This window comes from Leiobunum rupestre, chromosome 7 (assembly GCF_980474605.1).
Source record: "Leiobunum rupestre chromosome 7, qqLeiRupe1.1.hap1, whole genome shotgun sequence".
In the NCBI taxonomy this organism is placed as follows: domain Eukaryota; kingdom Metazoa; phylum Arthropoda; class Arachnida; order Opiliones; family Sclerosomatidae; genus Leiobunum; species Leiobunum rupestre.
In genome coordinates, this window is record NC_143390.1 from 43,719,014 (window position 1) to 43,784,341 (window position 65,328).

General features: G+C 36.0%; 3 protein-coding genes across 9 annotated transcripts; 2 read left to right on the plus strand and 1 right to left on the minus strand.

Annotated features, from left to right (window-relative positions):
• The first annotated feature begins 13,804 nt into the window (after positions 1-13,804).
• Positions 13,805-33,932, plus strand: LOC149936395 (chorion-specific transcription factor GCMa-like). The gene is made up of 5 exons (XM_090153677.1): positions 13,805-13,840; positions 16,892-17,141; positions 19,472-19,758; positions 33,107-33,206; positions 33,274-33,932. The coding sequence occupies exons 1-5, from the start codon at positions 13,805-13,807 to the stop codon at positions 33,930-33,932; spliced, it is 1,332 nt and encodes a 443-aa protein (XP_090009803.1).
• A 1,405-nt stretch (positions 33,933-35,337) lies between these two features.
• LOC149936396 (uncharacterized) lies at positions 35,338-39,425 on the plus strand. Its single transcript, XM_090181533.1, has 10 exons — positions 35,338-35,595; positions 35,678-35,837; positions 35,912-36,127; positions 36,189-36,395; positions 36,463-36,735; positions 36,805-36,969; positions 37,034-37,135; positions 37,194-37,401; positions 38,306-38,607; positions 39,198-39,425. The coding sequence occupies exons 1-10, from the start codon at positions 35,450-35,452 to the stop codon at positions 39,381-39,383; spliced, it is 1,965 nt and encodes a 654-aa protein (XP_090037659.1). The 5' UTR covers positions 35,338-35,449; the 3' UTR covers positions 39,384-39,425.
• Positions 39,426-41,004: 1,579 nt separating this feature from the next.
• Positions 41,005-60,143, minus strand: Atg17 (autophagy-related 17). 7 transcript variants are annotated; one of them, XM_090180953.1, is made up of 28 exons: positions 60,021-60,143; positions 59,306-59,517; positions 59,146-59,218; positions 58,867-59,078; positions 58,713-58,798; positions 58,539-58,654; positions 58,387-58,473; positions 58,204-58,330; positions 58,082-58,138; positions 57,846-58,016; positions 57,086-57,270; positions 56,840-57,026; positions 56,622-56,762; positions 56,332-56,560; positions 56,122-56,265; positions 55,734-56,041; positions 55,325-55,669; positions 55,124-55,263; positions 54,678-55,062; positions 54,332-54,616; positions 54,162-54,264; positions 54,004-54,100; positions 53,896-53,926; positions 53,731-53,822; positions 53,582-53,662; positions 53,389-53,516; positions 43,205-43,275; positions 41,005-41,729 (listed from the first exon to the last, which is right to left on the minus strand). In XM_090180953.1, the coding sequence occupies exons 3-28, from the start codon at positions 59,211-59,213 to the stop codon at positions 41,625-41,627; spliced, it is 3,981 nt and encodes a 1,326-aa protein (XP_090037079.1). In that variant the 5' UTR covers positions 59,214-59,218; positions 59,306-59,517; positions 60,021-60,143; the 3' UTR covers positions 41,005-41,624. The 7 variants fall into 7 exon arrangements, with proteins under 7 accessions (XP_090037079.1, XP_090037076.1, XP_090037077.1 ...); XM_090180950.1 differs by having other exon boundaries at positions 56,329-56,560; XM_090180951.1 differs by having other exon boundaries at positions 55,734-55,915; positions 55,979-56,041; positions 56,122-56,560.
• Between the last annotated feature and the right edge of the window lie 5,185 nt (positions 60,144-65,328).

The window sequence follows — 65,328 nt, forward strand, 5'->3', positions numbered from 1 at the left end:
GTCAGATAAATGGCCTTTTCCCATAATCGGAGCTAACGAACCGTTTAATAATTAATAAATTTCATTAACGTTTATGCGTTTAACGAATTTTTTCAAATCTTACATGACTGATCACTTCCAACTTCGTCTAATTTAAAAATCATCTTTTACGTATAGATAAGTTGCTCGTGACGTCATTGCCTCAGTAGTGTGAACGTAAATCACCTTCGAGCAATGGTCGTCATCTTCATCCCTACTAATAACATATGCAAGACTGCGAAACTGTAATAATCGAGAGACTCTTCCGTAATTTTCGAAATGACATCAGTGGTGTTTCTAACGCAATAGCTCCCGTTGCGTAAAGCTTCGTTCACACTGGCAGTATTTTCCGTTTTCCGCAATAGCGATGGCTGCTATGCAAAAGACAGCTAGCGGAATATGAGAAAACCCGAAACAAGTAGTTTAACTGACTACCCGTGCGAATCGGGCTTATAAGCATCCCTCCTGTTACATTTTTTCCATCATCTTCTCTCTGACCAAAAGTAAAAGAAAGATTTAAGAGAGTTAATTGAGGGTTAAGTAATCAGCGCTCTCGTCTTTTGAGGCGGCGACGATGGGAACCAAGGGAGTGACACGATGGGAGAGAGAATGAGACAGGTTCAACCTGTTGCATTCAAACGCTCCTTTTCAACTCACACACTCACCATCCCCTAATTGCTCTCTCTCTCTCTCTCTCTCTCTCTCTCGTCTCTAAGAACTTCAATTTATCTGAGGGGGACTAAGGTGGACGGGGGGGCTAGCCATATAATTCAGCGGAGATTTTAACGACGACACAAGCGTAGCCCATGTCTCGAAACGCCTCGATTTAATACGGTGAAATTAAACTGGGATCAAAAAGGGGAAATATTTAACGAGGTTGCCCTACATCGACACGAGATCCGCTTGTAATTAAGAAATGCACTTTTAAATTCGTTTAAATAAAACCACTATTTCGTATTTTTCACTTTGCTATTTTGTCAACTTGTAGTTTGAGTGCATTTATTTCAGGATGCAGTGTTCCGAGGCGGAAAAAGCCAGTGGCCAATAGTGGTGGTAAATAACGGTTTTTTGGTGGCCAATAGTGGCTAATTTTTATCATTGCATAAATGTAAAATAGCCAAATTGGGCCAGAATTTGGGCTACTTTGGCGATAAAATTATCGCGAAGGACAGTGATTTAGAATAAACGTAACAAAAAGTTAAATACGCAGTCTCCACCAGACCAACTTTTTTGGTAAATTTGAAAATATTTTTTTAAGTGTTTGTAAAATTTTTACCACATATATAACCAATAAACATTTAAGTAATACTATCAAACTAGTCTTTTTTAACATTTTAAATGCAATATCTCCCCTCTAGCCATTATTGGCCATTATTAACCGCTGGCTAGAAGTTTTCTTTAGAAAGGTGGCTTTTTTGGAACACTGTCAGGATGTATATACCGTGTACACACTGGTAAGATAACTAAAATTCAACTGTTGGTGAAACATGTATATTACTTAAAATTTATAATCGTTTAAATACCAAATTATTATCAAAATTAAGTAGCACCAAAAGTATATAACATACATCTTAGAGATAAGTATTCTTCTTTCTGTGATGCTAAGATGTTATTCGTTTGAAACCATCACCTTCGCAGATTCCCGTTGATTTTTTCAAAGCGCGTTTTTAATTGTGAATATAAAGCAATAAAATTAATAATCATAAGTTTACCAGCGAGGTTTTTATTTAACTCAAAACGCCAGATTTTCGCATTTATACCAAAAAGATATCAAATTCGGTAACTATATGTATGAAATGTTCCGTAAAATTTAAGCTTATTACAAAGTATTTCATGGAAATAGACCCTTCACTAAAATCCTAACAAAGTTCAAATATATTGTTTGTGCTACAACGACTGGATATACAACTAATTGTCAAATGATTATCTTTATACAGTCAAAACTGGCCTTATTTCCAATTAATTAATTAATTGATTAACACAAGTCACCAAAGGCGTATTCATATTACAATCTGAAAATATTCTACTGTCGAAACCAATATTCATACTGAATTTAAATCTATTTTGGTAAAAATTAATAGGCCTTTATATAAAATAAGCTACGCTTGCTGCATGAACTTGTTTTGTGTAGCTCATTCGTCACGAAATACGTAGACGTTCAGTTCCGTTTATTCTTAAAAACAGGGTACCTCGTCGAATTCACTCTTATGTCCAGGGCTTTTCGTAGTAATTAAGAAATGCACTTTTAAATTCGTATAAATAAAACCACTATTACGTGTAACTGTTTACGTATTTTTCACTTTGTTATTTTATCAACTTGTAGTTTGAACAGCAACATCAAAAAAATAAGGTCAATGTTACTTAATAGAAAGGCCTATTAACCAATAATATTTATAACTTGACCAGAACCTCTATAATATCATATGCTTGTCTTGCTAATGTTATTTGCTTAAATTTTAATCGGGAAAAAAGGTTTATCAATAGGTAAATTTCCCTAAACTATGATGGAAACTATAAATTTTTGGTGTTACTTAAACAGGGTTGCCACGCGTCAGGGAAAACAGGGAAATCAGGGAAAAGTCGGGGAATTTTTGAATGGACCTAAAAGGGCAGGGAATTTTTAGAATTTGTAAAAAGTCAGGGAAAAATCAGAGAATTAAATTTGATCTTGGCATTTTTTTAAGGTTATTTCTTAGACCAGATCTATGACAAATTCTATGATTATCATTTATTTCCTTGAAATTTGGCTAATTTTTTCCACATTGCAATAACATTTTTACTTAAATATAAGTCCATTTAAATTTATTAACTTCTGATAAAATTCAAATATAAAATAAAAATTTGACCTTTAAAAGTCAAGGAAAATCTGTTAAAATGGTCAGGGAAAACAGGGAATAGTCAGGGAATTTGAATCTAAAAATATTGTGGCAACCCTGTTAAAAGTCCCTCGAGAAGCTCACAAACAGGGGTATTTTTTAAACTTTAAAAACACGCTTAAATAAAAAAGAGAAGTAAAAAATTATTTCTTAAAATAAGCCTTGTATGACATGCCATCAATTCTTCACTTTTCAAAAAAAAATACTCGACAGAAAATGAAGGTCCGTTGCAGAAAGGAATCCTTCAAATGGTCCGTCCACTCGCCGATAGTTCCGCCAGCACGGAAGATTTAATGGAAAAGGTGGAACCCTCCGAGCGGCGTATACAGATTTGTGGAAGCGATGACATTTAGCCAATTAGCCCGGGTTCTGATCCAATCAATAAGATTTCAACGAGACGTCAAAAAACGGAGTCAAATTCGGAAGCCTCGTCAATCAAGCGGCGCTCCGAAAACGAGTTGCCGTTCGGATTAAGCCGAGGGCCTTGATTGAACCCTTCACGACGCGTTCCCACTAAACCGTTCGCGTTAATCAGGCGCGTACAACGGGCTGAGACCCTTAAATATTAATTACGCCCGCGGCGCTAACAATATGGGTCACGTTCTACCGAATTATCTCAATTAAAGGATTGGAATTCCGATAACAATATTCTTCGGCAGTTAAAGGTTGGGACTCGCTCGACCCCGCGCCGCGACAAATTTATGCGCATTCGTATCGACGAAACCCAGTTTTTGCCTCCGAAGGCAATTAATTAGAAATGGATATACGTATGACTTTAATTGGGAAGGCCTATAGACAAAGGTCAAACCGCTCGCCGAAGGAATCCGTCTGTTAACAAGCTATCTGAAGGCGTGTATTTGAATTCGTCGTGGGCGAGAGGCGGAAAGCCTGTTTGCGTGCTTCAAAGTACTGTTTACAATTATTTACGTCTTTAAGAAGAACATACTATTTCTTAATAATATTATCAAATTAGTATTTCGATATAAGAGTTTCATTATACCAAGAACTTACATTGTTATAATTTATTACATTAGAAGTAAAAAATTTAAAAAACCTTTAAAAAATATTTGTGGTTTGTTCGATCAAATGCGTAACAAGGAAAATTGTTCATTTTCTCATAAATTTCACTAGGTTAATTTGTAAAATTTCTTGGATAAACACCATTTATGTATTTTTAATAAATTGTTAATTTTTCTCCAAATTGGAATTTTAAAGTTAAATTCCGAATACGTTTTACAATTTATGGTTTTTGATAAAACAAATGCCAGAAAATTGAGATAAAGTAACTGTATACATCACTATTCATTTTACAGGTTTACCTATGTTTTGCAAGAATAAAATTGGATAAGACCAAGAAATAGTTTTTTTTAAAGAATTCCACAATATTGCAAGGTTTTTACTGCAAGAACAAAATTGGATTAGACCAAGAAATAGTTTTTTTAAAGAATTCTCTATTAATACTAAGATTTTTACTGTACGAATAAAATTTGATTAGACCAATAAATAGTATTATTGTACAATTAGTTTTTTTAAATAATTTTACACTAATGATAAGGTTTTTATTGCAAGAATAAAATAGGATTAGGTCAAGTAATAGTTTTCTAAAAAAAAATTACACTAATGCTAAGGTTTTTATTGCAAGAATAAAATTGAATAAGACCAAGAAATAGTTTTTTTTCAAGAATGCCACCATATTGCAAGGTTTTTACTGGAAGAACAAAATTGGATTAGACCAAGAAATAGTATTATTGTAGAATTATTTAAAAGAACTAAAATTTTTATTGCAAAAACCAAATTCGATTAGACTAAATATTAGACTAAAAAATAGTTGGGAGAAGCTCGCAGTTCTATTATCAACGTTCGTATCCAGTAGTGCTCGGAATTGTTTATTCATTATCCACAAATTTTCAGATTTATTTAAAAAACGTTGGTAAAAAGAATATAATTTTAACTTATTTAATTATGTTTTTTACGCAACCAAGCCTTTATTTGAATAAAAGTGGTAATTATTTAAATAATTGTTTGTTTTATTTAAATAATAGGCTTATTCACTTTCGATTATTTAAACATTTTACAATTTTTATTCAACTATTGGTTATTTAAATAAATATTATTTAAATATCGCCGAGCTTATTTAATTCATGGATAAAAATTAATCGAATGCCGAGCACTAGTATCCAGGCAAGAATAAAGACTATTTGTTTTGAAATTAATTTCAAAATAGCTCTTTATATAAAATACGAGAGGTCACGTGGTTACGATAGATTCATCGTGCAGTTAAACCTAGAGAGCGCGCGCATATTTTTGTTTTTGTTGAGCTCGCGCGAAAACGCACGAGACCCTCTACACGGAAATATTAGGAAGCGCGCGCTCCAAAAAATAACACCTTTTAAACATGTATGCGTATTATTTTATAGAAAGAGCTATTATGGCTTAGAGTGAATAGCGAACGCAAACAAGCTATTTGAAATTGTCTGACATAAACACATTCATCATCGGAATTGCCCTTCAAAAATCAACAATGTTTGCTTTACAATAAAGCGAAAATGATATCCCGGTAATACAATTTCGCCAGTACGAGTTCATCGTTTCAAGGGTTACGATTATATAATCAAACGTCTTTTGCTTACACGTAATCGGCGAGGAGTTGGCCGATTAAGAAGCAATCATTCTTCGGCCTTATCGGAGACGCTCATCTCGGATTTCATTCCGTCTTCGGCTCCGTACACCCTATTTCGAGTCAGCACCCGCGCCACGGGAAACCCTGGAAACCTTCGCGCACCAGCAACCCGCACCTTACCACCCCGCTTTGACCCCGCTACCAGGTAGTTTCTTTTTAATTTTCGGGGGGCAGCGCGTTTAAAAGAAATGAAGAACTACGAAATGCTAGAAACGCGATGAAAAAAAATCTCGGAGATGGACTGCGCAGATTAAAATTATTCTTTCTTTTATTTAAGTTGAAAAATAAAAATGTTGTCACGGAAACGAGTGAAACAAATCGTTTTAACGAACGAACAACCATTTAGAGTGGTACCGTGCCCGTTTTGCCGGGGAATTGAGATTACTTTGAGAAGAAAAACCCGGCGAAGTATTGACTGACGGCATGAAGACTAGAATTTGGTTTGGAACATCTTTCTCCCGTTCTCGGGATGTACGTGCCGACGAATCAATTTCATTACATCTAACTTAGATTTGGAGAAATTAACAATGATGATCTCATTGTATAATGTCCCGATGTTCTATAATATGGAATGCGTGCTTGAGCGCGGGGGGAGATAGAAACAGGTTAATTGAAGACTTCGCAAAACCCGTATAGGCTCCAGTACAAAACTCAGTATCAAATAATTTTCATCCGAAATTTTATAACGCTGTTAATTTACAAAAAAAAATAAAAAAACATGTAAAAACAAATCCTAAAAAAATCCACAGAATTTGTATAAATCCGCGAAAATTTCCTAAATGACGGAGGAACAGATCATGGCTATTGAAAAAATCAGATTTATCCTAACTGACGTAAGCTGCAAAACTTCGTGTTCTTCATAAGTAACCTCTTTATTGAGAGCTATTCGCAACACAGACTCTATAGAAGGCTTCGTTGGCCGTCCACTTGCTTTCACGTCTCACAGTCAGAGGCGTAGCCCGGGGGCACAGATGGCGCTTGCCCTACGAAACGTATGGGTTTATGTAAAAATTTTTGGTATTTATCTTTATTTTCAATTGTGCCCCCCCCCCCCCCCTCCGCCGAACCAAAAAATCGTGGCTACGCTACTGATTCCTGTGATGACGTTACTCTGAGAGTAGTTGTCACTAAAATATTCCCCAAAGAGACATACCTATGGAGAATATTATGGACTTAAGATTTCAAGTCATTATTCTAATGCAATCAACTCAATTATATTGATCGAACTAGAAAACACCTTGTACTCAACGGTAAAACTGAAATTTCAAACCATGGTTTTGATATATTAAACCCATATGGTATCAAATTGAACACGATTTTTGCTAAAACAATGAGATTAGTTTATGATGTAAATATCGCAAGGTGTTTGCACTTGAGTTTTGCATGTGAGCGGTCAGTGTAGGGAGCTGTTGGCTGGCGTGGCATGAAGGGCTTGCCACCACCCTCCTACGCATTGTAACCCGGCCACCTGTTTAAAGGTATTAAAAATCGCTGGATAACCTGGGCCTAAGGTGGTGCCTTGGGTATTAGCCTAGCTCATAATTATTAGTATTATTATTATTATTATTATTATTATTAAAACCTTCTTAATTTGTCTTTTACCAAGTATTCTACTCCGAAGCGGAAATTAATTAATATAATTAATTATTATTAGTATTATTAATAACTGGCAATATCAGTTAATAGCACTTATTGAAAACGTCCATTTCCAAATCAGAGGATCACCCACCACACCCGAAAAAAGAGCTGGAAAATCCGAAATAGCAATAAGGATGTGTATTCCGTTTCTACGATCTTCATGATCCACGCGAATTTCACAGAGAAGATAGGGAACAACCTACTTCGTTCACGTACAGGCCATTAAAGCTAATTAACTGTATTAACTATCCTCGGACCCCCTTCGGAGATCGAGGTGGGCCCATCTATCCTCCGAATGACCCTCTCCAGCCACGGAGACTGCGCCAGCCGAAATCCGAGCATCGCGATTTACAGTCGTGACCGAAAACCACGTCATTGACGGACACGAGAGCGAGTGAGAGAGAATTGCAACGATTACCCGAGTCGCCTGAGCTATCGCTATCACCGCATTGCTACATTATAGATAGACTCGCCGATTCGTGACCCGTTCACATCTGAATCACCCACCAAACAAAAGATATTAATTCTTTCGAAAGATTTTATTTTTACCCTGACTTTCTCAAAATTGACAGCAAATTAGTCAATGGAAACTAAGAAAACTAACGGCATATGTGTAACTATACATAGATAAACTCTTTTTGGCACAAATGGAATATGCGTAACTATACAAAGATAAACTCTCTTTTGGCACAAATGGCATAAGCGTAACTATACATGGATAAACTCTTTTTTTGGCACAAATGGCATATGCGTAACTATACATAGATAAACTCTCTTTTGGCACAAATGGCATATGCGTAACTATACAGAGATAAACTCTCTTTTGGCACAAATGGCATATGCGTGACTATACATAGATAAACTCTCTTTTGGCACAAATGGCATATGCGTAACTATACATAGATAAACTCTTTTTTGGCACAAATGGCATATGCGTAACTATACATAGATAAACTCTTTTTTGGCACAAATGGCATATGCGTAACTATACAGAGATAAACTCTCTTTTGGCACAAATGGCATATGCGTAACTATAAATAGATAAATCTCTTTTGGCACAAATGGCATATGCGTAACTATACAGAGATAAACTCTCTTTTGGCACAAATGGCATATGCGTAACTATACATAGATAAACTCTTTTTTGGCACAAATGGCATATGCGTATTTATACATAGATAAACTCTCTTTTGGCACAAATGGCATATGCGTAACTATACATAGATAAACTCTCTTTTGGCACAAATGGCATATGCGTAACTATACATAGATAAACTCTCTTTTGGCACAAATGGCATATGCGTTACTATACAGAGATAAACTCTATTTTGGCACAAATGGCATATGCGTGACTATACATAGATAAACTCTCTTTTGGCACAAATGGCATATGCGTAACTATACATAGATAAACTCTTTTTTGGCACAAATGGCATATGCGTATTTATACATAGATAAACTCTTTTTTGGTGCATATGGCATATGCAGAACTATACACAGATAAACTCTTTTTTGGCACAAATTCCATATGAGTACATAACCTCCATCTAATCTCCGTATTTTGCGTCATCTTACTTTGCGTATTCTAAGCGAACTCTAGACGTACCACGCGTAATCTCCGTAATTGGCGTAAGCTTGCTTACTTCGCGTACTTTAAGCGTAGTCTCAACGTACTCCGCGTAAGCTTACTTCGCATGATCTAAGCGTAACCTCCGTATTTTGGGTAAGCTTGCTTACTTCGCGTAATCTCCGTATTTTGGGTAAGCTTGCTTACTTCGCGTAATCTCCGTATTTTGGGTAAGCTTGCTTACTTCGCGTAATCTCCGTATTTTGGGTAAGCTTGCTTACTTCGCGTAATCTCCGTATTTTGGGTAAGCTTGCTTACTTCGCGTAATCTCCGTATTTTGGGTAAGCTTGCTTACTTCGCGTAATCTCCGTATTTTGGCTAAGCTTGCTTACTTCGCGTAATCTCCGTATTTTGGGTAAGCTTGCTTACTTCGCGTAATCTCCGTATTTTGGGTAAGCTTGCTTACTTCGCGTAATCTCCGTATTTTGGGTAAGCTTGCTTACTTCGCGTAATCTCCGTATTTTGGGTAAGCTTGTTTACTTCGCGTAATCTCCGTATTTTGGGTAAGCTTGCTTACTTCGCGTAATCTCCGTATTTTGGGTAAGCTTGCTTACTTCGCGTAATCTCCGTATTTTGCGTAAGCTTGCTTACTTCGCGTAATCTCCGTATTTTGGGTAAGCTTGCTTACTTCGCGTAATCTCCGTATTTTGGGTAAGCTTGCTTATTTCGCGTAATCTCCGTATTTTGGGTAAGCTTGCTTACTTCGCGTAATCTCCGTATTTTGGGTAAGCTTGCTTACTTCGCGTAATCTCCGTATTTTGGGTAAGCTTGCTTACTTCGCGTAATCTCCGTATTTTGGGTAAGCTTGCTTACTTCGCGTAATCTCCGAATTTTGGGTAAGCTTGCTTACTTCGCGTAATCTCCTTATTTTGGGTAAGCTTGCTTACTTCGCGTACTCTAAAGGCCCATTTTCATGCTCGCTGGTTGCGGATAAAAATCGTCAAAATTCGCATCCGCCACTCGCAAGTGTGAAAATTAATCTAAAATATCTGTTTGAAACAGATCGACGCGGAAAGTGAAAAAGTGTGTAGTGGAAGCGGATTTTGTCGATTTTTACCCGCTACCAGCGAGCATGAAAATGGGGCTTAAGCGTAATCTCAAAGTACTCTGCGTATAAGTTTACTTCGCTTACTCCGAGTAATCGGTGTACAAGCAAGCTCCTAAGTGATCCGCCCCTCGTGTATATGCGATATTTACACGAAATTTGTCCAAAATGCCGCTGATATTTCGTACGTAGAGAGTGAACAAGTCGGCTGTCCCATGGCAAAACCTTTTAACTAACACGATCGTAAATTTGAGATATTTGACTTTTTCGAAACCTAAGTTATAAGATTTTAACGTGGTTTTTAATGCGAAAATTATAAAATCCAAAACCATTTTTTAAGCCATAAATAGTTAAATATTTATGACTTTTACCTGAAACTTTTACAGTACTTTTGTACATGCCTTAGTAATGCTGATGCGTAAAAATCTAATTTTTCACAAATTTGTTGGTTATAAGGTTTTGCCATGGGGCAGCCGAAGTGTACTCTGCAATTGATAGATTCGAACAAGACCCTACAACGTTTGTAGATCGGGAGAAGGTACGTTTCATGATCTATACAAGCGTATTAAGGAAAGATAATATAAAATAAATGTAGGCAGATTGCGCGCCAAGACGTTAAAAGGCTTAACGTAATAGCGTGGAGAGCCGCACTCTGAATATAAATCCGACATTCTTTTTGGAATCGGCGAAACAGTCTTGGCGCTCAATCTCGGAAGGATTCCTCGCAATATATTTCATTTTCGGGGGTCGAAACGCAATCACGTTCCTGCCCCGGACTAAACACACACACACACATGGCCAAATAAAAGAAATAACGAAAAAAATCCCGAAAAACTCATGTTCACGAAATGCGATATTATTTCTTACCCCAAAGCTTAATTTCGCCAAATAAAGCCTTTCTTAACTTAACTAGTCGTGAGTTCCGAATAGAATTAAGTATAAATACGACCAAACAACGTCGATTTAAGGTAACAGCGTGCGGATGTTTCGTACACTACGTTCGTTCGGGGAAAAATTAAAGAATTTCACGGAATTGTTTCTCGAATTCGAGCGGCGAGCGATTCGTATCTTTTGAAATTACGCTCAGACGAACAAACGTTCAGATCCCCGAAAGATCGCCGCGTCGACTGATATCACTCCGTAGTAGATCCAGAGGCGAGCGGCCTGGTAAAATCTGCTTCTATTTCGAACCGACGAAACCGGTCAAGTAACCGGTACGAACCGAGAAAGACATATTTTGGGCCAAATGATAAAAAGGGGGATTTTTTCCGAGTTCCTCGCAGCCCTCGGGGGTTTAATTAGGAGGGTGGTGTTTGCCCCCCCCCCCCATCTCCCCTCGGCTCTGTCTTTCCGGAGATGGCCGAATTAAGTTACCAAAGCACGAGGCGAAACGAAGCCAGTACTAGATTTCCTTATCAATTGTCCGAACATTTTCCGAGCGCTAATATCAGAAAAGTGGAGGTCCAATTATCATACTGAGAGAGAGAGAGAGAGAGATATTCTGTTTCGTTTTTAAACGTCCCAGTGGCGGGGGGTGGGCTAGGTGCCGAAGATGAAGAAATGACGAAACTTTTGGCGTCTCAAGCTCCTAATGAATGGAGCTGAATGCTAAGTACGTAGGCGTTTAATCACGATGGATTCTCGAAACGGCGCTGCTCATCTGCCCGAGAAAAAAACTAGTTTTCGAGTCAAATGTTGGACAAAAAAGAAGAATACATGTTTCTGGTTTTCTTAATTTATTTGTTTTTGAAAGTTCGTATGGGAAGATGGAGAAAAACAATTAATTCTACTTAAATATTCAAGGAATTCAGTGTTTTTTCTCTCGTGGGTTGATCCTTAAATTAAAATGTAATGGGTGACTGGGGTTGGTGCTTTTATGATTCCGAATTTTAAAACGTCAAATTAAAACATTTTTCAAAAATTATAGTGTAGTAATAGCAGAAGTAAATGAACCGCAGTTATTGAAATAGCGCTCAGAATCCTTATGAAAATGATGAGAAAATCGAGTCAAATAAAGCTAATTTTCATCCCCGTCTTTTGACGTGATAAATTGCACTTGGGAATTGTTGCTTTAGCTATTTATATGTATAAAAATGGTTTCATAAAAACAAAAACGTTTTTTTTTCGGCCTAGGAAGGCTCAAAATTTCAAATTCGAGGTAAAAATTTAACTTCATAAGGAAAACGCCTCCGGCATGGGGAGTATAGCAGTCTGATAACTTCGGTTCATTTACTTCTGGTAATAGTTACATAAATGTCTCTATATTGTATGTTGTTTTTAAACCACAAAATATGTTTTTTTTTTCGGAAACAAATGGAAAAGTTCAGTGGCGTAGACAAAGGGGGGGGGGGGGGGTTCCGTGTCAAACCCGTCCCTTAGGCGTACTCAATTTTTACCACTCTTAACTTTTACTTAGTCTGACACCTCCCTGGACCAGTTTCTCGCTAAGCCACTGGAAAGGTTACAGTATTAGGTCTAATAATTCCAACACTCAGTGTTTTATGTTTGATACTGTGAAAATACAAAATATGCTTATTCATAATCTTAATATTTATTTCACAAAAACTTTGCAAACTGCGACTGAGGTATAGCATGATGGGTACCAGGACCGTACAAAAAAAATATGAAATGAATTGAATATGTAAAATTAAATTTTAAAATAAATTTTAACAATAAAATTACGCTAAGAATTAAGAAACAAACCTAACGTTTACAGTACCTTATAAATTGAACAATTGGCGTTTTATGTTGACTGAGTTGAAAGTCTCCAATTCAACTAAAATCATAAATATTGATTTTGAAAAAGATAAAAATAATTTAAATATTTAATAGTTTAAAATTACGAAGTTGAATTTCGAGCGATACGAGCGATGAAATAAAATTTGTAATTGGGAGAAAAACAAGGTAGAACTGAAATTCTATGGGCGTACCAACGAAATAATTCCACGACAAATACGAATTCGAGTTTCAAATTCAAACAATGAACAAAAATACTTAATAAAATTCAAATCTAGTTCAAAGCAAATTTTAATTTCTCTCTTCGCTTATCAATCTAATCTTGGGCCGAAAATCATTAGCCCACTTCGTTAACAAAACCAAATCAGACGAACGAAAGAGCCTTGTCAATCCAAAAAGTTAAATTATCGGATAACATGTTTCTCCAATATCTCGAGCTGCATAATGGACGGACAATTTAGATAACACCCACCCAGAAGGTACAATCTCCGCTCCGATATCGTCGAATAAATCCCAGCTAACAACGGGGAACGGTCTCAAGATCGCTGGCTTCTGTTCCGTGACGATTACAACGCATTCATACATGATCCCGATCCAGCATCCCACCCTCCGGTTTAAGTCACCCCCCTCCGCGCGCGCAAAATCTCGGTTTCGCCCGGCCCCCCCAGCCCAGGTACAAAAAGAATGACACACACGCCTACCGCCCTCCGCCCCCCCGGGTTACATTTGCCCTTTCTCCGGGGGGTGGAACGGGGCTCTTTGGCACCCCCCGTTTTAAGAGTTACCCCGGGCTTAGCTTCGAGTCTCTCCCCTCCGGTTAATACTAGCGGGAAAAAATAAGGTAGGATATCGTTCTGTTTGTCGAAGCTTACCCCTGGTTGGTTCTGGCATAGGGGCTACCCTCTCTTCGCCTTTAATACGGCACGCCGCCAAAAGACATTGACGATTGTAGTTTAGTCCTTTTCTACTTCTGCCGATACGCGGAGTGGATAATATAGCGTCATCCCCGGAGAGCGCACGTGGATCCCATCATCGCCGTAGCATCTAGCCATCGCCGCAATCACCACCGGATCAGTCCTAGTTCCGAATTATTCTTTGCCGGTTTTTTTTTCAAATTGATCACTTTGATGAGACAAACTGTGGCAGTTTTCTCGTGAAGCCGCGGATTCGTAGCACGATGTGACATGGATTGGGACATTAACGACAGCAATATCCCCGAGGTGAGTTCGATAGACCTAAAACAGAAATTGACATCCTCCCATCAAGTTTCAACCGTAATAAATCATAAGAGAAAGTGACTGATTCTATACGGTCCCCGAGAAAAATGTTTATCAGTTTATGATCACGATCAGTTCGAACCTCGCTAACGACAGAAATTAATTTATCGCGATCAATCTAAGAGAAAGTTATAATATATCATCGAATATCCCTTCGGGGGATACGATTTAAATCGGAGCATCCGTCAATAAATTTTAACAAAACGATAAATCCTCCGCATTGATTATTTGAGAATTAATTTCCTCCGCGAGAGGAAAGGAAATAAACATAACTTCAAAGTGAGACAGTCGAATTAAACAAAGAGCCACCAAAAATCTACTTGGGCGTGATTTAAATATCTATATTGATTAATTAACTAATAAATAAATGGACTGCATTGCAAAGGATGAAAAAATTTGCGAATAAGTAGATAAGTCCATTAAGAAAAGAGTTAAAAAAGTTAAACCCTAAACAAATTTAACTAATAAATAATTCAATGTTCTACTTTAACTTTTAATATTAACCTAATGATACAATTGAAAATTACCTTTTAAAACGAAATAATCGAATTTTTCAATTGAAACATTTTCAGCTTAAAATTCGATGTATAAACAAGTTTAAGGAAAGGTTATAAGTCTGAGGCAATTTGTTAGAAATATTCGACGAAGTCTTCCGTTTGATAAGCTCAAAGCCGAGTTGACGCTGAGAGGGTCGCGAAACTCTTCAATGATAGATGGGGTTAATTAAACAGCCAGTTCGGTATCAAATTGAACTGCCTCCCCGGCCGCCTGCGGTAAAGATACTTAAGAGGGCCGACTGTATATAATTAAGACATTTCGCACTTGGCGAGAGAGAGGACCAAAATCGCGTATCCATCAATGGCCCGAGGACATTCCTATCATATAGCACGCAAATGACGGTTTAATTTCTCCACACGACGCCCATTTAAAATTCTTCCAAGGAATGGAATGACAATTTTTTCTAAAAGAGGCTACCGTTAGGTGATTTTTTTTTATATCGATGTTTTGGGGAAAAAAACTGGTCTATGCCTATGTCGTGGTCGCTTTTTCATAGCTACAAGACAAGCTGGCGGCCATTTTTGAATAACTATAATAATAATAATATAAATTCTCGAAATATTAAAAAAAGAGCCGTAAAAAGAATGGTTCCAGATGAAGACGCCAGCGTTAGACGGGGCGAACTGGCGCCCGGGTCAAGGGTTATCGCCTAATACGGTCGCTCTTTTAGTGTAGGAGACCCGGGAGACGTCTAGATCGGCGGTTACCTAACCGAGTGTACGCGTTTGACAATAGGTAATATCACCCACTAGCATCTTTCGAATCGAAATGGGTGAAAATGTGCTCCTCTTCGGGACGATAAATACGTAAAAGAACTGGGCATACTTTATTTATATTATGTATACGTGGAATTCGCGTCTGCGGTACGTGGAACAGAGATTTTTTTGGCAAAAAGGTGTTCGCGCCTTCGCAATCGGTGGTTATCTGTCCAAGACATCCCGGCGCATTCTTCAACACTCTTTTTGCAACGGGGAATTATTATTTGGGTGAACAAATCGAGTGTAAAAAGCGCAATATCTGAAGATCGCTTTTATACTTTATTGCACCCACGATTGCTCATTTTAACGAGTGCATTCGACCAATTCATTTCGTTATTTGACATGAAGCAGTTGTGGGATTTGGTAAGTCGAAATTTATCTCAGAGTTTAGAAGTGCCGATAATAGGCGTGAAATGTTTTAACGAAGATATACAATTATTATGATTTTAAATTATTTCATAATAAAGTATTTTATTATTACTGATAATTTCGGATTTTTAGATATTCTAATACCGTCTTTTAAGGGGGAAGACTACAGTGGAAAATTGTCTACTTTCGCGCTATTTCAAGCTGAACTCTTTTAATTTTGTATTTTAACTTATAAAATTAATATTTAAGTGTAGAAAAGCCTCTTGTTTAGTGCCTAAAATAATTTTTACAATTTTTAATTTAAAAGTAATTAAGTTATTACGTTTTAATTCGGACCCCCGGAGCTAAACAAGTTGGGCAAGCGCCCAAACTACCCTTTAGTTAGGACCTTATATCTCGTTAACTATTAATATTATAATTATCAAAATTATTTCAAGCACTAGAGGAAGGTTCACCCTAATAAGAAAAATATAATTCAATTATGTAATTGTTAAAACAGAAATGTTCAGCTTGAATGAAAAAGAGGCTTTTACTGTATTCTTCCCCCTTAAAAAATATAAGCTACTCAATTTTTATTATATTAATATTGAAAAATATATTTTAAATTATATTATAGTAATCATTAGCTGATCTTTTAAACTATATATTTAAATTTTAAATATTTAAACCAGTAATAAAATTATTATCAGGTTGATTTATTAGCTTCTAATCCAATATTTAAGTCGAAATAAATTTATCAAACCTTTACAAAAATTCAATTTGTACGCTAATGTATACAGGCCATTTCCAAATTAAACGTGTTTGCATTGTTAAACTGCGTAAACTGTTTATAGTAGTTACTTTATACCGAGTGATAGTCACAGGGCCGGCGTTAGGGCAAGGCAAGCGAGGCGACTGCCTAGGGCCCCGCGCTTCACGGTGCTTTTCGGGGACCGCTTTCAGTGTTAAGCGATTTTTGGGCCCCTATTTCATATCTTGCTGCCTTGGGCCCCACACCTCGTAACACCGGGCCTAGGTATAGTCACTTCGGTAATCAGGTGTACAAATCGTCGGTGATCACGGGAAATCGATTAAGAAAACTATTGGAAATCACAGAGAAATTGTGAAAAATCAGTAGAAACTAGTGGAAATCACCGAATGTGTTTCGAAATCAGTAATCAGGCGTACAAAGATTATAGAGTAACTTTATACCGAGGGGCAGATGACTTAAGAGTTTGCTTGTACACCGATTACGTGGAGTGGTCTGCCCCTCGCTTTAAACGAATTTCCTTGAAAGTGTCTAAAACGAAATCATCCGTTCGGGTCATAGGTCAGTTCGTACGACGAGTTCCAAGAGTGGGCGGACGGTCATTGTCGTTTCGTGTACTCTCCGGACAGCGAAGAGGCCAAGCGGCACACCAGCGGCTGGGCCATGCGCAACACCAACAACCACAATGTCAACATCCTCAAAAAGTCCTGCCTGGGAGTTCTAGTCTGCAGCCTACGATGCACCACCGACTCGGGCGGGAAAGTCACCCTCAGACCCGCCATCTGCGACAAAGCGCGCAAGAAACAGCAAGGTAAGAGACATCATTCCCAAATATACCTAGAAACAGACATTTCAAATCCATATCTTCGAGAAGTACCCATTTAGAGCGTTGAATTAAACATGTTTCTAAAAAGCGCGATTTTCCTGCAAACCCGCCAACCAAATAACCATGTAAAAGATAGCGATTATTACATATTTAAAACAATATTTATCTATTTTTTCACGATAAATTTATTTTGAAACAAAAACCAAGTATCTTATATGAGATATACTAATTACTTTTGGTCTTATATATATTATTTTACACGCAATTAACTTAACTTTTCTTTTCACCTTATTAATATTGCAATTCAATTAATTGGTTTACTCAGGGCTGCCACGCGTCAGGGAAATCAGGGAAAAGTCAGGGAATTTAAAAATGAGCCAAAAAAGTCAGGGAAAAGTCAGGGAATTTAAAAATGGGCCAAAAAAAGTCAAAAAAAAGTCAGAGAATTTAAAAATGGGCCAAAAAAGTCGGGGAAAAGTCAGGGAATTTAAAAATGGGCCAAAAAAGTCAGGGAAAATTCAGGGAAATAAAATAATTTTTAAAAAGTCGGGGAATTCAGTTTAATCTTGACACTCTTTTAAGTTAATTTTACTCTAGATCTATGGCAAATTCTGCTATTATTATTTAGATCCTTGAAAGGTTTTTAACGCTGAAATAACCTTTATACTGAAATATAAGTTGATTTAATTTATTAACTTCTGATAAATGTAAAAGTTAACAACTGTTTATTTTTTACCTTAAAAAGTCTGGGAAAATAACTTAAATGGTCAGGGAAAACAGGGAATTTGAATCTGATAATATTGTGGCAACCCTGTTACTATTTTCTACATACCATAGTCACTAGCTTTCCTATATTAACTATAACCATTTCTCACGTTATCGCTACAACTCCACGGTGGATTGCAATCAAACCCTAAAAATTGTCCCGTGTGAATTAATTCTACAGAGGGGCCACCTTCAGGGCCACCTCCATTCGGAAGCGCTCCGCAGCTGTCGGTACTTAAAAAAAATTTTAAATCTAAGAATATCCGTTGCATTTCTGTTTATATCGCCAGGTAAAAATGTTGTAAAAGAGCGCCCAATAACGGTTTGACGTGCAAAAATGTGTGAAATTTTCAGGCGTGTCGTTTCCAAGAACGGTTTTTTTTTGCTAATCCCCCCATCTCGAAATGATAAAGATTACAGGCGATTCTTATTACGTATTCTCAGTTCGTCTTCGTCTAAAATAGTAAGATGGTCGAAGGCCGATTCAAAAATCGACTTGTTAGCGACGATAAGGCACGAACTTTTCCGTACGTCTTCATTCACAATCGTAAAAAGTCCTTTTTTCGTCGGGGAGATTCAACATGGGCAGACGGGCTCTTTACGATCGAAATTACAGCCAAGAACCCGCAGAACGCTTAACACCCATTTTGACTGATGACGTTAGAAACACACCCCTGACGTCACGGGTGTTATCGACGAAACTCCCAAGGCGGGGTTAAAGGTTATTCTAATTCTCTCTTTTAAAAGGTGCCGTTAACCGATGATTAAATTAAAAAATATATAAAACATTACGTTTCACAAACATTGGCGCGTACGTGAAATATTATTTAATTTGTAAAGCTCTTGAAATTTTATAATCAGGAAATGGACAATAAATAAAGTATGAGTTAAATATGAATTTCCCTATCCTACTAATAGAGTGTTGTCGTCTGAAACCCGGCGACGTCACCATTGTAATTTGCCTATTGATAAAAAACGGTAACTTTCATGGCGGCCACTATTAACACTACAGCTGTGACGTTACAAGTTTTCGCTTGAACCATGTCCCGTTGATTTTTCGAATAACGTTTATGAAGAAAAAATATTGCGGTATAAATACATATAGTAACTTTCTAAATCTATTACATGGTTAAAAATAGGATAAAGTATGGTTTTTCTATCAATTAATATCGTTAACTGTATATTAATAGTTTAAGCCGTAATGCAGTGTCCACAAACAATAATAATAATCAACTAGGCTAATACCCAATGCACCACCTTAGGCCTTAGACATCAAGCGACTTTTAAAGCCATTAATTAATGCGTAGGAGGGTCGTGGCAAGCCCTTCACGCCACGCGATCCAACAGCTCCCTACACTAACTCGAAATCGAAAAGTACTTCGATCCTGCTAAGGTACACGTTTCATTTTAATACCTAAATGGATACTTCTCGTATAATATACTATAAACTTCTGGTATTATTCTGCAAAGTACATAATAGGCGTTAGAGCGACAATATATAATTTTGACATAACCATTTTGCGAAATTGACGAACTAAAACGTAACGCAGGTAAGCCGTGTCCGAATCGCAAGTGTCAAGGGCGCTTGGAGGTGCTGCCGTGTCGGGGTCATTGCGGTTACCCGGTCACTCACTTCTGGCGTCATACGGAAACGGCCATCTTCTTCCAGGCCAAAGGCGTGCACGACCACCTCAAACCCGAGCCGAAAGCGACGGCCGAAGCTCGGCGGACCATCCTCCAACAGAGCGGCGGGAACCCCACCGCTTCCCCGTCGCCGATCAACGGCATCTCCGGCAAGAGATCGCGCAGAATCTACGGCTCCCTTCTCGACACTCAGGTAATGCGCTAATTTGTCACTGTAATCCATCTCTCGTTCGCTTACATTCAAATTTACTCCTCCAATTACTTTCTTCATTATTAGGCCTACTTTCAATTATTTTAATTAAGACTTACGATTAAATTCTTAAACATTATGATTTTTTAAATACACGTGTAAGATGTAATCTAATTTTATCTAAATATTTTTCTAAGATTCAAATACTTTTAAGCAAACTTTAATAATTTGATATTAACCAATGAGTTTATATCTTACATTGATAAAATATTAATTTTGTTTTATGGTGAATGCTATTATGTCCTAATGTGTTAAAATGATATAAATTTAGTTTAATTCATACATGATATAAATTTAGTTTAATCCATGCATTTAATCCATACATGATATAAATTTAGTTTAATCCATGCATTTAATCCATACATGATATAAATTTAGTTTAATCCATGCATTTAATCCATACATGATATAAATTTAGTTTAATCCATGCATTTAATCCATACATGAGATAAATTTAGTTTAATCCATGCATTTAATCCATACATGAGATAAATTTAGTTTAATCCATGCATTTAATCCATACATGATATAAATTTAGTTTAATCCATGCATTTAATCCATACATGATATAAATTTAGTTTAATCCATGCATTTAATCCATACATGATATAAATTTAGTTTAATCCATGCATTTAATCCATACATGAGATAAATTTAGTTTAATCCATGCATTTAATCCATACATGAGATAAATTTAGTTTAATCCGTGCATTTAATCCATACATGAGATAAATTTAGTTTAATCCATGCATTTAATCCATACATGAGATAAATTTAGTTTAATCCATGCATTTAATCCATACATGATATAAATTTAGTTTAATCCATGCATTTAATCCATACATGAGATAAATTTAGTTTAATCCATGCATTTAATCCATACATGAGATAAATTTAGTTTAATCCATGCATTTAATCCATACATGAGATAAATTTAGTTTAATCCATGCATTTAATCCATACATGAGATAAATTTAGTTTAATCCATGCATTTAATCCATACATGATATAAATTTAGTTTAATCCATGCATTTAATCCATACATGAGATAAATTTAGTTTAATCCATGCATTTAATCCATACATGAGATAAATTTAGTTTAATCCATGCATTTAATCCATACATGAGATAAATTTAGTTTAATCCATACATGGTATAAATTTAGTTTAATTCATACATAATATAATTTTATTTCAATCCTTACATGATATAAATTTAGTTTTATCCATACATAATATAATTTTAGTTCAATCCTTACATGAGATAAATTTAGTTTAATCCATGCATGATATAAATTTAGTTTAATCCGTGCATGAGATAAATTTAGTTTAATCCATGCATGATATAAATTTAGTTTAATCCATGCATGATATAAATTTAGTTTAATCCATGCATGAGATAAATTTAGATTAATAATAATAATAATAATAATAATAATAATAATAATCAGCTAGGCTAATACCCAAGGCACCACCTTAGGCCTAAGTCGTCAAGCGACTTTTGAAGCCATTAATTCCTACAATGCGTAGGAGGGTGGTGGCAAGCCCTGCATGCCACGCGTTCGAGCCAACAGCTCCCTACACTAACTATTACCGTTAACCTCAACAAGTTTTTATGGAAGGGGAAACCGAAGATCTCGGGGGAAAACCCCTTAAACCAGTAGGGAGAGAACTTGCAAACTCAACGCAGAAGGAGTAGTTCCGAGTTTTCACCCAGTGCCACAAGCTGGGATCGAACCCGGCTCCTCTTGCTGCGAGGCGAAAGTGCTAACCACTCCGCCACCCCTAATCCATGCATGATATAAATTTAGTTTCATCCATACATAATATAATTTTAGTTTAACCCATACATAATATAATTTTAGTTTAACCCATACATAATATAATTTTAGTTTAACCCATGCATAATATAATTTTAGTTTAACCCATACATAATATAATTTTAGTTTAACCCATACATGAGATAAATTTAGTTTAACCCATACATAATATAATTTTAGTTTAACCCATACATAATATAATTTTAGTTTAACCCATACATAATATAATTTTAGTTTAACCCATACATAATAATTTTAGTTTAACCCATACATGAGATAAATTTAGTTTAATTCATACATTATATAAATTACGTTTTATCCATTAATGATATAAATTAGTTTCATCCATTAATGATATAAATTAGTTTCATCCATTAATGATATAATTTTAGTTTAATATACTCACTTTGACCAGAGTTCAGGGGTTTTTCAAATAAGAATGTGTTCTTTGGATAAAAATGAGTAAAAATTAATTTTTGTCACCAGTAAAACAAACAAAATAAACAAAATATGTTACATTCAAAGATCTTTCATGGTTAGCTGTTGGAAACCTTCATTGATATTTTCATTGTTTTAATTTTGTTCAGACGATAATAGATTCTCTTAAACTTAAATGTTTCAAACTTTAACCTAGAATATATCCGACCGTAAAAAAAAATTAAATTTGGGGTTCCCTTACGACACAGTACCTCGATAAATCTAATTAAATTCCAAATTTCATTCCAATCTTTGGACTTTTACTGTGACAAATATTTCGCCATTGGAGACGCTGATAAGAAAGCTTCGCTTGAAAAATCTTAATTAGTTTTATAATCCACCGAAAAATAAGCATTTTCTTGGTCAGTTTTAAAGGACATAAAATGAATAAAAAAATCACGGTTTACGAAATAACAAGCCGTATTTATTTTTCTATTGCCCCCTGGAAAAGTAACTATTCGATTACACGGTCGAAATAGATAAGGTTCCGAGAGTGAAGGAAAATAACCATACTTCAAGATTTTTCCACCTGTCAGAAAATGCTTAAACGAAAGAGAGAGGAAGAAGGAATATCTGAAATTGATCGTATTAGGCATCATTAAGGGGGAAAAAGGTCGACTTGATTCGGAACTAATTCTGCGCTCGTAGCGGCTACCGCTGGCAACCTTCGCGAAGAAGACGGAGGAACAGATCGGCCCGAGCCGCGGTGGCTTTATTTACGCGACGGCCAATTCGGGAATTCCTCGTCAACAAAATAACCATTTCCGTTATTTATTCGCGCTACGATGAACTAGCGTTTTACGAGAAACAAGATGGCCAGGCCATTATCAAATTTCGCCACAGACAGAAGACATTTGGTGAACACGGAAAGATAAATATAAATAATTATAATTTCTGGACATCTAGAAATCCACAAGAAAAATAAGAAAAATTCGGATAAATATTGAAAATGTCCAGAAATAGGAACTATTTTCAATGTTTATTTTTATAAATAAACTAAAGATTGGAAATATTCTGAAACGTTGAGAAATATCGGAAACGTTTTGAGAAATATTTTCGGAAATATTGCAATTATCGGAAATGTTTTCAGAATGATTGCAAATTTCAGAAATATTTTCAGAAATATCGGAATTTTCTTAGATAAATATTGGAAATATTTTAGAGAAATATTTTCAGAAATATTGCAAATATCGGAACTATTTTAGAGGAATATTTTCAGAAATTTTGAAAATATCGGAACTATTTTAGAGGAATATGATCAGAAATATTGCAAATATCGTAACTATTATAGAGAAATATTTTCAGAAATTTTGCAAATATCGGGACTATTTTAGAGGAATATTTACAGAATTATTGCAAATATCGGAAATATTTTCAGAAATATTGCATATATCGGAAATATCTAAAAGAAAATTTAGAAATATTTTAAATATTTTTAAAAATATTGTAAATATTAAAAACACTAAGAAATATTAAGAAATGTAGTAAATATCGGAAATAGTTCAGAAATATCGGATATAGCAGATACCTTTAAATTTTAAGACGTTTGTGCACTTTTATATTTGAAAACATTTAATCTCCAAACCATCGTTTGGTTTATCGTCACGTATTGTTTCTCAATATTAAAAATTAAAATATTAAAGACAAAATAAGAACAAATTCTGACAACGATATAAGTCGATGCTAGAGCTCGGCGTTTATTTTTATCCACAAACGAAAATTAACCGGGAAAAAAACGATTATTTTGCATGTTAAATTGCTATAAAGCCGTGGATAATACCCATGGATAAACAGTTAACCGTAATTTTTATGGTTAATCAAAACTTTAGCGGTTAATTTATCTGTTTCGTCGAGCTCTAGTCGATGCATAGGCGACTTCATAAGCTACGTCTATTTAGAGAAAGATGAACGAGGCGTAGGGCGAAAGGCGGCGCGATTTCAATGACACCCAAAGCGCCGCCGACAATAATCAATCTCAGACAGGTATTCGGAGAGTAATTTCCTCATTATTATAAGCGCCATAGTATCGCTATGGACGCACCAGCCTCGTCTGGGACGTTGTCGGATACTCGTGGAGCGCGGTCGACGGGGCTAAATGGGGCGCAGATTTCACCCGCTCGCCGCCTTCGCGATGAAGTGTCGATTCCGTACTCTACCGATTAGCCGGCGTCGTTTATGAAATTGCGGGGTACGGGGGCTCAAATGATCTCAAATAGGCCTAAATGAGCGTCGGCAATGGCCCCATTTGGGGCGCCCCGTTTAACAAAGAGCGGACGCCCTGGGGCCTCGCGTCTACGCACCTCCGTTCGGGGGTCTTCAGCTCTGAATGAGTTTAAACTCCTTCCTATTAAAAATAACAGCGTCATTTCCATCAGTTGGGATCGAATGTTTTCACAAAACATTCCGACAGTCACATTTAGGGTTTTTTCTTTTGGTAATGTAATAACCTCTATCAAAATTGGGAAAAATATATATACCAAATATTACCGAAATGTGCAATGGCTGCTGCTAATATTATATTTTGTTTAATATCTTAACTCGGCTTTACAAAATCAAGCATTTGCGGTTTAATCTAAATCTTCATTACCCAATATTAAAATATAGAATGAAAATTGGAATACAAATAGTAACCTTATTATTAAACAAGGAAATGAGTGTATATTCTTACAAGCATAAGGCAATAATATATATCTTTCGAGATAAGTATGACATCTAGGGTGTAAAAATGAAAAGTTCATTACCCAATATTGAAATGTAGAATCTAAATTGAAATACAAATAGTAACCTTATTATTAAACAAGGAAATGAGTGTATATTCTTACAAGCATAAGGCAATAATATATATCTTTCGAGATAAGTATGACATCTAGGGTGTAAAAATGAAACATGTATCTTCTCGGGCTCGAGTTAATTTCCTCGCCAAATCAAAAATGATGCACTGTATTACAATACCTGACGATTTCAAATATAAAAGATACACTAACAAGGAGACTACCCGAGGTGGTTATCTCCAATTTGGTTCAAACTCGGGTGGTAAGTAGACCTTCATGTAACTTGAAAATCCCTAAAAGGGTGGACAATAATGGGCTTTCGTTTTGCCATGGCAACCAAAAATGTTTTTCGCAATTTAAAAACTGATTTTCTCTATGAAAATTAACATGGGAAAATTTAAGATTTTAACAATATTTTTCAAAAAAAAGGTTCATCAATTAGATACATAATTCAGATCATGGCTAAATCTGGTACATTTGTAAATATGATAAAATATACATATATTGGGTAAATACGAGTAATCAGTTTTTAAGTTGTGAAAAACATTTTTGGTTGCCATGGCAAAACGAAAGCCCATTCTTGTCCACCCTTTTAGGGATTTTCAAGTTACATGAAAGTCTACTTACCACCCGAGTTTGAACAAAATTGGAGATAAACACCTCGGGTAGTCTCCTTGTAAGTAATAATATTTATTTATATAAAAACTATATTTTCCCATTTAATTTGTTTTATTTAAAAGTCGCTAGCTGACTTGGGTATTAGCCTAGCTGATTATTATTATTATACCGCATCCTACCAAAGGTACATTTTCCAATCGAATATCATTAACAGAATACGAAAATGGTTACTTATCACTTAAATTATATACTATATACTTCTGATAAAAGGCAGATCCGGCTACAAATTAACCAAAATAGCGCGTCAAATAAGTGCAGTCGATATAAAAACAAAAACAAATTTAAGAGCAATTCGTATGATAAACTATTCCACCTTCCACTTACAAATCATTATAGTCCCAAACGCGTCGATAAAACGTATTTCCTTTTAACTAACAAACTAAAGCAGACGTTACCGTATTGCCAGACTTAGAAGCAACTACCGCTTGGAACTATCCAAGCGAAGCAATCGACTTGGAAATAATCGGCTCATGAATATGGCATTTTGATGGGCTATCTTTTGCCTACCCCCTGTAAAGCGCTCCTCCCAAATCTTTAACCGTATTATTTAGAAAAAAAATAGGTAGAATAACTGGCCATCCAAATGGATCATTTTTAAAAAGGGGCATATTATCCTGGGGTACTAAAAACGATGTGTTAAACCCTTTTTTTAATTTTTGCTCTGAGGCTAAACCGTTTTCTACAACCGTGTAATAATAATTTCCAATGAAGGGGTTTAATAAGCAAGACGAATTAGCCGCGACCGAGAATGGAATTTTATTATGGAAATTGTTACAAAAAACGCTTGAAGGACAATATATGTACTTAACACGTTTTTAGATAATTTCGTTACCAAAAAAACTCCTTTCTAATAAAATAAAATTGTCTCTGAGAGCAGAAACAAGCTTCGACTAAATTGCACTTCAGGCTTATTTTCGGATTTTCGCTATTTAAACTAATGGGAGGGTAAAACTTAAAGTTAACCACGGGATTTTTATTTAAAATTTCTGGTGCTTAATTTCACACCGGCGTTTGAAAAATTCTGCCCGAATTTAGTACCTGATACCAGATACGACCCTTTATGATAGGTTCGCACTACGTGGTTTTGGTCTAAAAATTCGTCGCGCTGCGGCCGAAATGTCGTAACACTCTAAAAAGATTTATCTAAAGACAGATGAGATTTTCTTGAAGTTGGATGAATAAGAACGCTCATTTTACCAACTCCATTTTTTCGAGGAGTTGCAATATAGCTCCCGCGACATATTAAGACTTAGCAAATGCACGACGTTCTATTTACAAGTGAAAAGTTTCCATTATTTCAACAAGCACTATATAAACAGTAACTCGCAGGTCCTGGCTCTCGGAAATATTACTTCTTGGCGATTTATTTGAATATGTTTTATTGAAGCGCCTATTGCGTCTGTGGTCTGAAATATAGTTTATAAATAAGTTTATACCAAAGCGAGTCTATGGAAACCTACGACCGTGCCAAAAATAAATGCATTATACCCTTCAATAAAACCCATTGCGCGATTCACTAAGAAGTATTAACACATAATCTGGACGTGCAAGCAACTCATTATATGGTCCTTGTGTTAGGTTTTGCGCATACGCGAAAAACTTTTAGTTAGGCCTAAGGTAGAATTTTTGCGTGGACGCGAAAAACTAAAGTTAGGCCTAAAGAATAATTTTTACGTCGACGCGAAAAACTTGTATTACGCCTAAAGAATAATTTTGGCGTCGATGTGAAAAACTTGTGTTAGGCCTAGCGGAGATTTTTGCGTCAGCCCTCGTGCCGTTTTTACATTTTGAAAAAATTAAAACCAGCCATACCAAAGAAATTACGTCTGTAAATTGAATTTCGAACCTAGTTGACTAGTTGACTTGTAGTTTTATAGCCATGCGAACTGGTAACCGACCAACCGGAAATATTTCATTCAGCGATCCCCTTCCTTTCGTGGGAAGTAAAAAGTTTAAGCACCTATTGAGAAATGTATTTGTCAATTCTCGTTCCCTAATGAAGCTTAGAACTGATCAACATCGGTTTTTGAGAAGATGTTTTTCACCGTACAATAAATATATATTCCGCGCGTTCTTTGGGCCCCGGTATTTTTCAAGGCGTAGTCCGAATTTGCCCTTTTAACGGCCAAATAAACTGGATTTCGCGTAGGTTTTCACCATCTCCCCTCCAAATAGCGTTTTGTTTTAGCTGTTTGGTTATTTTTGCAACGGTCGTTAACGATCATTATTAGGTTTAGTTGGCATGCTCCTCGCGCGCGTTTCCCGCCGTTCAACCTCAACTGTCGGAACTTATACGCGTAATTATTTATCCCGTTTACAAGTTTTTGCTTTTTTTGGCATTTTTGGCGGGGCAAATAACGTAAAACCCGGACCGACAGATGTGTCGTTCGCCAGGAATAAACTACCGTATTCATGTATGGATATCTTTAGATATAATTAAAGTTCGAAAAGAAACGTTTACGAGTGTTTTACTTACGCGATGTTAATTATTAGCTAGTTTTACTATTTTACTATTTATTAAATTATTTATTATTTTTAAACAAAATATTTAATTTGTGTTTTTCTTTGGAAGACAAAAGCCCAAAATTTCGGTTTCTAACCTTCAAAAAGATCATGTTTCTAAGCCTCAAAACCTTACGCCTACTAGGACCTAAAAACGTACGACTATTAAACCTCAAAAGCATTACGGCTACTAAGCCTCAAAACCTTCCAGCTACCAACTCTTAAACAATTACGACTACCAAACCTCCAAACCTTACGGCTACTAGGCCTTTAAACCTTACGACTACCAAACCTGCAAACCTTACGACTACTATAGGCCTTTAAACTTTACGGCTACTAGGCCTTTAAACATCACGGCTACTAGGTCTTAAACACTTACTGCTATTAAACCTCAAAACCTTACAGAGTCTTAACAATCTTACCACTACCAAGCCTCAAAACCTTACGGCTACTAAGCCTCAACAACCTAAGGTTACTAATTAACCCCAAATAATAAAATCAAAAATGTCCTATTTCCGTATGTTCCCGACCCCATTCAAGGGTCATCATTGCCGATCCAAACGTTTCTGTTAATATCAACGCGGCTCCACCCTTTGTGGCGATTGCGCAGGTCTGAATATCAGAACCTGAATAGAGCGACATGCGCAGTAAGGATCTCAGGCTATGTCAATTGACGGGAAGCGTCTAAAATTCAAAAATAAACTAACGAAAGAGTTAAACTGAGATTCAACGAAATGGATCGATTTCAAAGCGAGATCAATTCCTGGAAGAAGGAAAAAACGTCAATTCCGAGGGGGACAAGAAACTGGATTTTTTATACATAGGATTCTCCTCCGAGAAGGACCAAAGAGGGAGAGAGAGCGCACGTGCCCCTCTGTGCGGTTTTTCCCACAACTCAACCAACAACTCGCTTGGCTTATCACAAATCGGAATCGGTCGACGTGAAAAAAAAACCCGGGGAATTTTCCGACAATAGCCGATTCCTTTGAAAACCTTTTTTTTTTTTGGTATTCCGCTCTTCAGTATATTAAGGTTTAACGTCGCTTTCAATATAAAAATAATCGTAGAAAATAGTAGGATAAATTTGTTTGAGGTAGATAATAGGGAATCAGATCTGCGGAAGTATTATTGAAGCTCCTGATTTTGATAAAATCATTTTCAAACCAGCTCGAATTTCGTGTCCTTTTGTTTGAAGTTTCCAACGATTCCATTTAAATCATTCGGTTCGCTGGCTGCAAGATACGTTTGCTAAATTATAAGGTTTCTAACTTTACTGTACACTTCGAATCGGTTATTTAAGTTAATTAATTTTGTTTGTTGACCCGATTGATTTTCGAGCGGTTACAATTTTTAGTTATTTCTTTATTATTGGGAATTTTAATACAAGGGGTAATTTAGCGTTTCTAAAATGTAATATCGGTATATTGGACCTATAAATTGTTCAGTCAGAATTGGGAATAGAGTATTTATGGCAAAAATATATTTAAAATAATGTTCTAATAATTTTGATTAAAAATGAAACATTATCTTGAAAATTTAAACAAGAAAGGGTACTAGATTTTCTTATGCGTTTCCTCAATTTGTCCTGACGCGATAACTATTAAAGCTAAATTTCTCCAAACAGACCGAAATTTTAGCAATAATTAAATTGATAAACATTTCTTTGCTTTTATATAATTTTTAGTGCTTTCACATAATTTTTCTAAAAATGTTAATTAAACATTTATGCGTAGATATGCACCTATTTAATAGTATTATTGTTTTTGAAATATAATAATTAATTTCTTAATCATTAATTAGTATCATTTAGTATTATTGTTTTTGAAATATAATAATTAATTTCTTAATCAGTAATTAGTATCATTTAGTATTATTGTTTTTGAAATATAATAATTAATTTCTTAATCATTACTTAGTATCATTTAGTATTATTGTTTTTGAAATATAATAATTAATTTCTTAATCATTAATTAGTATCATTTAGTATTATTGTTTTTGAAATATAATAATTAATTTCTTAATCATTAATTAGTATCATTTAGCATCAGCTGTGAAATATAATAATTAATTTATCAATCATTAATTAGTATCATTTAGCATCAGCTGTAAAATATAATAATTAATTTTTAATCATTAATTAGTATCATTTAGAATCAGCTGTGAAATATAATAATTAATTTCTTAGTCATTAATTTATATCATTTAGCATCAGCTGCAAAATATATCTAATATTATATTAATAATATAATACAACCACTATTAAAATCGATTAAAATGAGATCGATCTCGCTCGGTGAAATAGTTGTTCACCTAAATATCCTAGTTATAGAGTTACGCATTCTAGGTTACACGAAACCAATGTTTGGCAGTAGTAGGCACGCTTGTAGGTTTAGAGGGAATAAAACAGCTGATTTTTAAAAGAGGAGAGATGACACTATCAGATTACGAGAGAACGAAATATGATTTTGATGTCCAAAAATGATTGACAAAGCCCGTTTGAATATACAGTTGCGTCACGTACATTTGGGGGGGAGGGGGGAGAAGCGGCTCTCAATGGACAATGCCCACCCACATGTCCGACAAAGTCTCCCAGTAGAATGAAAATGAATTTAGATCACGCGCAAGATAGCATAGTCGTCACTATCATTCAATTTCCGTTCACGTTTATTATAATATAATAATTTCGAGTGAAAAAATGCCAAAACTGGTTCTTTCGCGGGAGCAATATGTTACAATAGGGAACCTTTTCGGGACCACAAGGGTACACGTCTCGGATACAGCCCTTCGCGACACACTTACCATTTACATGTCCATGTACAAGAGCGAACCAAAAGAGCAAGGATTAGGGGGGTGAATGTACAAAATTCTGACAAATCTATCCAAAATAACTTTTTTCATGACACTTTAGAAATTAAAAAAAATATTGAGTTATTAAGAAAATATTATAAATATATTATCTTGACAACTGGACCAAATAATTGAAATTTTTTCAAAGAGAATACCACACTATACGGTAATACCAAGTATTATAGAACATTGCTTTATATTATCGCAAACATTATCATGTACTTCGAAAATTTTATCGTATACTTCGACAATATTATCGTGAATTACGCAAATATTATCGTGAATTACGCGAACATTATCGTGAATTACGCAAATATTATCCTATACTTCGACAATATTATCGTGAATTACGCAAACATTATCGTGAATTACGCAAATATTATCGTGAATTACGCAAATATTATCGTGAATTACGCAAATATTATCGTGTACTACGCAAACATTATCGTGTTCTACGCAAGAATTACCGTTTGATACGCTAAAAGCCTCGTGTATTGCACAAACATTACCGTGTATTGCGCAAACCTTTCGTGTACTTCGCAAATATTATTGTGTACTACGCAAACATTATCGTGTAATACGCAAGAATTACCGTTTAATACGCAAAAGGCCTTGTGCATTGTACAAACATTACAGTGTATTGCGCAAACCTTTCGTGTACTACGCAAAAAGCCTCGTGCATTGTACAAACATTACAATGTATTGCGCAAACCTTTCGTGAACTACGAAAATATTTTCGTGTACTACGCAAGAATTATTGTGTACTACGCAAAAATTACCGTTTAATACGCAAAAATCCTCGTGTACTGCGCAAACAATATCGTGTATTGTTTAAACATTATCGTGTATTGCGCAAACTTATCGTGTATTGCGCCAACATTATCGCGTATTGCGCAAACGTATCGTGTATTGCGCCAACATTATCGCGTATTGCGCAAACGTATCGTGTATTGCGCCAACATTATCGTGTATTGCGCAAACGTATCGTGTATTGCGCCAACATTATCGTGTATTGCGCAAACTTATCATGCATTGCGCTAACATTATCGTGTACATTATTGTAAATTATCAAATTAGAATTTTAGGTTAAGATTGTAATTCTGATTTTTCCTTTTCAATAAATAATCATTTTTAGATAAGAGTAAGGGATCAAGGCGATATTTACTTTTTGGAAATAACTTAAACATTTACACTTCCACTTCACCCGATTTACGTTCGTGCTTAACCTCTCTAGTCAGCTTTCAAGAAACTATATGCTGTACAATTTGACTAAAAATTCCCCTCTTAGTCGGAATTAATAAGATTGGAAGATTATCGTGAGATTAGGGGACCACATAGTCTGGTAATAGTCGGTCACAGAGCATACGTGTGGGTTCAACCCCTCGATGCGCGGTGGATGTGTGGTTTCGTAACCAGTAATCAGGGATTGGGGGGGTTGATTCTGTCCGTGTCGGCCACGGCCCGCTGATCAAACCCGCGATTACGCGCGATTTTCTCGCTGGGAGGCCGACATTCGGATGCTTTCGGAGCTTCCGCGGGAGCCCACAAATTACTACTTTTATCCGAAGTGGCGAGAAAGCGCGGAGGGCGTGTGACCTGCCTCAATTTAATATGCGCGTTCGGACCCCGTCATTTGACATTTTCCAAAGTAAACACAACGGACCGATAGAAAGAAACGGACGGACGGACAGACGTCTCTCCACCAAATAGAAGAAGCGGAAGAAAAAAACCTAATTGTTATCCCAAAATCTATTCTCATTTTTTAGCTACACACCATTTTTGTTTTCGGAATTTATTTCTTCGAGGGAGGGAGGCACGTGTAGGGCCAACGATCTGTTGGTATTTGTCACGTTTAGACTCAAAATTAAAAGAATTTTCGCCTTGTTTTATGGTTACAAAAAGTCGACCTTCTGTTGGCGATTTAAGAAATAGCAAATTATAGAAGGATATATGGTATTTGTATCTCTGTAGCTAGGTGCAAAGAAAATAAATTGACTACTTATAAATTACTATGATTGAGGGTGTTTTTCCGAACATGGTATTGACGCGAAACAAAGTCTATATATTATAAATATTTCTGATATTTGATTGAATTAATACCTTGCCTTAATTTTAAAAACCAAATAAATTCGGGAGCTTAATTTAACTTTGTAAAGAGTAAGATAGTAACCATTTTTTGTTTCGTATTTCCTTATAGATCTCAATCATCCAAACTGACCACAATCAAGAAGTTCCTTGGCTAACTCCCGTCAGCAAATACCCCCGTCTCGAACCTAGTCCTCGAGCTAATGAAGCCGGTGAGTCCACCCTCAGTCCTTAGCTCGCATCTAATCAATTCCGTTAATTTTGTTACTTTGTCTTCAGAAACCCAATGTTCGTGTCCGCCCTTCGAGTGTCTCTGTTCCAATGGTCAACCACACGGAGGCTCACTTTCGCACGCGTCCTCCCAGCGTCAGTCCTACATCAGCGGATCGAGAAGCGACGACGATCGGTCAGTGTCCAACTCTTCCTACGACTACGCCAGCGTGGACACTTCCAAGATCGCCACCCTGATGACCTCGGCCATCGACATGCACGCCGACCTCCTATTGCATTCCGTGGACCCTTACGGGCCGTCACACCCCAACCAAACCACCTACGACTATAGACACTACGGAAACGGATGCGGAATGGCCGGTGAGGTTCCCCACCAGGAATTTTACGGTGGAATACCGGAGCAGCCCGTGGCGTGGTCGGCGGACGTGTACTACCCTAGGGACGCTAACCGTTACAGTAACGAATGGATTCAGTTGGATTCCTTTCAACCCGCCGACATTCTGGCCTTAGAGCAACCGTACTTGCAAAGTAGTCGGACCACCGAGGACAATCGTTTAGCCACCGCCATCGACTCGCTTTTGCAAGAATACGGGTCGAGTAACGCGAGTAACACAGCCAGTTCCAACGGTGGTACGCCCATGGTCGAATCGCACTGGTCGGATAACGTTACCTACTTAGCGGACCCGGTGGTTATGACTCAGCTATGATTAACCCTAAGCTAATTAACGCTTCAATTGTTGTCGTCGCGTCATTAGGCAACTGTTTTAAGTTTATTAGGCCTAGGACGCGACCAAGCGTCAATTAAGTACCGCTACGAGTCACTCAGTTAATGTATCTAAAAATCACTCGCTTTTATCGTAGATCGGGAATCTTCATTCCGAAAATTGTTGATGTCGTTCGTTAATTTGTAAATAAAAGAATACTTGCACTATAATTACGGTTTTGTTACAAATATTTTGTCGATAAGCATTTAGGCTTTGAAAAAGAACTGGAAATTATCCGGTTGTCAAAAACTGTGAAAAGTCCAAACAAACAAATCTTCCTCGTATAGACAAATACAACGAAGAGAGATTATGGTTCGAGCTAGACGTAAATTGACATTATCAAAACGTTAAAAATTTCAGAATTACACGTTTTTATGTCCGTTTATTGGTTAGAGTAATACAAACTACGCAACAAAAAAGCTGTAGACTGTACACAATAAAGCTATGTCTTCATCCCTACAACCTCTCTAATTTGTAAATCAATCCAATAAAAATACTGAGATTTCTTAAAAGGGGTCGGACATAAGTCAGAAATCTCTACACTTAAACAAAAGATTATAGATATTTTGAAAATCATGAAATCTTGTCGAAAATGGATCCTAAAATCTAAAAATCACCACGAAATCACACTTTAAGTAAAATCTCAAAGTCGGTGCAAGAATTTCCGAAATAGTGTTCAGATTAAAAATCCCGCGCATAAAATGTGTGAATGTCCGACTCCTACGACCAATCATGATCTGAAAGTAGACTTGTTTCCCTACAATGTCCATATGGGCAACGAACTACAATAAATCATAGTCGTAGTTGTGTTGGAATGTCAAGAATAGTGTCGCCAAAGCAAGCAAACACAACAATGGATACGGGACGTATACAGTTCCTGGCCATAATTAAACGTTACGCGTATATTTTCAATTATTTACCCTTAAGTATTTATCAAATTTTCCACCATAACTATTTCAAATTTGTGTTTGTGTACATTTGAATTATTTCTTTCGCACTGATCTCGCGGAAAATGTAACTACAGAAAAATCGCACAGGATATTATATATGTAGAAATACAATTATCAGTATTGATTAAAAATACATATGTTATGACGTTAAAAAATGCTTATTTTTCATTACTAAAATATTTTTTATAGGTCAAAATAGGCCAACCTATATTTGTAATAACCTCTCGTATCAATTCTTTTAACCTAACTTATCTGTAACCGATTTTCTATTAGATAAACGGACTTTGTTATTGAACGCGGATAACAGCTATCTCTTGTGTGTTTTTCTGATAATCTTTAATGTCACACGGTTTGGTATCTGCGTTTCAAACTGTTCCTATAATCCGCACAGTTGAGTCGTTTGATTAGAATGAAAAAACGTTAAAATAATTATTTTATCATAGTTGGTTGACGTTTTTCTCGCGTACGTATTGTCTTTTAGTTGAATTTAGCGGGGCAGTCATCAATAACATGGCATCTGTTTCACTATCGTTGAATAACAACGTCAACAGAAAGACTCGTTTCCGTAGTGAGGTCTGGAAACATTTTACAAAAGAGATCGAAGCCCAACCAGATGGGTCATTGAAAGTTTTTGCAAAATGCCTTCATTGTCCAGGGTAAGTCCTTTGAATCTCTAATTACACTTATCGTAAATCAGAATTATGACATTCACCTTCAAATTTTGGACACTGGTAATAGTGGTAAATACTGTCAAGATTCCAAGACAAACAGGAGTACGGGGAATATGAGATTGCATTTATTTAATAAGCACAGAGACCAGATACAAACTACAATTTTTACAAAGGCTATCAACCAAACCATTGTGGCAAAACCTATTATCACTCCAATAACTGAACAAGTTAGTTTTTCTTAAGCGCTTTTAATTAATCCGTTCATTAAAGCGATAACCGTAGTTTCTTTTAATGTTCTAAGAGAGACCCGGAAAACCTCCGTTTGAAATTGATGCGTTTCGTGATTTTATCAGACCAGACGTATCAAATAGTAGAAGACCAAAATCTCCGAGATATACTGTACTCGATGAATCCGGTGACGTTTCTCAACCATTTACAAATAACCGATGACATCTTGAAAAAAGATATTATTAAGGAATACCATTCCGAATCTGAAAACATAGTCAAAATATTTAAAGTTAGTATGAACGCCCCAATTCTTGAAGCTCGTCATCAAAGCCCGTGTTTTAATCTCGTAGACAGTACAGGGACAAATGTCATTCTCCCACGATTGTTGGACAGCCCCGAATATGATCCCATTCATAGCCGTAACGGGTCACTGGGTGGATGCGTCGTGGGATGAACAAGACTGCTTGTTAGGATTTATGCACTTTCCCGGAAGACACTCTGGAATAGATATTTGTAACCAATTCTTAACGTTGCTGCGTGAACGTGAAATAACAAGCGTAATAACTCTCAAGGAACTTAAATTAAATTGAATCGCCTATTAAGAGTTTCGTAATCCTTATTTAGGTCTTAGCCGTGACAATGGATAACACGGACAACAACGACACATTTACACAAGAATTAGCAACTCGTTCCTACGAGTTGGGTTTCCGCTTTCATTCCGACAATCGTATTCGATGTTTCGCTCACTTGTTAAACAATGTCGTTCAAGATCTACTCAGATTTCTGAAGTCGGATGCCAAACATGAAAATGAATACGATTTAACTTTAACGGAATCAAACGATTCTACTGAAGCCTCTAAAATTACGGAAATTAGTATTGGGGAGGCCGTGGCTAAAGTACAAAATTTATCTTTTGGTATCTACCTAATTATAGACATAAATTAGCTAATTGCCGCGTATTTCCAGGTTCGAAGGCTCGTCACAGCAATTAGGTTGTCACCGATAAAGACTGACAAATTCTCAGAATTGAAACTACTGTACGGTCTTCCTGATAACAAGTTGATTTTAGACGTCAAAACAAGATGGGGATCTACTTACGAAATGTTAAATAGTGCCATGACTCATAGAAACGTAACACCAAATAAAATTAATCACAAGTGTTTTACCAATGTTGACACGGCTTGCGTATTTTCAGGCATTGGATTCCATTTCTAGTAACTTGCATGAAGATTTGGTTAACTTCCATTTGATTGATGAAGAATGGTTACTGTTAGATTCGTTGATAAATGTTCTACGGGTAACTTACATTGGCAATCACATAAAAAATGGGGAATTGAATGTTTCTTCTTTTGAAGGACTTTAATTTTGCATCAAATCGTATCTGTCAAGCCAAGTACCCTACAGCCGCGATAATAATGCCCCTGTTCAAACTGCTCTTAGACAATTTGGAAAAAACCAAGGGAGAATCATTGGGAATCATGAAACACGCTTGTACCAAAGCGTTCGAGAAACTGATCACGTATTTCAAACACACGGATACTTCTGCTTTGTGGGTTGCCATGGGTAGGATTGCCTCCTTACTAAATACTCAACTAGTTTAATGTAGTTTTAATTGGAGCATGAACTAAGAATCTAAGGGGACTCGCAGTTCCCAATATTTTGACACGGTAGGAGTGGTCAAAATCGGAAGGTTTACTGAGGTACGCCAACCGCTTTGAAATGCCTCAAGAATTCTGTTTAACTATCATTATGAGAGGGTTAGGCGGGGCTTAGGCGAGAAAGTTAGGTTAGGCTTAGTTCATAAAAAAATTTAAGTTTAGAAATTAAAAAGATTTTAGTTAATTTTATTAAATAACCTCAATCATATGCGACTTATTGGTTATATTTACTTCACACAATGGTTAATTACCATTACTTAAACTTTTAAAGAACCAATTTCAAAACTAAAAAGTCAAAAAACTTACTAAGCCTCATCAACAAAGCCGCCATATTGTCAAAATTGAACGTGAACGACAAGTTTGTCTACATCGAACTAAAATTAACCGTGATTTTCCTTTTGCCAGAATTAACGCGTGCTTTTTTAAGCCCGAACAGTGAATCCCCTTAGATTCTTGGTTTATGTTAACAGTTAATGACCAACTGAAAACGAAAATTATTCCTTTTACGGTAATATTTCAATTTGAGCAAACAAATGTTGATTGTATCACTGAAAGTACTTCCGCCTAAAATTAACACCAATACCTGAAGTATTATACTTAGAAATATATTATTCAGAATGCTATTGTTTACAAATTGCAAGAAACAGTAATAACGATAAATCTTCCTTTATGGACTGGAAAGTACGCTCCAAGGAGTAACACCAGTATTAATTGTAACTTACTTGTTAGTGACGCCACTGCTTATATCTAACTCTAAATCTGGTTGATTTAACTCCGGGTCTTCGAAAATAAAGGTTACTTATTTTTAGCAATGAACCCAACACTCAAGCTTGAATGGCTAAAGGAACACTACGACGCCAAATTCTGCAAGAAGGTGAAAGATACTGTCGTGTCGGTGTTTCTATCTAACTACGAAGATGGGAATATGGGGCAAGTGGACGATCCGCAAGAGGGGTTAAGTAGCCGCGACCATTACGCCGGAATTGACGTTTCGGCGCTCTATCCGAAGAGGGTTAAACGAAGTCCGAAGGCCATTAGGACATCCGAATTAATGCTTTATTTGAAAGAAGCAGTTGCACCACCGTATACCAATATATTTAAATGGTGGAAGGTAATCTATTCATCAGAATGAAGCAAAAGTACAGGGCTCCCAGCGATTTTTTTTAAAAATATTTGAGGAATTTATAGGAACATTTTAGCCAAAAATAGAAATTTATACGAACAATTTTGAAAAAATAGGAAATCATAGGAGTATATATTGAAATTATAGGAAATTATAGGAGTATATATTGAAATTATAGGAAATTATAGGAGTATATATTGAAATTATAGGAAATTATAGGAGTATATATTGAAATTATAGGAAATTATAGGAGTATATTGAAATTATTGGAATTTATAGGAACTCTGGGAGCCCAACCGTTGAGGTTTTCGTTAACACCGGACCTAAGCCAGAGCTAAGCTCTATTTAGAAGGCAAATTTTCCCCAAACGTTAAGGCTGTTTTCTAATACATTATTTTTAAAATTATAGGAATTTCTGGATATAGCTATAGAAAAACTAGAAAATTTCTAAAAAATAGGAATTTATAGGAGCATATTTAAATTATAGGAATTTATAGGAATTAAAGGAACTTTGGGAGCCCTGAAAGTATCAGTGAACTAGAATTAGTTTTAATTTAAATTACTTAATTTTCACACAGTTGCACGAAGTTGAGTATAAAAGTGTATCACGCTTGGCTCGTGATTACCTCGCAGTTCCTGGATCTTCGCTGGATTCAGTACGACAATTCTCATTAGGAACGGACGTAGTGACCCCTAAACGAGCTTCCCTATGTCCGGAGACAATTACGGCCATGTTATGTCTAAAAAACTGGTGGAATCGCTAGCCATGTAATTATCCAAAGAACTATAGTAATGAATAAAAGTATGTGACACAAACCAATGCAACAACCATTTCCAAACACTAATCAGTCATAATTATCCATTTTCCAAATCAAAAGCCGTTAGGATACATAATCTAGATAGATAAATTGGATAACGGTTCATATCTGTGGGTAAAATAAGGCCAAGGTCACACGACCGGTAACATCGTTTAAAACTAACTTGGTAAAATTATTTTAATGTTAGTTTATTCAAAGTAGTTCATACCAACCTTAGAAAACATCTGCTGCTATTTTTCGATAAAGCAGGATACGCGACGACCAAATAGTACGCGTGTTATACACTCGCGTTTATTTCGTCCAATCACATTTTCCACCTTCGTGTACCCAAATTTAGCGAAAAAATTAAGAAAATGCTTTCTCCAAAAGAGCTACACGTCGAATAACCTTACAACCAGTATTGAGTGTTGTAAGTCGGAAAATTTCCCGCTCGGAAAATTTTCCGGAAAATTACCGAGACCTTTTTTCCGGAAAATTTTCCGTATTTTTCCGAAAAATATTAAAAAGTTTTCATTAACAAACCTACCAGTATCTTTAATCACATGATGACTGCAATCGGTAAATAACTAGTTATTTAAGTGACCAGGGAGGCTATTCTGTAAAAATCAAAAATGACAAAAATCATGATCCGTCAAAAATGACAATGCGCGTGAGCAGAAGAGGCTGCTATCGATATGTCGAACTATCGATGTTATTGGTCAAATTGAAAATCGTGGCGGTCTGTAATGCCAACGTAAGGGATTTTAAAGAAATGCTTCGACATGCGGTCGATGGTGCCAATTTAAGTCTTGGGAACCAAAATTAAACAGATATTTGTCGTCCACTTATACATTTAGTTTATGATTTGACTAAAATACCGGATAATGCGTAACATACTGCCACTACTTAAAACTGAACTTACGCAATCGATAGTTTGACATTTCGATATCCGCCCCTTCTCCACATGCGCATTGCCATTTTTGATCTAAATCGAAAAATCGATTGCTATCCCGCGCTACGACTTGTTATTAACGTAACTAGCGCCAATAACCCCCCCCAGCTTTTGTTAAACCTTGTGGCCGAAATGTAAAAGTCCTTGAGCCAAGCAATAACTTAAGTGTTGCAACCAATAGTTTACATGGTTTTTACGAAATTTTCGAATTTAATTAAAATCCCCGACTTATCCAGGTTATCCCTGACCACTTTTTGGCAATATCCCTTACCTTTTTGGCCATATTCCTGGTAATTTTTCATAGGTAAAATACAAAGGCAAACATTGTTTTAAATATCACAAACTTAATTATATTTTATAACAGCATACTGGTACCTAAAAAAGGTGCCAGACATGTGCGCCCAAGAGAAGATATCTACGATGCAAAGTTTGTTGACTAATAAAATCCCACGATATTATTTAAATCCCAGACTTTTTACGATATTATTTAAATCCCAGACTTTTTACGATATTATTTAAATCCCAGACTTATCAAGGATAGCAGGTTCCGTACGAACCCTGGTTTACGGTGTAGTGCAAAACCGCTACAATTGAACCAAAAGACGTAACACAACATAAACACGCAAAAACTTATTCTCTATTAATTTTATTACAATCGTATTAAAGAAAAAAATCGTGCAATTTCTCCATCCAAGATTACAATTATACAATCTTCGAGCGTTTCTTGTCCGTAATATGTCGCCAACGCCATCAGCCATCGTAAACAAAAAGAAAATAGGAAGAGATTATTTTTAAGAGATGAAAAGTATAACAGCACTTTCTGTCAAGTTTCCTTTTCACGAGAATTCCAAAATAAATGAATACAGAAACGGACGACTTGTAATTTTTTGTTAATTTTTCGTAGTTCGGCGGTTTTTTTTTATACAAGGGAGGCAACTTATCTTATTTTCCAGAGGTAAACTGTAAAAATATGACATTTCTTTTCGTGTGGATGTTCATTTTTGATGTCGAAGTGTGTTTTTTTATTTTGGTATGTACAAAACGTTTATGTACAAGTATTCTCTTCGTCACCATTCGCGGCTTGTTTTTCTCATTAGTTGGTCGGGTTTTGCACTCACGATGTTCGCGTTGAAGTTAAATATATGGCAAGGCGGGGTTTAAAAAACGCGAGGGTTGATTACTTAATAAGGGGTTAAATGATCGGGGACAGTAAATATATTGGGTGTGGGGCGGCACGGTGGTCCTCAATGTCGTCATCAGGTGGGCGAGCAGCTGGTGGACGGAAGGGCAGGGAGCTCCCAACGCCTGACGGTCACTCGGAAGAAGCGAGAGTCCAAAGGCACCCGGTAACGATTGGGTACCTACCACAGATTTACAAGGTTAAGTTACGTTGAACGTTACTGTCAGGAGTTCATCAGGATATATAAAAGCATAACCGACTGTCTTGCCCCCTTGCCGAACCATGCTGCCAGAACTTTGACGACAGCTTTGGCAGTATAACAAAAACCCGTTGTAAGAAGGGTTGGACAAAAGGACATTTTTTTAGTAGTCAGCCTCCTATCTTAATTTATTTTAGTACTCACTGACTAGTGAGGTAAAATGGGGATATAAAAACAAGAAGGACAGCCAACATTTTGCTTTACCCGCCAGAATTAAAATAGGAGTTAATTATCACTTGAGTTACATGATGTGATTTGTTTTATTAAAAAATGGGATTGACGAATTTGTGATACGCCATATTCGCCATTATTTATGAATATTTAGGTAAATTTTTCACTAGTCAAATTGATTAGTGAGCCCCCAGATTTCGATTAATTTTATTAGTTAGAGCATTTATTTTAGTAGTAAAATGCCGTGACTAGTGCCTTATGTCCTAACCCTGGTTGTAAGTCCAGTAGTGGTAGCACAAACTCAATGGGGATTTTATGTAAGCACCTATATGACTGCCATTTTGTCATAGACGAACCCACGCAGACGCGTTACGACATGTAAATCGTAGCGTTCGAAGCACCATCTGTTGAAAATTCTGGAAAATTGTCGTGCTGAGGTGAAACTAACTCATTTTCAATGGAAGGTCAATGAAAATTTAAGATAAATAAAAATAACAACCCAAGGCATCAAATTAGCTTTAGTCCCATTCGACCGAAGGCGGTTTTTGAGGTGTTCCATTCGACCGAATTCCACCGAAACGTGCGGTTTTTATGTGTCCCATTCGACCGAACGCTGCTATATAAATTGGCTTTTGCTATGTTTTCAATTTAGTTACTGAAGTCGTTTGCAATGGAGCGGATAGCTAATAAAGGAGGGTATTTCAAGAAAAGTAACTGAACCAAAACTGAAATAGTAAACTTAACCAACTCTAACCTAACCTAACCTAACCTAAACATGGATCTTCGATAGTACATACCTTATAAATAAAATACCAAATCACCCCGCCAATTGGGCTACATTTTAAAATTCTTTCGGTCGAATGGGAATAAACGTCAAATTAGGCCCAAGTCAGCTAGGGACTTTAGTGCATTAAATTTAGATACAGGCATTTTTAACCTCGGGTTGTTTTGGAACCTGAAAACGATTTTGAGTTATTATATTAGGATTTCCGTGTGGAATCATACGATTCGCTGCCCCTAAATGAAATATATAATATTTTAACCGCGCTATCATATGGAATCATACGATTCGCTGCCCCTAAATGAAATATATAATATTTTAACCGCGCTATCATATCGATTCAAAGTTGAATACTCCTATCTTGATGAACTCCTGTTATAGTAGTTTAGTATTAGCTACTAAACGCGATGCATTTAGCATATGCAGTTGAGTATTAAGGACTTACCTTTTTGGCCTTGCAGTACTCTTTTTCAACAACCACTCCAAGCGCCCACATTTGGCGATCTTTACCAGGCTCTGAAAATACAAAAATTCAGAAAAATTTCATTGTCATTGTTCAAAGAAAAAATAAGTTCATTATAATAATTATTATTAATTTATTAATAATAAATATGACAAACGTTTCGACAAATTATGGTATGTTAAATAATTTTGGGCATTATTTGAATGAAAAGTATCAAACTATAATTAACGATATCGACCGATTTTATGGTTTTACCGATATTAAACCTATAAAGATATGTATCAGGATTTTTACCTATATTTAAACCGATATATAGTAATTTACCGATATTGAATTCTTAAAATAGGCCCTATATATAAATTTTACTGCAAAAAACTAATAATTTCAATATAAACCGACAGGGTTAGCAATTTTTGTAATTTAAAAAAAAATCAAATAAATCAAATTTTTATTGAGTTATTTTTATTTTTATGATTTTATATAATTTAGTACCATATTTTTACCTAAAACAAATATGTTTTAATTTTTAAAGACTTAGTCTATATATATTTATAATGAATTTATTAAATTTAAGCTAACAATCATATAGAAGTTTTTATTTTTTAAAACCTATTTTGGTACTTTACAAATAAAATTCGGCGGAACCTCCACCTACAGGTTGAATCCAATGCAACATTGGGGTGGAAGTACAAGAAAGATTATATTTAAACCCAAATTATAGCAATAGAGACTTGGCACTCCGTAGCTTTCGCCATGGCCGCCATTGTGGTCATATTTTTATCCCCACGATAAAAACTATTGAAAAAAACTGTGACGTAGCACTGCCAAGTCCCTATTGGCGAGGTTTTTTCTTTTTCAAAAATACTGTGTAAAAATTTATTTAAATCAATGATTTTTTAAAAAAAATCATTGATTTAAATCAGCCAACCCTGTATCGTCCGAGATTGTAAAGATTGGGTAAATATCGAGTGAAAAATTCCACACTCAAAATTACGTACATTTAAAACCCCCAAAAAACGGGTCCCCTTAAATACAACAAGACACGTGTCAAGAGGTCAACAGAAACCGTTTGTATAAAACAACAGAAGCGAGAAAAAAAGGAAAAACATCGCTTTTTATCGCGGAAACCATTAATTTAAAAAGCATTAAAAAATAATAGCGAAACAGGGTGGTAATCATAATCAGGACCCCGCAAAAAATAAAAGGGGCGTGGTGCGGAGCCACGAAACGCGCGAGCCGCTAATCAATTATCGATACTTCGATACTACCATCCCCACCACCCCGGACCAAACTGGCGTTATTTCAGATTTTTTTTCCAACTGTCGGTGGCCGGATCACCTTGGGTCCTGGGGAAAATCACCTTCAAACATGGACAGCGTAATTAAAGTGATCTCGTAAAACATTTGAGAAAATTGACGGTGTTGCCGGCTTCGGGGGAGGAAAAATAAATGGTCCCCCCCCCCCCACGAGAACAGGATATTTTAGCAGGAAGCCCTACACATACAAATTGGACGGAGCTCAAAGGAAAATGTCACGCTTTCGGGCGCGAATTTCTTCGTGGCAAGTTGAAAATGAAGCCGCCGATTTATAACTTTGTCAATTGGATATATCATTAACAGGCGCTGCGAAATTATTTCCGAGTGGACGGGAAAGATTTGTGGGCTCCGCACGTGGAGGTTGGTTTCGGGGGTAATGGAGTTTCGCGTTCTATCGGAGCCGCGGCTTTTTTTGGGCTTGTTTGATGGAAATTTCAGACGTCGCGGGGAGTCTCTCTTTTATTCTTCAAACTATTTTATCAATTTTCTCGTTATTGATAGTAAGAGGAAAATTGTTTCGATTCCGCTCGCTTGTTAGCAGGGGGGGGGGGGGGGGGATTCACCCACCTTCGACCAAGCCCTGTTCGAACCTATTCGATAATTAAACCACTTTACCAGTTGTCAAGATGTAAAAAATCTTACGTTAAAGACCTCATACTAGATCATAGTTTGAATGTACTGTTTTATGTCTATGAATTTATTTGCATAGCGGGGAAATAAATGTTTAGGGGTACAAACATTATTCTACGACTTGCACACTAATCAAATTCAGGGTGACCCCAGAAACAACAATTTTTTTATAGAAAAAATAGGAAATTCATAGCCATTTTATAGGAAATTATAGTAATATTGTTAGGTAAATTTACGAAATTATAGGAAATTAGAGGATAGCGTTTAGAAAATTCTAGGAACGTTCAGTGAATTTATAGGAAATTATAGGAACGTTCAGTGAATTTATAGGAAATTATAGGAACGTTCAGTGAATTTATAGGAACGTTCAGTGAACTTATGGGAAATTCTAGGAACGTTCAGTGAATTTATAGGAAATTATAGGATCGTTCAGTGAACTTATGGGAAATTCTAGGAACGTTCAGTGAACTTATAGGAAATTCTAGGAACGTTCAGTGAATTTATAGGAAATTATTAACGTTTAGTTAATTTATAGGAAATTATATTAACGTTCAGTGAATTTATAGGTAAATTCTAGGAACGTTCAGTGAACTTATAGGAAATTCTAGGAACGTTCAGTGAATTTATAGGAAATTATATTAACGTTCAGTGAATTTATAGGTAAATTCTAGGAACGTTCAGTGAATTTATAGGCAATTATAGGAGCGTTCAGTTAATTTATAGGTAAATTATAGGAACGTTCAGTTAATTTATAGGAAATTATAGGAACGTTCAGTTAATTTATAGGAAATTATAGGAACGTTCAGTTAATTTATAGGAAATTATAGGAACGTTCAATGAATTTATAGGAATAATTTTAATAAAGATAAAACAAATACTTAAATAAAACAGACTTTTTGACTATATATATGTATTAATGTAATATTACATTTTAAAACAGCAGCCAGCCGTAAAAGAAATTAATTTAGTGCTTTAGTAAAAGGCTGGCTGTTTTTAAGCGTTTTCTATCGAACTTTAAAACTGTATTGAATGCACTTAAATTCGCCAGTGAAAACTAATTTTGGTTTCTATTTTAAGGCCGAAATCTTTATTTTATATTTTACTTTTATCAGAAGTTAATAAATTTCAATGTAATTATACTTCTATTAAAATGTCATTGCAGTGTTGAAAAAATTAGCCAAACTTTCAAAGAAATAAATGATAATCATAGAATTTGTCATAGATCTAGAGTAAAATTATCTTCAAAAAGTGTCAAGATAAAATTGAATTCCCTGACTTTTCCCTGAATTTTTAGGCCCATTTTTAAATTCTGACTTTTCCCTGACTTTTTAGGCCCATTTTTAAATTCCCTGACTTTCCCCCGATTTCCCTGACATATGGCAACCCTGAATATAAGTATAAATAAATACAATCTGGACTATACCTAAAACCTTGGACACGTTGAAAAATCTCTACCAACCCAATAAAAATAATAAAAAAAATCTAATCAATAAAAAAGTATCCATTGAAAATAATTCCTAAATCGAACCAGCATAAAAGTATTTCAATGGATAATAATTCTAAATCAATCAGATAAAAAAAGCGACATAAAAAGTGAAATAAAAAACCTTCCCATTTTATGTTCATAATTAAAGGGCGCTTCAAAGCATTGATTTGTCGTCTTAAAACACCTTGATATGATCAAGCAGTAGAGATGCTGGTTGTCAAAAGCGGTGGTGATCCGCTAACGGTAGTTCTCCCATTCGGGACGGGGGTCCTGTAATAAAGAGACTGCACGCAAATTGGCTACCCGCATCCACGCCACGCGAACTGCACGCGTCGAATTTTCTACAAAACCTTGGACATATTACGGAATAGGCTTTACACACAAACACACGCCACTCTCGTTTTAACACCTGGTGAAAAATTGCGTTTAAACGTTGTGCCGTTAGATGATATAACACACGAGAGGAGATGTCTTGAATTCTTAAATACGCGATGATAGTCGTCCAATTTATGCGACTAAAAAAGGGGCGATTTAATTTAAAGGATGTATTTTTTTAAGTCGTTTTTTTACGCGCCAAGGTGTCCGTGAAATTATTAACACTTTTTGCGAGGGAAATTAAATTTACATTAAAAAAGGCAATCTATATAGACCATTTTTTATCGATATTATTAGAGATTAAATCCGTGTAATTAAAAAAAGGGGTGAACGTGTAGCTTTAACAAATTATTTTAATTTTTTTTATTTTCTTTTGGATTTTTTGCCCAATATTTCAAAGAAATTAAAGATTAATAAAAATAAATCATGATATAGAGAATTTAAAAACACCAATCACCGACTTTACAGTTGCTAGGTGCAGAATTATAATTACGTTTTTATCACAAATAAAATAATTAAAATGATAAAATTTAACATGGTTAAAGCAAGATAAGGTTATTTGTCAGAAATCGGTAAATATCGATTTAGGTTATTTATCGGATTAAGTATCGACATCGGTAAATATCGATTAAGGTTATTTATCGGATTAAGTATTGACTTCGGTAAATATCGATTTTGGTAATTTATCGGATTCAGTTATCAACATCGGTAAATATCGGTTTTTTATTCGTAAAAATATCGATATCGATAAATATTTGTTATTTAATGGGTAAAATATCGATATCGGTAAATATTAGTTATTTATCGGATAAAATATCGATATCGGTAAATATTAGTTATTTATCGTACAAAATATCGATATCGGTAAATATTAGTTATTTATCGGATAAAATATCGATATCGGTAAATATTAGTTATTTATCGGATAAAATATCGATATTGGTAAATATTAGTTATTTATCGGATAAAATATCGATATCGGTAAATATAAGTTATTTATCGGATAAAATACCGATATTGGTAAATATTAGTTATTTATCGGATAAAATATCGATATCGGTAAATATTAGTTATTTATCGGATAAAATATCGATATCGGTAAATATTAGTTATTTATCGGATAAAATACCGATATTGGTAAATATTAGTTATTTATCGGATAAAATATCGATATCGGTAAATATTAGTTATTTATCGGATAAAATATCCATATCGGTAAATATTCGTTATTTATCGGATAAAATATCGATATCGGTAAATAGTTTATTTATTGGTTAAAATACCACTATCGGTAAATATTTTATTTATCGGTTAAAATACCACTATCGGTAAATATCTGACTGTTACTGGGATATCGGTTTAACCCAACCCATAAAATAACAAGAGGTTTCGTTGTTATGTAATTATTATCGCAGTTTTGGTGGTAAAAATTATGCAACTGTCAAAAAAAACCCAGTCAAACTACGAGTGAAAAATAATTTTTCAGGGTCAAAGCGAAGATGTGAAAGGAACCTCCCCTTTGGAACGAACTTCCGGTGCTCCCCGCCAAAGTAAAAAACACCCATTATTTTAACACTAATTACATAACTACAACGAAAGTCTTAATTAATTAATGCGTAACTATGGTAAAAGTAAAATAAGCGTTTTCAGATCGGCTACGAAACGTTTTAAAAGTGTAAGTTCGAATCAGTATATTGAAGATGATATATATTTAGTCAAGGGCCTAATTACGAGCGTAGAAAAATGTTTCACCCACGTTTAACGCGCAAATTCGAGACGCCTATAATATTTTCTCTCGCAAATTATCGGCTTGAGTAAGGGGGGGGGGGGCAGACGGGGATGTCATTTGGACTACCGTTTATTTCAAAAAGGAAAATAGGTAACATGGGCCTCTTTGCACAAATTCTTGACTTTTAACGTGGCACAGTAACATGCTAAACCAAAATTCAAAATAAGGCAAAACCCAATTCCCAGATACGTGGATTCTCTTCGCCTGTTCTCGAACTAAAAGTGTACTCTTTTTACCTATCTGCTCTAAGAGTGAGAATTACTTTGCATCGTTAATCTTTCGTCTGTTCCAGGGGGATCAGACTTCAGGGCTACACTTTCCGCTACTCCTCAAAAGCAAGAGTAAGGAGGATAAATCAGATTTGGTCGTCTGTTTAAAAGTTTAGTTTGGAGCTGCTTTATTGATGGGTCAAACAAAAAGTTTTATTTCTATTGAAAAGTGTACACTTTTTGACGAACAATTGAAGTGAAGCATTTAGCCTAAGGTACTAATGGTTTTTTATGCATAAATTTATGCTTCAGAAAAATTAGAACTAGAAGGAAGGAATTTTAAAATAATTCTGTTTCTGTGAATCTCAATCAATTTTATTACATAAGTGTGACACTTTCAATTCCTCACATGCGCCTTGCTAGGGGGAGATTTTCTTCTTGTGATAACGTCACTGTCACTCCGTTACTAGCTCTCAGTAAAATTTTCCCCAAAGTGACAAACTTATGGAACAATATTATAAACATATGGTATAAATGATTGAAATATACAACAAATAGATATATTAGGAAATGCCAAGAGCATTTACTGTAAATAATCTAATTCAACCTTGCCATGATGATTAGCGCTCAGTAACCGAAAAGGTGGCGCCATCTTTAGATCCATTGTTGAACTAATAATTACAAAACGGTCGGAGATTCTAGAAATTGTAATCTGCTAAATAGTGGTTCAGCAACGGAACTAGAGATGACGGTAGTGTATTACAAACATTTGTACCAACCTAACTTTTCTGTGGGAACATCTAAGCGGAACTATATAAATTCGTTTTAAACAGGGATACCACGATTTTACATTTATCCCCGTCCGAAATTTTCAAATTAAGTTACTTTAAAAATTAAAAACCCTCCGGCGGTGAAAAGTACATTAGCGGCGTTAGAGCAAATATCGGCGGGGGGGGGGGGTGAGAGTTCAACCAATTTGAAACTAATAGGTGGATACTTTTAGCTGGTTCTGGGATTTCAGATTGGCACAGATGTTCCCTGACTATCTCTGGAGAATTTCCGGGACTTTTTTGGGCCAAATTTTGTTTCAACCTACATTTTAATAAAGGTTTCCAATTTGCAAGCAAAATTAAATTCAGAAATTCCAGTTGCTATGGCAGCCCTGCATAATCATCACAGAATCGGAGTAATATGAAGTCATAAAGTTACTCTTCTTACGCTACTCCCAAATCACAGAACAAGCATAAAATATCCACTTATAGTGTTTTCCATTTGATTGCTCGAGATTCGTTCTGAATCTATCTCTGACGTCATAGATCTGGCCCAAGCGACTAGAGTAATACCCAAATGGAACATACCATTAACATATTCCCGCGCTTCGTTGTTTTCCGTCTACTACTAATTTGAATTTTAGTGTCTTGGTCTGCCATTTTGCAAAAAAACTAAAAGGAACACGCAAAAATCGGCAGATCGGTTTTTGGGTGATCTCGGGGCACCCGAGAGCGGGAAATGGAAAACGCGAAACTTGATCGGAGCAGATCCGAGAACGCAAATGGTACAAATTTTTTATCAGGGCACTTGAGAGCAGTCAAATGGAAAACGGTATTAGTTAATTGCGTTTTCCATTTGATAGCTCAAGATTCGCTCTGAATCTGTCTCTGTCGTCATAGATCTCGCCCCAATCGACTAGAGAAAAGCCGCAAATGGAACATGCCATTTCGTCTGCTAGTAATTTGAATTTTCGCGTCTTGGTCTACCATTTTGTCAAAAAATCTAAAAGGAACACTCGAAAATTTGCTCTGATCTCTTTCTCGATCCGTTGATCTGTCAAAATCGGCAGGTCGATTTTGGGCGATCTCGGAGCACCCGAGAGCGCAAAATGGAAGTAGTAAAGTAGTAAAAAAGCGTAGTCCTAATACTCTAACCTCGATGAATAGTTCAAGGTATCTCCACCAGAACAAGCCCACTTTATTTTAATATAAAATGTGTTCAGCTTCTGTTGAAGTGGCATTTTGAAGTTTTGAGTTTGAATATGCATTTTACTAATTCGAGGGCACTTATTTCATATCTGAACTGTATAATTCTAGTCCTTATAAGTACTCATATATGCAGATGAAAAATCATCAGCAGAAACGCATATGGATTTTCAAATCATATTCTAATGGTAGTTCCTTAGAAAATTCGTCTGTTGGTCATAATATTCAGAAACGCGTATCAACATAGTACACATTCGAAAGCCTATTCGCGAACGCAAACTACTGCTACGCCCTTTTTTGGTTTGCCATAGCAACCTAAATAAGTAGAGGCTAAAGCAGACGCTATTAGTTTTTCCTCATCATTATTCGTAAATTTAACTTTAAAAACTATCATACTTGCATTTTAATATAATTTATTAACTTTTGAATCGTTTGCTTATATTTTGCTGTTCATTTAAGAAAAAAAGTTATTATGACTTGTTAATTTGTCTGTAGCAGACGCCCTTTTTTGGTTTGCCATAGCAACCTAAATAAGTAGAGGCTAAAGCAGACGCTATTAGTTTTTCCTCATCATTATTCGTAAATTTAACTTTAAAAACTATCATACTTGCATTTTAATATAATTTATTAACTTTTGAATCGTTTGCTTATATTTTGCTGTTCATTTAAGAAAAAAAGTTATTATGACTTGTTAATTTGTCTGTAGCAGACGCTAGATCATACGCGCAACCTACAAGAAGCTGACACCTTAAGCTGAAACTTAAACTCGTTTCCGTCGCGAATTACTCAGTCAAAAACGTCTTAAATTCGGTTATTGCATTATGTTGCTGTATTTATAAAATTGGGCTACGCCTTTTAATAAAAATAACTCATTTAATTATCCTAATTTTCATTATGAAATAAAAATTTTGATCTCAAAATCGCCCTTATCCCAGATAACGCAATTTTGCCCTAACACTCCTTACCCTATGTTTAGTTGGTCAACTTGAAAAATAATTTGTGGTACAAGTTGTTATTAATTGTCATGCCAGTTTAGCAAAAACCGGTCATGACAGTCAATAAAATTATACTAAGAAATATGACCAAACATGAAAAACTACAATTGGGGACAACATTGGATCACAGATGACCACTAGAAATAGTGGAGCATGAATTGTTAAAATGCATATTCATTCATTTTAACAAGGACGAGATACTTTCTTTTACTTCAAATCAGGCGGGGTTCTGGGGTGTGTCCTAATGGGCCTGTGCCCACCCAAAAAATTTTAATTCCATTCCATTTCCTCCCTGACCCCCTATTATAAGGGTCCAGCTAAGAATAATTTTCTAGAACCGTGCCTGCTTCAGATACAAATGAAAAACAGTAAGCATGTGCGAATATTTATTTTGGGTTTTCGGGTCGAGTATCGGGTATTAAAAATTTTGCTTTTCGAGTATCGAGTCGAGTATCTAAATTTTATCGGGTTTTCGAGTATTTAGGCTTAGATTAAAAAAGGGGGTTTCGAGTACTCGGGTACTTGAGTAACTTCGAGTACTCGAATAATTATGCTTAGCTAAAAATTATGGTTCGAGTATTCAGTTTTAAATTTTATTAGGAAAAAACAAAGTTAACTTTCAAAACTAACACTGAGTCATATTTAAAGCTTTTAAATATACTACACTACTGAGCCTAACTTTCCAAACTAAAATTAAACCACCTACAAAAGGTTCGTGACTAGTGATTAACAAGCTACCAAAAAGTAATGGGAGGTGAGGGAACTTTAAGTTATGGTTAGGCTTGCAATTTCAGTTTCATTTTGTACCTTTACTTGCTTTTAAAACAATATCCAATTAGGAAGAACCTAAGAATTTATTCTGACTCTTCGACCAATTAGAGGGTTTAAGGCCAAGCCAAAAAGATGTTTTTTTTTTGGGAAAAAATCCATAAAACTAACGGGTTTTTTTTTCGAATATCCCGCCGAAAACTCGCGGGTAGGGCCTTTGCAAAAATTGGCCTATCGGGTACCCGAAAATCTAAGCCTATGCTTTGAGTTTAGACCCGAAACTTTTTCGGGTTTTTTTAATAACGATTTTCGGGTATCGAGTCGAGTACCCGACTCGATACTCGATCGAGTACTCGATTAAAATCGGGTACTCGCACATGCTTAAAAAACAGTTATTTAAAATTATCTAGGCATGTGCGAGTACTCGATCCAGCATATTTATTCTGTAGTCCATTAAAATAAACGGGTACCTTCGCAGGCTTGAGGTATTTTCCTATTGAGGGATTTTACCATCAAATTGTAAGAGATATATTATTGCATTTGTGTAGAGTTAATTTTACAAGTAAAAATTATACTTATCAAACTAAGCCGTGTGAACCAATAAAACACTTAGTAAACTTACCCAATACTAATCCAAGTTCTGCATGGCAGTCTTGATTAAGGAAATGTGGCGTTTTGTCCATGACAAAAACCACGTAATTTTCGTGTTTGTTATCATAAGTTAATAGAACCAAATCATTTATGGAGCACCTAACAAAAAGAAAATAATCAAAAACTGTCTCTATCATTCAATAATAAAAAGTTTTTATATTTACTTAATAACGGAAACTTTATTGTTTGGGGATTTAAGGGGATTTGAATAGTCTGGTGGAGAGTAACTAGCAGAAGACATCCTACTATAATAAAGATGTAATGAAATTTTGTGAAATAAGATGAATATTTATAAAATATTAAAGAAACATACGAAGAGCTTGATGGAGGTAAAGATTTTGAAGTTGAAGTTAGAGATTTACTAGTAGGCAAAGATCTTGCAGGATTAAATGGTTCCAAAGCCATCTAAAAGATTAAATTAATAATATTAATATCATTACTATGATATTTATAAATGAAACAATTAATAAAAACATACAGCACATTGCTCCATACTGCTTACGGGCTCACTGAAAGATAACCAAATCATCAAGAAAACTTTATAAATTCAAAAGAATGTGTTAAATATTTAAGAGAAAAAAATTACTTTTGTTCCGTTTGAACTGAAGCTGTCATTTGATTTTTACTTAAAGGATCAAACTCGGTGAGAATGTCTGAGTTCCTTCTACCATCATCATCCGCCACTAGATGTAATATAAGAAAATATTATATTCGCTCTGACTAAGTAAAAATATAAACATTTACTTTTAAATATGCCTTCTAGTATTCTAGCTTTTTTGTTACATTTTTGGCTCATAACTAATACGCAGTTTTCTTCAAATTCTCGCTGAGCTTTTTTAATTATCTTCTGTCAATTAATCAAACTTTATGAACAAAACCATTAATTTACTACACAATAATTATTTCAGATTTACCTCAAATTCTTTAAGCGTAACTTGTAAGGAACAGGTTGGTGGTATTGGATCTTTCGGATACTTTTGGAGTAACTTTAAAATCTTGACTAACGATGTATCAAAGTTTTCAAGCTTTAGGCTATTAGGCTCAACACACTGCTTTTTAACATGACTGAGAAACTCTCCACACTTTTGGGTGAATGTTTCGTGGGAGGCGGCCCAAAATTTCCACTGTGCTAGGCACACTTCTTGACTTTTCTTATCAATTGATAGAACACAATCAACCAACAATGATGGACTAAAAACCTGAAAAATTAAAAGAACAATAAGTAAGAATGTAAAGACTCAATCACTATAAAGAACTAACTTCGTGAAAGTTATGGCAGTGATCCACAAGAGATTTTCTTTCATTATTCCAAGCTTGATGAACTAAGTTCATGGCATCTTCACCAGCTTTGAACCACATGCGATTAACTTCTTCCAAACTAAGTCTTAAAGGCATAAGGCGGAAGGTTTTGCGAGCTTTAGCTACAGCCTCTTGTAAATCTTTCTGATGTTTCATTTTAAGAGACGACACATGCATGGCCATTTCTTCTTCCCTTTCCTGCAGTTTCTTAGTACAATCCATCAAATGAAGTGCATGATCTTGCTGAATTCCATCCCAATTCCTTTCATCATCTTGCATCTTTTCTCTCAAATATTTGATGTGATTATTGCAAGCTTCAAAACGTTCCAGAAGTTCGTCGTAGCGTCTAAAAGCAAGAAATAATATATCAAATTTAATGCTTACTGAAAAATTATTATAAAAAATACTTTTCGGAAACCAGAGCTCGATCTTCTATTTCCAGCCTTTTACTCATATGAACTTCGAGTACCCGTTTCTCATCTAATGCCCTTCTGACTTCAAAAAGCTTTTCAAAATCAACTTGTTTGCTGTCTTCATCAATAAGATCCTAACAAAATATGGTTAATTTCATATTTCCTAAAATTTGCACGAATATTAACTATATTTACTATCTGATTCTCTTGTACATGTCGCTGCAACTCTTCATCTTTCAAGAAAATATTGTCTAATCTGGACAAATCGCTTAGGATTCTTTCTTGTAATGATTTCTCTAGATTCTTTTTGGCAGCCTTTTCATTTTCCAACTCATTTTTCAATTCGAAGAACACAGCGGCTATGCCATCAACCAATTCACCAATTTCTCCGCTAACTCGCGTTTTATCTTCCAATATTTGCTGTTTTAGCTGGAATAAACTTTGACGATCTTTCAAAAGAATTTCGCGGAGAGTGTCGTTTAACGAAGACAAACTGGATGTGTGCTTTTCTAATTGATTATTTTTGGCTTTCAAATCCTCCTACATGAAGAACATGCTTTTAAATTAGCTGCTTTTCTCCTACTAGAAATCTTTGAAAACCAACCTGCATGGAACTGATAGACATGACTTTGTCATCAAGTTGTTTTTGAAGTTCAGCGACTACTACATGGTGCGACTTGGTCATCTGGCCTCCAGTTGCACTTCTAGCCAGTCCCGATGTCCCGTTGCTTTCAGTGTAAGAAGAAGGCATAGATTCGTCAATGTAAAAGTCAGCAGTCATAAAATCTTGGGCGAAATTAGTTGGCTCAGTTGGTAATTCTAGTGGGCTTGATTCAATATCACCCTCACTGTGCGCTCTGTGAAGAGTTAGTTGTAGCTCTTCAGATCTTTGGGCAGGTCCTGGTTCACTACCTGAAGATGGATGCGCAAATTCAATATCTAAGAACACAGTGAAATATCAAAAATCTTAGGTAACTAGAAAAATGACTTACCAGCACTTTCCATCTTAGACTTGGATGGTTTAGAGCTGGTAGAGGGTATGGAAGTCAAGTCAAGCTTGTCAACAGCAACTGTTTCAAAGTCTTCACCCAACCAGACTTCTTCAGAAATAGGTGAAAAGGCTTCTCTTTGTGACTCTGAAATAGAGTGTTTTCTACCGTCTTTAATGGCCAAGCTCTCCAAGGATTTGCTATTCTCACTACGAGTTAGAGTATCAACTCCAGACTCTGAGGTGGTAGTTTGCGTTGATGTTGAAACTGGGGTTTGACTGTCATGGGTAAAAGTGGTACTGGACAAATTGTTGAAGAGAGAACTAGATGGCTGAGAAATGCGCAAGTAATTGACAAATTCAGGAAGCGCTTTACGTAGAAGTTCAACGTCCCTTCCTTCAACTTGGGGAAGAGTGGCATCAAATTCAGTTGGTGCCTGCGTCTACAGTCAAAATGAAACAAAATTAAATCATACAAAAAAACACACATTTGAAATTAAATACCGCAAAAGGAGGTGGGCTGTCATCCATTCCAGGAAATAGAGACAAAAGAAAATGATTCGTAAGCTGGGAATTAAAATGTTTCCGAGTTTGAACTTCTTTTTGATGAAGAGATAAGGATTGTTGCGATAACTGGCCAGCCCACTAAGAAAATGTTTTTAAAATTTACTCTCGTATGACTTTCTACAGAGATCTATAAAAGAATAATGAACGCTACAAACCTCGAGAAACATCTTGGAGAAATCCCTTCTTCTGACAACCTCGCTAACGGTAGCTAAATAAATGCGAGGGGCCAAGTGAATCTGTTGCACAACTTCTAAATGAGATTTTATCCTTTTCAAGTTTTCAATATAGATGGTTAACTTATTATCAATGTCACTTAGCTGCCCCTCAACCCACATGATCCACCTTAAAGATGAAAAAAAAAAACACTAAAATAACGAAAATATTAATTGAATTTTTCTTACCTTAACCGCGTGTGAAGATTATAACACAGTTCTTTCTTAGCAATAAGGCAACGCCTGTGGATATCTTGCAGTCTTTCGTGATTTTGAAGCAACATTAAAAGTTGCTGCTTGTGACTAGCGCAGAGATCAGGGAATATTGATGGGTCTTTCAAACTACTAACGCGATTTTGATTATGAAGAAGAGCCTACCCACAGAACATACATTAGAATTAAGATATATTTCCAAAGTTATTAAGTTTTATCATAAGTTAATAATAAACATAAGTATGACACTTCCTATTAACAAAATGATTTTTTTTAATGATAGTCTGTTTCGCCAACGACAACGTGAAGCATTACATCCCGACGGACTGACAACTACCGGCGAACTGCTCCTAGTATTCGGAGGAAGCCCGGAAAATTGCTGTAGGTCTGCCGGCAGCCTTTTCGACGGACCAGCCAATGCCTTTGCTTTCAAAAGTGTACATAACGCTCTTTTTTGGAAAATAGTGATGAATTATTGAATCAGGTGATAAAAATATCTATTATAAACACTGGCTTTATTTCAGAAATAAGTAATTTTCGAATTTCAAACCGAAACGTGTGTACGGTTCGTATTTCTTGACATCAAACTAACCAATTTTTTTGCCAACAGAAAGCGTGGGAAGGGACGAGTTTTCATTCCCGAAACCTCCAATTTCCCAATCACTCCACGACAGACTATCATTAACCGAATTCGTTCTGTGCCATACTTATATCCACTTATGGTTTTATTAAATACTTGTGCTAAGCCTCCTTGTTCGTCAACCGACTTCTTGGCCTGAAACATAAGCTGTTCTAAACCACACAAACGCTCTTCCAAGCCTTTGATTTCTTTCATCTCGGGGTTGTCAACATCAGTTAAAGCTTTTTGAACATCAGCCAATAGGCCTTTTAATACATGGGTATCAAACTACAAATTAAAACAACATATTAGGACTAGTTTTTCAATTCAATAAAATATCAATTCTTGATTACTTTTTCTATTCCTTTTTTGCTAATCTCAGCTATTTGTTCTAAACTATTTTGGTTATCCTTAAAGTAGTTTTAAAAATTAGAAATCCAATTATACAAATTGGCACGTGATTTAAATTTTATACTTTCAAACTAATCCAATGAAGAAGGTTAACAGTAGCTGCATCATTTCCAGATGCTCCGCCTTGTGAGGCTTTAAGTAAAATGGGAAGAACGGGAATTTTGGATAAAAGAGCAAAGTCTTGACTAAAACTGAAAAAAAAAACACAATTAAAATAACTTAATTAAACTTGAAGAATTTCACATACTTTTCTAGAAGTCCTATGTTATATGGTCGCGTTTCAAGATATTGATTAAAGGTTTTTTCAAATTTTTCAGAGCGAATTTTGAAGACACTTGAAATAATGTTGCATATTAATAAACAAATAACAGTAAATCGTAGAAAACTGATTTATCATACCTCGTGACATCATCCAAGTTCGCTATTACAGCTGCCCATCCTTGTTGCATCAAATGCTGATCGAGAACCAGCCTCTCACAGTTTGTTTTACCATCTTTAGCCAACTCAAAAAATTGCTGAAAGAATATCAGGGTAAAATATTTTTTCCTAATATATAAAAAATCAAAGTCATACTTGGGCTAATTGCGTTCTTGACACAACAGTGTTATAGGTGGGAGGCATATTTAAGCTTCCTTCAACTTTCTCCTTCATGTCTACTTCTTAAGAATAGTTTAAAAAAATTAAAATGACTAGGGATTAAACTATTGAAAGAATGAGAAATAATTACCATCTGATGCTTCCCATCTGGCACTAATGGGGGACCCTATATCTTCAATGGCCACTTTGTTGAAAAGAAATATTGGGCTAGTGTCAGTGCCAGCGCTGTAATTGCAAACCCTGGTGCCTGGATCCAGGCTGTAACCACCGCTTATTAATAGCACTTGTTTATCTTCCGGGATTTTACACGTTTGGCTTATAACCCGCTTTAGATTAGCGACACTAAATTGACAAGACCATTTTTTTTTATAAAGACATACAACTTTACATTTTGATGTATTATAGTTACGTTTCTAAAGCCAGGTTCATGTCCAAGGTTATCATGCTACCAGTGTCAACTTGAAATATGTACAACATTTTTGCTGAAAGTTAATATCAGTATGATTTTCCGGAATCATTGGCAGGAAATGGCGTACAAACATATATGGAAGTGTAAATATTTAACATACCGGTACTTTAGGTCAGGGCTTGTGGTTGACCAATAATAAAAGAAAAGGTAAGGAAGAAGAGAATAAAAACTTCAGTGTTATGATTTGGTTGTTAAATTTCCTTCCATGGTCCCCGACTTTCACCAAATGTCAGCAACTTAAAATATGCGGTGAATCACTTGACTTCATTAGCTGAGTCATTTCAGTGTATTGACTCATAATGGAATTGAAAACTATAGGAACAATAAAAGTAGAACAATGTAGGTAAAATATCAAAATAATTATTGTACATATAAAATTAACCCACAACTTCGAAACTGACTAGATATAAAACATTCTTTGAATGCATTAAGCGAAAAGAAACTGTTCAGATACACTGATACAGTCTTGTATTCTGTAAATGTATATGATTATGTAATTCTGTAATGAAAGGGCTGATAATCCAAAATGAATCTAAGAATAATCTTCATAAAGGCTTATCCCATAAATTAGCACACTAGGGTATACATTGCATCAGGGTTACAGATAGTTCATAAGACCCTGATACTTGAAAGATCAGAGTACTAGGACTTTAAACTTTCTTTGTTATTACAAAGGCTTAAAATAAGTCCTTTGTTGTTAGGAAGGAATCTCTCTAAAATTCAGTGACCTTGCGAAGTAAGTCCTCGCAGCCAACAGCCACTCAAAGAGAGTACGCGTAATAACGCGGAAATATAGAAATCAAATGTCAACTTACAGAAGGTAATCGGATAACTTTTAATTTCTTTTAAATAACGATAAAAGATGTAGAAATAAACATTACTGCGTAGATTCCGTACTATCAAAAAAACAAAAATTCACTGACAAAAAATGTTTGGAGTTCTCTCAGCAGGAGGAGAGAGAGAAACATAATACGGAGAACCACCAATAGCGATTTAGAATGACGTCACACTCAGCTGTGAAGATACAAAGCTTTAAGGAGTCGTATATTGCGTCAATTTTAAACACTTACAATATATCAATGTAACACGATTTTTATTAAGTGTAGGTGATAGCAGGTACGCTACGACACGAAGTCTGATTAAAAACGACCTACTTTGTACAGAATACCCGTACTGCCCTGTGGGGTAAGAGTTTATTGGGCTTTAAGCGTTTCGCAAAATTCTATATTATTATGTCATTATAAATATAAAAAACCAAAAACAAAGAGATGGAGCATTAAAACTAGCTGAAAAACTGGCGGGTTAATGATTCCCATGGATAATCCACCTTTTTATCGATACACACACGGCAAGGCTTAGCATGTAGAAATAACCACTAAAGTAAAAATATCGTTTTCCAGTTGGTAAAATAAAAGTTTTGGTGACTTTTTATTACGATTTTAAAACTCCGCCATCACCCCGCCCCCTTGAGGATCATGTGACCATCCCCAATCTTACATTTACATTTAGTTTCGCCCATTAATCTCGGGACGAACTTGTTTTTTTTCTATCTGTTTTTTGTTGAAATCGCTTATATTTCACGATTTATTAAAAAGAAAAAAAGATAATTTTTTTTAACTATAAATATTAAAACTTTTAGCCATGGTTTATTATAAATTGTTAAATTTTAAAAAAGCTGCTACTTCATGACTTAGAAAAAACTTTATTTTATTCGGAGCTTTCGGACCGTGGTCCTTCTTCAGCGAGTGACTGTTTACTGTCAACTTTCTGAAAATATATAAATACAAATATTTTATTGCAATTATTTTATTTTAATTAAAGTCATGACACAAGTTAGACTAATTAAAATTAGTGGTCGGCATTATCCATCCATTATCCGAGGGAATTAATCAGTTATTTTTATCCGTTTTACTACTTCTAGTTAATTGTAAAGATAACTTTAAATCTAAAAAAGTGATATAAATTTTTTAATCACTTAAGCTTACTTAGATAGAAAATATATTTTATGTGCAAGTAAGCTAAGAAATTAAGCGGGTCAGATAAATTATTGGAAAACGACGAAAAGAAGATTATCTTGAAGTGATGTTTACCTGTTATTTTTTACAATTGTTAATTTATATAAGATATTCCTCAAATAAGAATTGATTGAATAAAATAACTTAGTTACGCAAAGCCACCAATTATTTTTTTCGTTTTATTCATTTTTTGAAACATGGAAAGATAGTTTTTGAGAGATAAACTTTTAAAAATAAATGTATCTTTTAAAATAGCGATTATAACTGAAAAAACCTTATTTTTATTCTTCCATTATATTTTTTTCACTTAGAAAAGACAATCTATTGAATAGTAAGTTTGAAAAATAATAAGTTCTGATAAATTATTATATCTCAATATATGCCGAATTAAAAATATTATAGTAAAAATTTCCAATATCCAATTTTTAGTTCCTTTATTTCATATCTCTGAAATTTATTACGTTAATTATTTTTATTAGAAGTATTAAATTATTTTAATTTTTGCAAATTGCGAATTCTGGTGGTGATTCGAACTACGATGAAGCTTCTTTAGTTCTTTAGTTCGATTAACTCCTAACGACTTCGTCGCAAAGGAGCAGCGGGACAAAGGGTTAAAACCCCATCACGTCGAGACTAGGAGGAGCGCTAATCTACAGGTCCTAGTACGTAGCAAGGGCCTTCCGGAACTGAGCACAGCCAGGAATGTCCTTTAAGTACTCCGGAAGGGAATTCCACTTCTGTATGGAGGAGGGGAGAAATGAATGTTTGCGGACGGCAAGTCTGAAGCCTGGAAGGATCATAGAGGGGACCCTATTCCCTCTTGGGGGCGACGCCAGTCGGACAAGACCGCCAAGGGGGGGGGGGGGGGCGCGTGCACCACAGGAGCGATGAACCACGCTATTTCCGATAATAAGACGCTTAAGACGGCACCGCAAAGCTAAGGTGTCCCATTTGTTGTTCATGAGCACGTTTGTCATTGACGTACGCCACGCGAATCCAACGCTGGTCGCGAAGCGAAGGGCACGCCGCTGGATTTTTTCAACCACGTGGACGCCACTTGCAGTTGATGGAGACCAGACGGCCGGACAGTACTCCAGGATCCTAACGACTTCGTCGTAAAGGAGCAGCGGGTTCTTGTCGGCGGATGAAACCCAAGGCCCTAGCGGCTTGGACAATGACGCGGTTGATGTGAGTGGACCACTCTAGGGTGTCTGTTAAGGTCACTCCGAGATATTTTTGAGAGGAGGCTGTGCACGGGTCAGCGCCTTGAAGGACATATTTCGCTGAGTGAACTGGCTGACCAACTCCGCGAAAAGAGAGAACTGAGCACTTTGGGGAGTTTAGCGGTAGCAGCCATGGTGTGGAGGTCGGATTGAAGAGCAACGCAGTCCTGTGTCGAGAAGATCGCCCTGGAGAGTGCTATGTCATCCGCGAAGATGTAAAGTTTGGAGACGACGTTTTCTCCGATGTCGTTGATGTAGATGATGAAGAGGAGAGGCCCCAGGACCGATCCTTGCGATACGCCAGAGGAAGCAGGGAGCCAGTCGGGGGTGACACCACTTGAAACTCCCTGTTCTCGAGGTAAGCTGATAGCCAGTTCAGGGTCCTACCCCTGACCTCGTAGGAGTAAAGTTTGGCCTTGAGGAGCTCTTGCGGAACCGAATCAAAGGCTTGCGAAAGTCAAAGAAAATGGTATCCACTCGGCCGGCTTGCTCCAGCCCAGAAGTCCAAGCGTCAACGCGGCAAAGGAGCTGGGTTTCAGTGCTGAAGCCACTACGGAAACTGTGCTGAGACGGACTCATGAGGTTGTGATGGATGAAGTGAGCCGAGATGGCGGTCGCACTGACATGCTCGTCGGCTTTCAGGATCTGCGACAGGAGTGTAATCGGAGGTTCTCCGTTGATCCGACTTGTCTCCACCCTTAGGGATCGGCGTGATGTTGGCCCGACGCCAGTCATCCGGCATTTCTTCCGTGTCGTAGGACAGCTGGAAAATGACAGTCAGAGGAGCGGCTAAGACATCGGCACACCTGCGAAGGACCACAGCCTGGATGCCGTCTGGGTCCGGAGCTTTTTGTGGTTTGACCTTTGTGAGAAGCTGCATGGTGAATGCTTTTTATGTCGAACATTGCATGGTGGGGCACGTGGTTCTAAGAGAGGAACGGTGTCTACATCGTACGATGGAAAAGACCGCCGAAAGGTGGAAGCCAGGAGATTGGCTTTTGCGGCTGCAGTGGTGTATGACTGCCCTGAGATACAGTAATTAAATGCCTTGTTATCCTTACTATTCAGAATTAGGTAGAAATAAAATGCATTTTCCAATTCAAAAGAAAAACGAGCGAGTAATTTTTAATATAAACTTGGATATTTTATAATTTGGTTGAATAAGTAGGATATCGAAGGGTAGTCTGTCATCAGTTACGAAAAAGGACAAGAATAAATCGTACTATGTTCGCTTACTCGTCATGCCAAAACGTAGATTTATATATTTGGAAAGTTTTATAATATTTTTATGATGTAAGAAATAAAAAATGCCAATATTCCAATGCAATATTAATTGTTTCTAGTGGTCGGCATTATCCATCCATTATCCGAGAAAATGTTATATAAGTTTAAAAATTTATACTCCCGGGTAATACCTAAAAGGATAATTTTCGGTTGGTTAATGATATATTTTAGGTAAAAAATTAATCGAATATAAATTATTTATTTCATTTTGAAAAGTAAAAATTTTTTAGATTAGCAAAGCAATTTAATTATTTTTCGTAATCGATTATCGCAGAACTGATTTACAAAGTTATTGGACAATCAAGGTTTAGTTCAGCACATAATCAGCTAGGCTAATACCCTTGGCACCACCTTAGGCCTAAGTCATGAAGCGACTTTTAAAGCCATTAATTCAGGTGGCCGGGTTACATAGCGTAGGAGGGTGGTGGCACGCCCTTCATGCCACGCGAGCCAACAGCTTCCTACACTAACTATTACCGCTAAACTTTTTTGGAAGGGGAAACTAAAGAATTCGGGGGAAAACTTCTTAAACCGATGGGGAGAGAACTTGCAAACTCAACGCGGAAGTAGTTGTTCCGAGTTTTCACCCAGTGCCACTAGCTGGGAACGAACCCGGCTCTTCTTGCTGCGAGGCGAAAGTGCTAACCACTCCGCCACCCCACAGAGTCCCCTATTGTATAAATACCCAAGGCGAAATATACTGCTACCAAGATAGCGTAGCCAGGGGTCATACAATTCGTAGGCGTACGTCGTAGCGTAGCCCCACCTTGAAACGGCCTATATGACATTAATTTCATTAATTAATACCGCGAAATAATGACGTGACCGAAAAGAACCGCTCTGTTCAAAAAGAGTGTAGTTTCAACTACGGCAATTCAAAACCTGTAAACCTCATGGCTGACCTATACGCATTATCAGCTACGAATTGAAAAAAAATTTCATTCGGTTAAAGCTTGGTTAAAGTAAAACTCTGATGACGTTTTAGTGACGTTTTTGAATAGACTTCCGACCCCTCACATCTCCCTTGAAAGTCAATTTAAAGGCCGAGAACAGAGATTCCATTTTCTCGTGCGCGAATTTAGACCCCACAACATTGAGTGACAGCGTCAACAGCTTGACCGACGGCTCTGACTGTTTTTGAATAGAATATATACAATGAGCATCAAAAAAAGTGGTAAGCTACAATACATGGAATTGTCAAGCTGTGAGAGCTGACACTTAAGTTGTCAGAGATGTCAATCAGTTGTCACTCGTCAAAAAATTAAGTACAGGATAAGAGGGGTGGAAATTCGATCTGGTCTCGGTCTTTAAAGGGGCTCAAACGTTCGGTGGCAAAATTCGTGTAAAGTCAGTAAAGTGCGAAATTTACGGTTGATTCTGCCCGCCTCTGCCAAGGCCGAGTGAGAGGTTGGGGAGGATGAAAAGCATGGTCATTTTTCTTCTTTTTATTTTTGCCACTGAACTTTGGAGCCCCTTTAAGTCATGCATTTCACTACCTGAGATTCGGACCGAACGATTCTGTGAACCTTTATGAATGAAAATTGGCCTATCGTCGTCAAACAAAAAATGTCCGGCTTAGGTATTGTAACTACAAAAAAGAT

What these genes read in the sequence shown, in the direction of transcription:
- LOC149936395 (XM_090153677.1), top strand. Translation starts at nt 13,805, where the DNA reads ATGGATTGGGACATTAACGACAGCAATATCCCCGAG. An exon ending in ACGACAGCAATATCCCCGAG is followed by an intron (nt 13,841 to 16,891) that starts GTGAGTTCGATA and finishes TTCGGGTCATAG; the next exon opens with GTCAGTTCGTACGACGAGTT. An exon ending in GCTCCCTTCTCGACACTCAG is followed by an intron (nt 19,759 to 33,106) that starts GTAATGCGCTAA and finishes ATTTCCTTATAG; the next exon opens with ATCTCAATCATCCAAACTGA.
- LOC149936396 (XM_090181533.1), top strand. Translation starts at nt 35,450, where the DNA reads ATGGCATCTGTTTCACTATCGTTGAATAACAACGTCAACAGAAAGACT. An exon ending in GTGAACGTGAAATAACAAGC is followed by an intron (nt 36,396 to 36,462) that starts GTAATAACTCTC and finishes ATCCTTATTTAG; the next exon opens with GTCTTAGCCGTGACAATGGA. An exon ending in TTGGGGAGGCCGTGGCTAAA is followed by an intron (nt 36,736 to 36,804) that starts GTACAAAATTTA and finishes GCGTATTTCCAG; the next exon opens with GTTCGAAGGCTCGTCACAGC.
- Atg17 (XM_090180946.1), bottom strand. Translation starts at nt 59,213, where the DNA reads ATGTTGTACATATTTCAAGTTGACACTGGTAGCATGATAACCTTGGAC. An exon ending in AATCTTCACACGCGGTTAAG is followed by an intron (nt 57,027 to 57,085) that starts GTAAGAAAAATT and finishes TTCATCTTTAAG; the next exon opens with GTGGATCATGTGGGTTGAGG. An exon ending in ACAGCCCACCTCCTTTTGCG is followed by an intron (nt 56,561 to 56,621) that starts GTATTTAATTTC and finishes TTTTGACTGTAG; the next exon opens with ACGCAGGCACCAACTGAATT.